The 72,089-nt window shown below is 43.5% G+C and overlaps 2 protein-coding genes, 1 long non-coding RNA gene and 1 pseudogene across 5 annotated transcripts; 2 read left to right on the top strand and 2 right to left on the bottom strand.

The window, feature by feature from the left end:
• Positions 1-33,200: 33,200 nt before the first annotated feature.
• Positions 33,201-42,751, bottom strand: LOC307229022 (3-mercaptopyruvate sulfurtransferase-like; annotated as a pseudogene). Its single transcript has 3 exons — positions 42,746-42,751; positions 42,308-42,563; positions 33,201-33,484 (listed from the first exon to the last, which is right to left on the bottom strand). The product of its transcript is annotated as a 3-mercaptopyruvate sulfurtransferase-like (transcript).
• Positions 42,752-43,246: 495 nt separating this feature from the next.
• Positions 43,247-46,167, top strand: LOC307229255 (active regulator of SIRT1-like). Of its 2 annotated transcripts, none has more exons than XM_079999207.1 (4): positions 43,247-43,406; positions 44,194-44,376; positions 44,913-45,043; positions 45,588-46,167. In XM_079999207.1, the coding sequence occupies exons 1-4, from the start codon at positions 43,352-43,354 to the stop codon at positions 45,726-45,728; spliced, it is 510 nt and encodes a 169-aa protein (XP_079855333.1). In that variant the 5' UTR covers positions 43,247-43,351; the 3' UTR covers positions 45,729-46,167. The 2 variants fall into 2 exon arrangements, with proteins under 2 accessions (XP_079855333.1, XP_079855334.1); XM_079999208.1 differs by having other exon boundaries at positions 44,946-45,043; positions 45,588-46,165.
• Positions 46,168-49,648: 3,481 nt separating this feature from the next.
• On the top strand, positions 49,649-50,105 carry LOC307228952. Its single transcript, XR_013844105.1, has 3 exons — positions 49,649-49,682; positions 49,760-49,811; positions 49,986-50,105. It is a non-coding gene; the product is annotated as an uncharacterized lncRNA (long non-coding RNA).
• Positions 50,106-64,443: 14,338 nt separating this feature from the next.
• On the bottom strand, positions 64,444-68,792 carry LOC307229020 (hyaluronidase-like; the record flags this gene model as incomplete). Its single annotated transcript, XM_079998891.1, has 3 exons — positions 64,444-64,914; positions 67,388-67,477; positions 67,818-68,792. The coding sequence occupies 3 exons, from the start codon at positions 68,790-68,792 to the stop codon at positions 64,444-64,446; spliced, it is 1,536 nt and encodes a 511-aa protein (XP_079855017.1).
• Between the last annotated feature and the right edge of the window lie 3,297 nt (positions 68,793-72,089).

Below are 72,089 nucleotides of genomic sequence, written 5' to 3'. Positions count from 1 at the left end.
GCAGAGTCCTCCTCCATCCAGGACTCCGACTCCGAGCCTCCCTGCTCCACCTCCTGACTTGCCTTCCCCTGGCTTGCTGTCCCTCTCTTCGCCTGAGAGTCTCCTACCATTTTGTTGGACTTTCTTTTGAGGCGAGGGACTCTCAACCGATCGTCCTCGTCCCCCATCTCAAAGTCACTTCCTTCCAGTGCCTCCTCCTCCCTAGCTACGTCACCTGCACTCCTCTGACTTTGTGCTGTAGCTTTCTTTCCTTCACCAGTCCCCTCCTGTCCCCCCGCACCCACCTGCCTGTCTTCCGGACCCTCCTCCTTCCCCTCCTGTCCTCCCACCCTTACCTGCCTGCTTTCCAGACCCTCGCCTGCCTCCCCCCGTGTCTCCACGCTCACCTGGCTGCGCTGTCTACCTCCACCCGTTCCCTCCTGCGGCTCCACATCCCCCCCCCCCCCCCTTTTTTTCCCCTGCCCCTCGCCTGCCCCCTCCTGTGCCCCCACCTTCACCTGTTTCTTCTCCTTTCCTTTCCGCCCTCCACCTGTCTCCCCCTGTGCCCCCACCTCCACCTGTCTTTCCCCTGCCTCCTTTTGGCCCTCACCTGCCTCTCCCTGTGCCCCCACCTTCACCTGCTTTTCCCCTCCTTCCTTCTGGCCCTCCCCCGCCTCCTCCCGTGCCCCCTTCTTCGCCTGTTTTCCCCCCTCTTGACCCCCCCCCTGCTCCCTCCTGTGCCCCCACCTTCGCCTGCTTTTCCCCTTTCTGACCCTCACCTGCCCCCTCCTGTGCCCCCACCTTCGCCTGCTTTTCCCCTTTCTGACCCTCACCTGCCCCCTCCTGTGCTCCCTCCTTGTCCTGTCCACCCTTCTGCCCCTCGCCTGTCTCGCCGTCTGCCTTCTTGCCTGGACATGCCCTGACCTGGTGTCCCTCCCCACCGCACCCAAAACACTTGGTGGTGTCAGTGTTGACAAACACCACATAGTCAAACTCATCCGCCCTGATTTTAAAAGCTACGTTCAGCTCCGCATCCCTGTTGTTCAACACCATCAGGACGTGTCTCCTGTGCGACACCACATGCTTGAGCAGCGGCGACTTGCACCCCGACGGGACTTTTTTAACTGGCGACACCACCTTCCCGTGCCTCGCCAGTTCCCTAGTGAGGGTCTCATCTTTAATAAACGGCGGAACATTCGCCAGATTCACCCTTTTGCCGGTGTGGAGAGAGGCAGGACGGGAACAAACATTTTGTTCACCGTAACGCTGCTCGCCACCACCGCGTTCACCTTGTCTACACTGTCCAGGAAGATCACCACCGCGCTGTTCATCCGCGCTGCGGACACAACGCTGCTGTAGCCGACAGCCTTCCCCACCGCCAGGCTGCAGTCCTCCACCGAGACCGAGGAAGCCACGGGCAACTTAATGCCGTGCTTCCTCGTTAGCCTGGTGAGGTCCGACATGGTTGCGGACCCGCACCACCACCACCCCCCACCCGCTGTGCGCACACCCTACAACCAACAAAAAAACTAACACCGTCACCAACAAATAATTATAAACATACAATTGATAGAAAAAGTTAGAGAGAAAAATCACTCACTCTACCAAACGCTCACACGCTCCGCTCGCTCACGCCTCCAATCACTCAGAGAGAGAGAGACAGAGACAGAGAGAGAGAGAGACAGAGAGGAGAGACAGACAGAGAGGAGAGAGACAGACAGACAGTCAGATAGGAGAGAGACAGAGAGAGAGGAGCGAGCGATAGAAAGACAGAGAGACAGACAGGGAGACAGAGAGCGCTACAAGGGGTGAACTCTTCAGCTGCTTTTTCTTTCTTTCTCTTTTTCTTTCTTGGAAGCCTTCAACTCTTCACTATTTATTTCTATACACGTCATAGAGTCTCTTTCCCTCCTTCATTGTTTATATTGATTTTTGAAACGTTGGCCCTTACTCCCCAAAATCTTCTACCTCCAAACTTCCCCAAACAAAGCAAAAAGCAAACTTACAATCCTAGTGTCTGTACAGACCATGTGTCTGTGCTTTTATTTGAATAGATCATTGACCACACGCACTCACTCCCTCCCCACCCACACCATCCATCAGATGCTGTCTCCACTGGGGGTGTGTGTGTGTGTGTGTGTGTGTGTGTGTGTGTGTGTGTGTGTGTGTGTGTGTGTGTGTGTGTGTGTGTGTGTGTGTGTGTGTGTGTGTGTGTGTGTGTGTGTGTCAGTTCCAGTTAGCAGGTAAAACATTCCTCTTTTTCTTATTTTCTAAATCCATTTTCATTTTCTTTTGGGGAGATGTTTCATATTAAGAATGTTAAAATGAATAAAGAATATTTATTGTCATGATGAAAACAGCCTGGCAGCCTACCTGTCAAGCTGTGGATTTCAAAGGCAGAGATCTCTCCCTCTGGCCTCAGAGAGTACTGTAGGTTTCCCTGAGGTTCTTCAGGGTCGTCAGCATCTGTGGCTGTCACTGCAACCACTTCAGTTCCTGTTTTGGGAGAATTAAACAGTCAGGAAGAATTCAGTCACAGGACCGCTCCACCTGAATGTGGACAAGACACTGTGGAAAACTCCACCCAAGAGGATCCAGGAAAAACATGTCAGCAAGAAAAGATCTGTACTTAATTGCATCGTTGGAAATAAAGGGGAAACAACAGAATCTTTAAAGGAAACTTTCCTATAATTCAAGATGATGAACGGCCTCCATATTGTGTTATTAATGTAAAGACATTTCAGAGCTTTAACACCTCACATGGAGGTGACTGAGCTTAACTGTTGTAGGAGAAATGCTTCATGGTTACATTCAATTGGCTATGGTTGGACTTTGAGTCTTTATGTGGAATAGGACAAATGAGCGAGCCAGCAGCGTTGCTGGTTAACAGCATGCTCACCAAGTCTAGACCTCTCCTTGATGGATCCACTGTATGTTGTTGGGAAGATGGGGACACTGCCGCTGGACAACACCAGGACAACTATCTCTGTAGAGTCCACCAGCGTGTTATCCCCGTCATACATCAGAGTCTTCAGGAGGTAGAAGCTCTTCTCCTTTTGGTTCAGAGTCTTGTGGACAAACAAACGTCCTTCATCGTCCACAGTGAAGATGGAGTTGGCACCCTCACCTTCAAGGTGATATCTCTTCACCTTCTGGAGCCAGTCCTGCCAGATCTGTACAAAAATAAAAATAAATTGTCTCACTAGTTTTCTTTTCTATTATTGAATTTTATTTTCAATTCTATAAAAAGATTTTAGTATTTATATCAAACCTTCACGACATAAACTTACTATAAATGATGGGTTGGGTCACATTTCACAAACCACATTTCAACAATCAAATCTGAGTAAAGGAATCTCCACAATCTCAAGGATAAAGGTCAGTGAACAACTGGGACGAGGGATGAACTGATACTAGTTTAACAAGCTCAACGACAAAGACCCAACACCAAGAGACATATGTACCTCCACATATCTACATAAAGGTTATGAATGAATGGATGGATGAATATGTAAATGAATATTAATACCCAGATATTTAAGAAGTGACTTGATCTGCTGATTTCCTGAAACAGCGATATTTAAGATATTTAAGTCTCTGATGGAGGAAAATCTGTTGTATGTAAATGTGGATTATATGTCACAAATCATGGTGTTGTAACGACCCTAATGTCTATACTGTTGAGTGGAATGGATCAGTATCTGTATCAGATGGAAGCTAAAGTGTAGCACTCGGAATCAGTGAAAAAACAGGACCTACCCGTCCTATCACGTAGGGGCTGGTATCAACCCTCCCCTCGTGCACGTAGAACGTTTGCTTGAAGAGTTCCCTCTTCTGCCTCGAGAGGTCAGGGTGAGATTCCTTCCTCACAGCGTCAGAGGAACCAGAGGAAGCTGCCTCTGCTCGTGTTAGAACGAGGGTTAAGGCCAGGGCCATCAGCCCCATCGTCCATGTCTGCAGTCCAGCCATCATCTAGGATGAGAGAGGGAGAGAAAGAAGGAAGGAGAGTTTTAACTGAAGCTTTGGAAACATTTTAGAATGAGGTCAGTTATATTATTAACATTATTAGTATTACTATCGTAAGTATTTTTCTTAATTATTATTATTTTTTCATAATTAAAGATCCATCGGATTTGTAATATTCTCTGATTTCTTCGGGCTAAAAGAGGACGATCGCTAGAGCTACGGACACGGTCGAGGTGTCGTTAGAACCGTGACGTCACAGACAGACAGACAAGTTTCAAATTGTAAATAATCGAGTGAAAATGTCAAGCGTTTTCTGATTTCATGGAATCTATCCCATCGAAAACTTGGACACAAAAACACATTCACATCCACAGAAACTCGTGACTATTGTCACTTAACAGATTCAAGCTGAAAAGTGTGATTTCATCGTAGTCAAAAGATTCAGGTCAAGGTCAGGTCAGATTATTGTGGTTGAAAAGGATTTGGGCCAAAATCTGTGAATTATTGTCGTTGAGAAGATTCACAGCCAAGGCCCGTGCAGCAGAGCCTGAACCCCGGGCTCGTTAAAAAAAATTCAGCCCGGGGTTTGAAAAAAAACTGGGTCTCGCTCGATGCTCTTATCTTTCTCCGACCTTGAAACTTGGAAAAAAAAATCACTGAAACAAAACAGAAGCCGATGAGTTTTAATGTGTATCAAATAAGTACTGACACAGAAACGAAGCTCGGAGTTAGTTTCGTGAAACCCAAACTTCTCCCTTTGTTCTCATATCTTTTATCGTCATGGCGACACGTTTGCTCGTTTACATATCTCGCCCATACCCACTAAAGATTTATATTAAAAGAGCTTGAATTTGGGGCTCCGCCAGTTGTGCCCCAGCTGTCTCAGAAACAATGTCCCATCAGATGGCTGGGTTCAATTCAATTCTACATTTAATTATATCCTTTCCCTTTCTGAGTCAATTAGAAAATAATAATATTGATCATTTGTATGAAACCATTTTCCACTTAAATTCAATAGCATAAATAAAAATGTAATAGCACCATAATCACAGATTAATTCAAATACGAGCTTATAGAGCTTATTGTGCGTAATCACCGGGTGTCAATCACCTTCTTGCCTCACAGCAAGAAGGTCCTGGGTTTGATTCCCGCCTGGGGCGCTGTTGGCACCGTGCTCCGGCGGGTTATCTCCCAAATAGGAGCCTTTCTGTGTGGAGTTTGCATGTTCTCCCCGTGTTCACATGGGGTTTCCTCCACCTCACGTCAGTAAGGACCCCCACCAAAAATATGCACCCATCATCGTCTGACCAGCGATGGACATTTATCACCTGGTCCCCGGGCGCGTCCACGTATGCTGCCCACTGCTCCTGGCTGTGCCCCCAGAGGAAGGACAAGCCAGGATGGGTCAAAAGCAGAGAATCCATTTCACCGGCCACCATCAAAAGCATGTGCATGTGTGTGTGTGTGCAAGCATGTGTTGTAGTGTGGTGTGTTGCGTGATAAATAAAGACTGTTCTTTCTTCTTCTTCATGACATTTCACTGCATATATGTACGACGGTATGTGTGTATGTGACAAATAATCTCTTGAACTTGAACTTGAACTTGAACTTGAAATATTTAGTTTTTAACACTGAATTTGTTTCATATCAACTCATTTCAAGCAGGAATATAAAAGCTATTTACGAATAACTTTAATGGAAAATGGAATAATGACAGAACAAATAATATTAAATACAGTTTTACACGAAATGTATCGACAGATGATGACAGTGACAAAGGAGATGGCTTCTATTATTATAATTATTATTATTATTTTTATTATTATTAATAATAATAATAATAATAAGAAGAAGAAAAATAATTTGTATTATTAAAATTAATTAATAATAATCCCCCCCCCCCTTATTATTATTATTAATTAATAATAATAATTATTATTAAGCTCTCGCTGCAGCACCTCATTAGGGATAACCGAGAGGACCAGCGGTGGACAGCTAGAGATACGCGCCGTAAAATCATACCCGTTCTCGAGCAAATTTAGTCACCTACAAGGAAAAAAGAAAGAAGAACAGGAGGGTCTTTCTGGTTCAGTCCACTGTTGTCTGAAGGATTTAAACTTTAAGTCTGTCTTTCCCGAAATGTTCCCTCCCTCTGTCTGTGACTCCTCCCCCTCCTTAATATTTAAATTTTTTTTTTTTAAATGATTTAAATGAAAAAAACCTTTGTTTCCCTTTACATAAAGATATTTCCACCATAAGCTAATGCACAAAAGGCACAAATTGAGATTATATAATATAATATAAGATAATATCAGATAATATAATTTAAGATAATAAAATATAATATAAGATTCTATAATATAATATAAGATAATATAAGGTTATATAAAATAAGATAAGATAATATAAGATAATATAATATAAGATAAGATAATATAAGGTAATATAAGATAATATAATATAAGATAAGATAATATAAGATAATATAAGATAATATAATATAAGATAATATAATATAATAAAAGGTAATAAAATATAATATAAGATAATACAAGATAATATAAGATAATATAAGATAACATAACATAACATAAGATAGGTGGTGTCAGAGGTGTCGCCTGCACCGCTGATCGGATCAGATCTGATCTGATCGGATCTGATCTGATCTGATCTGATCTGATCGGCGCCAGAACTTCAAGTTTATACTTTTACAGCTGCCGAATATAATTAAACCGATTCATTCAAAAGGCAAGAGCCAAGCCACTATGGTGTCCTGGGGACTCAGGCCGGGTTTGACAAACAAGGTGGCCCCAGCCAGATACAAAAAAATAAAAAATAAAACATTGTAAAGACAGACAGCTCTTCATCATCGTCATCTGTAACAGGAAACTCTGAGCAAACCCAGAAAGAAACAAGAGAAGAAAATGACACAAAGAGAAAGTGGACACACGAGAGATACGTCAGAGAAAAGTGTGTGTGTGTGATAACAGATAAACAAACACTGGGTATTGAGGGGCATTCTGCATCTGTCATTTATGAACGAATACATGAATACACTGTCTGTCTGATCTATCTGTCTATCTGTCTATTTGTCTATCTGCCTGTCTGTCTGTCTGTCTGTCTGTCTGTCTGTCTGTGTATCTGTCTGTCTATCCTTTCGGTCGGTCTGTTCGCCGGAACTTTGGTTCCTTGTGGAGTTTTCAGAAAAAAGGCTTATTACTATTATTAATTACGCCAATTTGGACTCAAATTGACTTTCGAATGCCATTAGTGGACTGACATCGCTGTCGTCCAGTTCATTTGGACAGACGGCCATGCCCATGGTGGAAACATGGCAGAAATTAAGCAAGGACGAAAAGACTAGTGGTAGAAATTAATATCCATGTCAAACAATACGACGCTTCCAAGAAGAGCAAAGCAAAAATGCTTTTCATATTTAACCCTAAATGGAAAAGCGTTGGATCTTTTCCTGCCAGACGCCAGGCTGCGACAGAATAATTCCATATCCAGCCTCAGTTGGCGAGCGCCGCCCACCGAGACTCTGACACTGTTTATCAAGATAAGGTGGACACGTCACACAGGAACACACACACACACACACACACACACACACACACACACACACACACACACACACACACACACACACACCACTGGTGCTGGGACAGACACACTGAGACAGACCGACAGACAGACAAACAGACAGACAGACAGACAGAGAGACAGACAGACGGACAGACAAACAGACAGACAGAGAGACAGACAGACAGACAGAGAGACAGACAGACAGACAGACACACACACACACACAGCTTGAACAAAGCTTGTGTGTGTGTGTGTGTGTGTGTGTGTGGTGGCCGAGCTGCTAACGATTACATCTGGTTTGACGTCTCGCTTCCTGCCTCCTCTGCCTCCAACCTCCCATCCTGAAATGCTAAAAAGTATGTGTTCAGCTCCCTTTGCATGTTTTTTTTTTTTTGAAAACACATTCATCTCACACTCTGAACTATTTAGTTTAAGCTCCCAGTGCAAGGGCTGTTGAATTCACAAGCTGCCGAAAAAACAATTTGGTTAGCGCGAAACAACACAACAGTTTGCCGTGGGCGTCCGTGCTTCTCTGAAGGGAGATGATGGGACACAGCTTGGGGGTGGGAGACAGGCCGCATTCCACTTCGAGATTTGTTCAAGGTTTGGTTCATGTGGTTTCAGAACAGGCTGTTTGTTTATCAGGGTTTTATGCCTGAGAGGAGCCAAATTGTTGGAAAGAGGGATTCAAGCCCGATAGGAAAGCGTTAATCTGCACCCTTTTAACATTGACATCTAAAGAACAAAATATATGATCTAATCGTTATTGGAAAACCGAAAACCACTAGGAGGTTTCCTGTAGTGGCAGAACCACACACACTGTGCTGCTTTGTGTGGAGTTGCTCTGTATGCTGCCCACTGCTCCTGGCTGTGCCCCCGGAGGAAGGACAAGCCAGAATGGGTTAAATGCAGAGGCCTCATTTCACCGGCCACCATCCAAAGCATGTGCTTGTGTGTGTGTGTGCATGTGTTGTGGTGTGGTGTTGTGAGGGAAAAATGATTACGATCAACTATTTTGAATGAGGACAAAGGCCTCTACCTCCAAAAGGGGGTTTGAAAACATTTGTGTCTGTCCCCCCAAGAACCCCCCAGAGTTGATGTAAAGAGAAATGTTTTGCTCCTACAATGTTTACCTTTTATAGAGATGGGGGACACCTAGAAGTGCATTGTCATGCAACCCCCATTCTGCCTGGTCAAGTTTGCAAGTACCTGTTATTTCCCTTGTCAAGGAAGGGGGGGCACCCAGGAAGACAGTTGGGGGGGTGGGCGCAGACCTGTTGGAGACCTCTGACCCAAACCGCACCCTGTTCTCCTGTATAAAGCCTCCTGTCTTTCTCTGTGATAGTAGATTGATCCCAGCGCTGCTTTGGAGCAGTAGTGAATCTTTCTCTTTATTCTGCAGAATAAATAATCTTGGATATTCTCAGTTTTGTCTTCTTATAGCAGGCAGATTAACCTCACTGATCATTGCGGAAGAATTTCCTTCACAGTGTGTTGCGTGATGATTAAAGATTCTTCTTCTTCTTCTTCTTCTTCTGTAGGAGTCCCACACAGCCTCGTAAATTTCCCTGCTGTGGGACTAATAATTGTTTATCTGTCTTTTATGTCTCTAGACGAGCGCATCAGTAAAACATGTATTTTTGGAAATCCACCATGAAACCAAACAGTCCAGCGAGTTAATTATGAGAAGCCTTCCTTCTCCTTCCATTTCTTGTCGAGGACGGGGGGGGGATGAAGAGAGAGAGGGAGAGGGGCTTTTTAAATAATGTACACACTTTTAGTTTTAACTACATTTTATTCAGATTTCTATATTTAACCTTTATTTATATATATATATATATTATTCAATATTCAAGATTAAAGAGGTTTATTCGTCACATACATATACATACTTTCATACATATACATACTTTCATACATATATGCAGCGAAATGTAATGCAACGCACCCGGTGATAACACACATTATGTCCTAAGGAAACATTTCTTTCTAATAGACCAACTAACTGATTCCTAAAACGTAATACAGTAAGTCGAATAATACTTATAGAATAAAATAAAAATATATAGAATAAAATAGATAAAGGGAATATGCTTATGTAATAAGCATATTCCCTTTATCTATTTTATATCATTACATTAAGCAGACGCTTTTATCCAAAGCGACTTACAATTATTCAAACACCAATGGACACAGCCATCAGGGGTTAAGTGTCTTGCTCAAGGACATTTTAGGAATTAGATAGTTGGTTGGTCTATTAGAAAGAATTTTCTTTTTTTTTTATAGAGATATACCCGGTTAAAAAGTGCTTTATTAATAAAACATATTACTATAATTTATTAATGTTGTTATTGTTATATTGTTTTATTTTATTTTTTACATTTTAAATTATTAATTGTATTACCCCTAGTTGTACAAGTCATAAAAGTATCTGTGGTAGTCACATTTAGATTTTTCTCTTGTTCCTCACTGTAAAATGGACGATACAGTAAGTCGTCCCAGTTATTAAAAGTACTCCAGTCTTTTGTCCTTGAAGTCATCATTTCGTGCGGTGCAGCTTCCTGTCTTTTCTATTACAGTAGTAGCCTCTCTGACCATGTCCTGCAGTCCTGCGGCCTCCGTCCGAAACCCCAGGCTGGAGTGGGAGGACAGGTCTGCGGAGAAGCCCCTGTTGAGGACGGACAGGGAGGCGGTGTACTGCTGCTGGACCCGGGGCTCCAGGACCCACACCCTGTACTCTGTCGCAGAGACACAGCACAAGCACTTCACTGCACGCCGTAGCAGAGCATGCACGGGACAAATCGGCTTTGAATCGATCGATCACAGAGACGGGGGGGGGGGGGGGGGGGGTCTGTAATACCCACCCAGGAAGTACCACACCAGTGTGGCTCCTCCGGCTAGGACGAAGACGACCAGGATGATGAGTGAGATGAGGAAGGCCAGGGCTCTGCTTCTCTCTGCCGGGTGGATCCCAGTGTGCGCGCTGGACCTTCCCTGTGGCCAACACATAAATAACCTCACAGTTACAATGACAATAACAATCTCACATTGTAACCCACTGAATTTTGCATCTCGGAAAAGAATATCAGGTCCTATCATGGAACTATCTAGACCAGTTACTCTGAACCTTATTACACCAACGTCCGTCACTGTCACACATTAGGCCACATTAGATAATATTTACTCTCTCGCCATATTTAATTATTTTATTATATTTTAAAAATATATATATTTCATATTTAATTTTATTCCAAAATTGACAAAGGGGAAGTGGGGAACATAATGGATGGACATTAGGAAAATGACACCAAACTGAGAGGAATATTAGTTTCTTTACATGAACTTTCTATTTAGGGAAATTCTGGAGAAATTTAGGACCCGGTGATCTCTCTCCTCCACCTATTAGTCTTACTGTACAACCTCTGAAAGGGAATTTTAGGAGATAAATACACTTTGATTAAAACGGTTAAAATTGCACTTGTAACGGTGCCAATGTCTTGTTTTAATAACAATGGCAATAATAAGAATAAGAATAATAAAATAAAACAATAAAATACATGTATATGATTATATATAATATTACATATCTGTATAGGATTCTAATTATATAAAATGACGCTCAAGTTTACATCGATCAGGGATGATGCATTTTTGAAGGTTGTAAAGAGGAATAAAAATATATATTTTTTATTTTTTAATCTTCGGGGTCTGGAGGGAGCCCCGGGGCAACCGGGCGCCGCGGACGTCACAACCGGGCGAGTAAGCGGCGAAAAAGCCGCGTATTTATTTCAATCCAAGTTGTGATCGAAGCGCTTACACCTGAAAGGACGCAAAACGCTTTTTTTCTTTAGTCTATGAAGATAAAAACACGAGTGAAGTTCAAAAATCTCCTCGCACAACCTCCCGCAATACGTCAAATGAGGTAAATTCTTCGTCTTTACTGTGACAAATACAAATATTTACTCCTTAATCATCTTAGAGCCAATGTGACAATGACAAACCCTGCATGTCAACAAAATACTTAATCAATTCTCAGTTATCTCAATAGGTCACATAATTTGACATTTTTGTCAGTTTGGAATGCAATGCTGGTCTTGTGGTCACTACCGCTTCACCCTTGAAGATGCAGATATTTATACATATTGAATGACACCTTAATTACATTTAATCCATGAGTATTCTGGACCTCGGTCCTTAGCTCCACTCACTGTCTCTGGGTTCTGGAACGAACGCCCGGAACATCCACCACACCACACACGGAGAACTCCCCGAACTCGCTGGCGCCCCCGGTTACCGACGTATTCCGCGAAGAGCCTCACCGGCGGCGGCGTGTGACCCAGGGGAAGGTCCTGTCGCAGCACCGGTCGGTGTCGAAGAAGGACGCGCCCGGGACGTGCCGAGTCTTGAAACCGCTCTCCGCGCCGCGCCGCAGCTTGGGCAAGTACCACGACGCGGCCGCAGTTTGGCCCCCCGAGTTCTATTTGCATTTCATTGAAAATAACTACACTCTATATATTTCTTGGGGTGTTTTATTACTCATTTTTGTATCGCATGTGTATATTTTATACGTGTACATATTGCAGTTATTTAAAAACGTCTGCTAGAATGAATGGATGTAAATATTATATTTATACAGTATTGTTTAGATACATTTACTCTGTAGTCTGCTGTAACGGTACATTTCCCTCCCTCCGTAATAAAATACGATTTTATCTTAAATAAGGGTTAAAATATGTTTATACTGTTATCCTCGTTTGATCGTTAAATTACCCAAAAAGACAAATTCGTGTTTTGTTTATTTTATTTGTTTCTGCACAACGGAATTTCTTCTGGGAACTATTGGCTTCGACCGCTGTGTTCCGCACGGACAGTTTTAGCGGCGCACAGCTCACATGGATGTTGACAGACGCACACGGCTGTATGGTCTGCGTGACAACTCAAATCGCGGGTGAATGGACAAACGTATTTAATTTACACTTTATCTCGAGCTCACTGCCCCAGAATGTCGGCGTCGATCATCAGAAGAGGACTGGAGCTGCTCAGCGATGATATTAAAGGTAGAAACCCGAGGAATAGTAGCTTCTCATTCAGGACAGCACCGCCGTGGATGTGTCTGCAGGCGTTCTGTAGTTATTAGGCCTTAAAACACATCCAATAATCCCAAGTTTGGATTCATAAACATTTTGTCGTTTATTTATCTATTTGTCGAAAATTAGTCAATTTCTTCAGCATCAGAGTCGACATTTCTAATGTTGTCAAATCGTAAAGCCCACCGCTGAAAATACTGACCGTCCAAATAGAGGATTCTTGCCTCCAATACCTAACTGAATAAGACAGATGGTTTGTCAAAAAAATAAATATATATTCTGTTGAAATGGGTTTTAAAAGGGCCTCCTACTTAGTACGTTCGGTGATTGGTGAGTGGTTGTGTGAAATAAAGTTTTGAAATGTTTGATTCCAAAAGACCATAATCCTAAAATGGCCTAATTTACAATTCCTTACTGATAGCTACTACTGTATCTGAATTCAGAAGATCAGCGAATCCTTGTACTCTTATGGCAGAGATACACCAAAATACTGTCTGGTAGTACTCCATCCAGTATCTGGTCTATTCAATGCCCTGATTGGTAATCAGAGAAACCAAATGTGTTATAGAGCTGAGTGAGTTGGTAAATGAAGGTTTTACTAAATTGTGTCGGAAGTACAGCAAACACATATTAATTAACAACAGAAGCTTTTAAAGAAAATAAACCGTTCAGTTGGTTGAAAACTGTTTCCATCGTGGATTGAACAGGCCGTTCAACGTCAGCGGCAGCCATCTTGGTAAGGTGCCTCGTCGGCTCTCCTCTGCATCGTCATCGTATCAAACACACCCCATATTAGATAAACGGTTGTGATGCTTCCTACCTTGGCAAGGTGGGATGGGAGGGTGGCCAGACGTGTTCTGCAGAGCAAATATGGTTCACAGGCTCGAGGAGCACAGCCATTCAAATACATTGAATGGCTGTTTTTTTTTTATTGTTGGTTTTTTTTAAGTAGAAGATAAAAAGGGTATGATGTGGATAATCTAAAGATGAGCAAATTGGTAAAGAACAAAAGAAACACATGAGACTATTAAAAAAAAAAAAAGACTCAAATTCTTGGTTTTCTCCAAGCAGATCTCTGTCAGACGAATGACAAACGACAAAGATTGTGAAAATCTTTATGACAACGTCTTGGTACAGGAGAATATTTACACGGTAACCACCAAAATAATTGACTCCACGGAATGATAGAAGGCCCGTCCACGTTCACATTCACAAACGTGTCATTTCCTGCCTGACGGTGGTTCAACAGGAAATGTACGGCACCGCGGCGTCGCCTCCTCCGCTGCCTCCTCCCGTGGACCAGCGGAGGTGTGGGCCTGACGAGCTCCGTCACAACCCAATGCTGGTATCACATGAAGCCCCCACGTTGGTCAATTTACATATCAAAAAACTCCTCTTTCACCAGGATGCCAAGTATCTGAAGGATTTAAGAGGATTCAGATTTATATTTAATACAACACAGACAATGAATTATATTAAATAATTATAGAACCCAGAATCGCCGCCCCTTGCGGCCGCCTGCGCGAGCACCGCGTGTCGATTACGCACATTTGAGAATTTTTCGTATTTTTCGAGCTTATAGAGCTTATTGTGCGTAATCACCGGGTGTCATGACATTTCACTGCATATATGTACGACCGTATGTGTGTATGTGACAAATTATCTCGAACTTGAACTTGAACTTGAATGGTGGAAGAGGGTGGAATGTGAGTCGGAGACGAGACCTTTTCGGCTTTTTTTATTTATTTATTTTTTTAATGATTATTAAAACGAAATCATTGAATTGGAATTCTTACTTCCAGCTTGGGAGTACCTGGCAATTGACCTCTCACTACAAGAAAATGAGGAATCTAAGTAAGTTGATCTTTTATTTTTATGGCACTTTATGTATTTATCATTGATTGGGGGGGAAACCCAGTCTCACCCGCTGCAGCCTCTCTGGTGAGATGTGCACAATCTACTCAATATGTGTGGTCCAAGCTGCAGCGGGTTGAGTACGGTGACCGATAGATTGTAACGCCTCCTCAGGAACATCACCAATAAAGCCCAGCGCATCTATAAAGCCATCCAGGTGTTCCACCTCCTGTTGGCCGAGCACGGTGTGACCTTTCAGGGCCACATCTTCGAGCTGAACGCCGTTGCCGACAACTTAGATAAGGTAACGAGTGGAGATGGAAGACGTTTTTAAAGTCAAATAAACAGCGTGTTGTAATTGTTCGATTCGGCCCCTCAACCCGACTCCTTGAATCCCAAGGTTTCCAAGGGATCAAAGATCGCTGGCATCACCGGAGGAATGGCCCAGGCCCCAAGAGGGATTGGGGCCTGGCCTGGGGTCTGGTCAGTTTCATCACTGACCAGACATGTTCCTATGGCTTAAAGGGAAAGTTTTCAACCCAGGCTCATTGAAATGTTTGTTCCCGTAATTTTTAGCTTTTCACGGCACAGCCTCACCGAACGCTTAAGAAAGAACAGTCTTTATTCATCACGCAACACACCACACTACAACACATGCTTGCACACACACACACGCACATGCTTTGATGGTGGCCGGTGAAATGGATTCTCTGCATTTAACCATCCTGGCTTGTCCTTCCTCCGGGGGCACAGCCAGGAGCAGATGGCAGCATACGTGGACGCGCCCGGGGACCAGGTGATAAGTGTCCATCGCTGGTCAAACCTTGAGAGCTGTCCCTGTGTGAGCACAGTCTACAGCCAATGAGCTGCTCCTCTATAGCAGGTTGGGAATGATTTTCTCTTTTAAGGTTGATTCAGTGCTATCAACCACAAATAGACTAATGATTGAACAGGGATGTGAAGAATATCTTGAAACTGACACTTTACTCCTGATTTCACGAGATATTTTGCAGAAGAGCTATTCTTACCAATACACACGTACATACAAATTAGTGAAGCACTTTGGTCCCATGGACTAGAAAGAGTGTAATATCAGATGCTGTTCATTACCATATCTAGTACCAACGCTCCAATTTCTATACTACAAGACCTCATTCCAGTGACCTCACCAACGGTTTGATTTACTTTTGTCAACAAACTACTCTCCATAATTATTAGTTTGCAGTTGACAACAAAGTGGCGATGACCGTTTCCTGTTATTGTAAACACACACGGCCATCTTCACCTTGATTCCACTGACCAGGACAAAGACCATGACCACAGTGAAGATAATGGTATAGCACAGAGCTGGAGACCACGCCCCTATAGCATCATCTCTACCAAGAGAAAAATGAAATGGGCACAGTCTCAAAACAGCAGAGAATTCAGTTACAATAAGGTTTCAACATTGTGAGTCAAATTGTCTTTTGAATGTGGGCCTGGAAAACCATTTGAGACTGTACCTGTAGAAATAACATTGACTCCACATGTCTGTATTCCTGTGATAGCTCACCTGGGCGCTGGTGATGGCAGCACCACTTGGAGGTTATTTCATCAATTTTTAACGCTAAACTGATGCTGATAGACTGAGAAGCCTTCGACAAGTTTACCAAATACTTGTACATTATCAGAAACCTCACTATTCCAATGGACCAATAGAAATCCAGGATGCCCTATTTACTGGTTGTGGGGGAGATACCAGCAGGTGAAGAAGGTTTGAAGAAAGAGTTCCTACAGGTGGATGTTGCTGCTTATATTTAAACAAATATGTGTTGCTTTCATCTTGATCTCATTCTTTCATCCCTATCCAAAGACAGCCCTCATGGCTTTGAGCTTCCCTGCCGCTGACCTCACCTGTCTGAGCATGAGGTCCCCATCTTTGACTGGGCTGAGTTTGACTTGAAACATGTTGTTAAAGGGCAGCGTGATGGTGAAGACGGGGTCTTTGTCCTCCAGCGTCAGAGTACCTATCGTCTCATTCAGCTTCTGGTTTTCTGGGACCTGAAACTCGTACGTCTCTGTGGACGGGGAACACAGGAGGTGTGAAATCTGTGACTTCCACTGCTTTTCTAAACACAGAAAGTCCACAAAGACATTGATCTGTCAATCAGTTAAACAAGTTTGATGTAGAATTTTCATTTAAACACCCTATAGTTGTCCTATATATGAATATGTGTTTAATATTATACAAATAAGAATAAGCATAATTAAATTAGCTGATAGTTCTTCTACATGCAAACATCACTTACTACTTACACAATACGTTGTGTTCAAGTAGAAATAGGTGAAGGAGGCGATGTTGTCGTTGATGTCAATGATGGTGATGGTGACAGAGGTGGTGGCCGTGTGGCCTGCGGGGAGGCCAAGCAAGTCCTGGGCCTGGACCACCAGCACATACTGGCTCCTGGTTTCAGGGTCCAGGGAATCAGACCTGGATGTGACTACACCTGGAGAGAGAGAGACTCCTTCAAACCCACATTTTGTAAAATGGGACAAACACCAAATAGAAACACTGCATGTAGAATTCTGAAAGAGCATCCTCCATGTCCAGAGGAAAACCCCAAACAAGGCATGCAGGGAAGAATTAGGCCCATACCCACTAAAGATTTATATTCAAAAGAGTAATTAAATTCTATAAAAACAGAAAAGCTCACAACCCCCTCTCCTATCATTATAAAGCCCTGAAATCAAAAGATGAACATAGAGAAGAGCATCAATCAACATAAAGTGAATTATAAAACATATTGGAAAGAAACTACGAAAAGCCAAAATAAGCTTCAATGCTATTTGGCCCTAAACACACAGTACACCACGGCAGAATATTTGACCACGGTAAATAAGATAAACCTTGAAGATGTACAGACTCAGTGAACACAGTCTGGCCGTGGAAAAGGGCCGCCACCGTCAGACCTGGCAACCCAGAGAGCCAGGCTGTGCTCCCACTGCAGCCGAGGAGACACTTCCTCACAAGCTGCCACAAATATCAGGACATCAGAGATGACTGCAACACTAAATCTAATACGATTCTAAAATATACCATCAATTTAAATACGAGCCAAGCCATGTGCTGTCAGAAAAGGAGGGACACCAAACACCTTTATGTGTTTACCTGTTCTTCTACTTTTATTTTATTTTTGTCATGTTTTTTATTGTTTATTTCACTTATTATTGTTGTTGTTGTTGTTATTAAATATTGTTTCCTCTTTATCAGTGTCGTTATTATTCTTTATTTATTATTTCATTATTGTCTTAATGAGTTTTCCTTTTCCTTGTTGTGTAACAAAATGATTGTTATGTCTTGGTAATGTAAGAATGCTTGAGAGAGGGAGACTGAGACAGAGACACAGAGAGACATAGCCAAGGCCTGTGCAGGAGAACCTGAACCTCGGCTTGTTAAAAAAAAATAGATGATAGATGCTCTTATCTTGCTCCGACCTTCAAACTTGGAAAAAAGTCACTGGACAAAAACAGAAGCCGATGGGTTCAAGTTTTAATGTGTATCAGATAAGTACAGACACAGCAACAAAACAAAGTTGTTTTTGTGAAACCAGACCTGATTTCACCCTTTGTTCTCATATCTTTTGTCGTCATGGCGACGCATTTGCTTGTTTACATATCTCGCCTCTTTTTGTGTCAAAAACGAATCAGAAATATATTTTTAAGCCAATCTTAGTCTTGTTTCTTTGTTTAACTGTTCTCTGATGTCGCTTCTCAGCGAACCAATCACAGCCTTCATAGCCACAACCCTCCTTCTTTTGAAGATGGCATTCATTTGTCGTTTTCTACCGCCAGTCAATTAAAAACAAACACAAAGACTGATCTTTGCTGACTCTTCAGTCAGGGCTTGTCCCTTACATGACCTCGGGAGCTGGTGTCCTCCGTGGCTCCATCTGGTGGTTTACAGAAGGTACTACTTTTCAGAGGTATTTTTAAGGGATAGTTTTATATTAAATTTGGTATTAAATTGGGTTGTTCTTGCACTGATTTTTGAATAGCATATTGAGGGTTTTCACGTGGGGTGATTAGATTAAATCATAACGGGTTACTAATAAAACCACAACATTCCGCCCTTTGTGACTTCTACAGTCACATTCTAAAGAAAATAATGAGGATTAATAAGAGATTATAAATGGTTACTCGTCAACGTTCATGGGGAATTGGCCTGTTACAGCCTTCGTTGTTTTCTTAACCATAACACTTACTAGTTGAAGTTATTACTATGAACAGAAATAAACCAATAACTAAATCCACTCCTTTGAGAATTTTGAGCTACGATAGGTTCTGTAGGAAATTCCACATAGCAGTAGCCTGTGTGTTCCAGTTGGAATGTTGAATGTTGAATGTTGTTCTCCTACAAGCTGTGATTGGGCTCTCTGGGTCTTCTACCTGGCAGCAGTGATTCAGGTAGAACCAGACGTTCTTACCTTCTACTTTAAGGGCAGTCCTGGTTGGTAAACAGACTTTGAACGGTCCCTCACGTCTAGGCTGGTTCCACTTTCTCTTGAACACCTTAACGTGCACCCAGTCCCCTGGTTGTATTTGCTGTAGGACCTCTGGGGTGTCTGCTTCTCTGTTGTCCTTTCACCTGTTGGAACACAGTTTTTTTTTGGTTATAGAGAACCACCACCAAACCCCCTCTTTGGAGAACTATTTATCATGTTTGGGTCTATAAATAACTGATCATTACTCCAAGAGGTGGAGAATCACCATGGTGAGACAAATAAACATAGAAACAAACAACATTTATACAAAAACATAAACATTGGACAATAACGTGTGTGTGTGTGTGTGTGTGTGTGTGTGTGTGTGTGTGTGTGTGTGTGTGTGTGTGTGTGTGTGTGTGTGTGTGTGTGTGTGTGTGTTTGTGTAAGGTGTCCACTGGTGAGTGTACATGACTTATCCCAGTTGGTTTTGGTGTCGAAGGTCGGTATTATGTCGTGGCACCTCCAAGCAGCGGAAAAGACCCTACGGCTGCAGGAAAGCCCCGGGGCCATAGAAGACCCCCGGGCCCCCAGAGGGCTGTGGAGCAACCCTCACGCCCGGGCGCAAGGAGCATAATTCTGGGGGCGCACACATACAACCAACTGCGAGGTGCAGATACAAGACACAGCCGCAGGCACAGCACCCGGGCCGTGGGCGCCAGGCAAGGACCCCGGCCCCGCGCCGACAGACGGACACTCAGCCCGAACTGCCTGCCCCGCAGGCAACCAGCGGGACCCCCATGCCCACCCACGCCCCGCGCAAGGGCGAGGCCCGCCCTCCCGCAGCCGACCAGAAGCCCCACCCAGCGTGAGCGCCGAGTGCCCATACATGTAGCAGCGTGTGCTCAGCGCGGGTCACCTGGATGTTAGCCCCCCCAGCAACAGTGCACACGTGCAGACGTGACCGGAAACGGAACTTTAAAATGTGTGCACCATCTCATCTTAATCCAGTCACGGTCCTTTAATTAGCGTCCCTAAATTACGGGTCAAGTTTTCATTCAGAACTCATGAGAGAGGGAGGGAAATTGTAATTAGACACAGAAATACACCAACTCTTTTTGGAAGGCGTCACCACTAAAATTACATTACTTCACTTTCATAAGCTTCCGTAAATACGTCATTATCGCCACACAAGACACCAAATGTCAACTTACATCACTGTGACGAGCAATAAATGTGGAAAAACAATGACAGTAGCCCCGTCACAATTATGAATATAATTTAGTTGACTAAAAATTGTCAAAGAAATAATTGAGATGAACGATGAATGCCTATATTATAAAGGTTCTATTCAATTATAATAGCCGATTACAATTTTAGGACGAGGAACATTATTCATCAATGTAGGTGTTCAGCAGCAGATTGGAAACAGCATGAAGGCAAAATAAATCACAAACATTAAGACAAAGCAAGAATTAAACAAAGTGACCATACAAGCACAAAACATTAAAACACAGATAAGAGTTGAGGTATTGGAGGGAGGAGATGGAGTGAGCGTTCAGGCGTCTATTTGAACAGGAATGTCGACGGCTCTGATATGACGTCATCATATCGCTACTAAAATAATTCCAGTCCGCCTTCTCACAGCCCCGTGGCCCGGCATCAGTCCGCAGCCCGCTTGTTGGGAAACTCTGTGACAGGTGTACATGAAACCTAAAACTGGGGGGAATCCAGCTGATTTTAAAGGTGATTCTTTTCATAAAGAGTTTATTCTGGGACCCTCAAAGGTTTATTTAACGGAGAACGCAGCTCCTTCGTCAACCTGCCAGTCACTAGTGCTGGTGTCAATAGAAGATATTGTAATATTCTGTATATTACCACACACACACACACACACACACACACACACACACACACACACACACACACACACACACACTCTTTATAAATAAATATAAATATGAATTGAATAATATTATATCGGCCCGATCGGGCGCCCGCAAGTCGAGCCCCGCGGCCACATCAGCCCGCTGCCTTTTTCGGGCATGCGACGCGGATGTGTCCCTCCTCTTTGCAGTGATAGCATTTAGCATCCCCTGAATTGGCACAGATCAGAGAGTAACCAGTTTGGTGTTTTACCCTCGATGACACGTCCAGGGACGGAGCGTGAAATGTCATGAGCGCCTCCCTCCTCAGGGACTGAACGCGCTTCAATCTGTCATCCTTACGCCCCAGGCTCCCGGTCTTCCCGAAACGCTGGGGCGAGAGCTGCGGCAATGAGGTGTAGGGCACGGCCGGCGGGGACACCTGGAGATCCGCGCCATCAATACAGACGCCGTTCTCGAGCAGCTGGGAGACGAAGCGCTCCTCCTTCACAAATGCCTCTCCGTGACCGAGCAAGAGGGACGGCGGCAGCCGCCAAACAAACCCCAACTAAACTAAACTAAACTAAAAGTGACAATAAATGACTAAAGTAAATAAACAACAACATCCACAGAGAGAGAGAAGTCGCTCTGACCACCCGCAACTCCCTTGAGATTCCAGCACTCCAGGAGAGAGAGAGAGAGAGAGAAGGAGAGAGAGAGGGAGAGGGAGAGAGAGAGAGAGACAGGGAGAGGGGGAGAAATACTTTTTTTTTTTTTTACCTTTAAGGTTCCTTTATTTTCCGTACGTGTAAGAGAGATAAGAGGATAACAGTTTTAAATGGACAGTTCATCTAAAGTAATTAAAAATAACTTCATTTGCCTTCCAGGGTTGACGGTATCAGAGTGTGGTTGAGGTCAGAGGTCATATTATCGTCGATATTTGTAAGAAGTGCTTCAAACACACGAAGAACACATGCACCTGTGCAGCGACGGTCAATAACACACACACACACACACACACACACACACACACACACACACACACACACACACATATTAAATAAATTAAATTAATAAATAATAAATACATTAAAAAAAAGTGAAGACTGATTTCCCTAACTCAGGTATGTAGTAAATATGCTCGTAGCGGGACCGATAAAGCTAAAAGATTACACAGCTGTCGAGAGTTTTACTTACCTACATGAGGTGCTGTTAGCTTTCTGATTCCTCCCGGACAATTTCAACTTTTATCAGCGGTCCATCCCCCACGTTCACCCCTCCCTCCGGCTTCATTTGCCCACCCTTCCCTTTACATAAACTAAGATATTTCCACCACAAGCGAATACACAAAAGGCACAAATTGATGCATAAGATAAAGTTAAAAAATAATATGAAACTCAACAACCTGGAGGTCTAAACTGGAGCTTACCTGGAGCCCTGTTGGCCTCTGTTGATCTACTTTTGGATCATACTTTCATTTTAATAATAATGATAATAATAATGAAAGAGATAATAGGGATAATAGTAATAACAATAAAAAACTTAAATGGAAAAACTTCTACCCTGTGACCCCCCTACCTGCGGTTCTGCACGATCCACTGTCCCTGGGTGCAGGACTCCTGGTAGCTGGCTCTGCTCAGCTCGTAGCCCTCAAACTCCAGAGAGAGGCCAAACCCTGAACCAGGCATCTGGAGAAACATATGGATGGATGGACGGAAGGACGGACGGATGGATGGATGGATGGATGGGCCGATGGATGGACGGATAGACGGATGGATGGATGGATGGATGGTAGGTGAAAAAAGTAAAAAAGTAAGTAGTAAATAGTAAATAGTAAAAATAGTAAAAAGTAAACAGTAAATGTAAATAAAAATAGGTGGGTGGATGGATGGATGGACTTACAGTGAAAGTCCACGTGCAGTTGGTGGTGGGGGGGTAGTAGCTGGGGTAGAAGGGCGTCCTCAGAGTCCCCTGGAACCCAGATACTGGTTCCAGCTTCATAGTGGACATACACTCTGGGATAGAAAGAAAGATAGACAGACAGACAGACATAAATATATATAGATGAAGGGACAGACAGATAAATAATAGATTAATTGACAGATAATACATAGATAAATTAATATATATAGGGACAGACACCGGAAGCTCTCTCCTGCATCTCCACATATCATAATAAAGGCATAAATAAATGTAATAATCCAAACTGGGACTGACGAGGTGATGAGGTGCGCGTCAGAAGGGGTGAGTGAGTCGTAGGCCAGCAGCCGGTCCCGGCACTCCGGAAGCAGCCACTCCATGTGGAGCTCCAGCTGGGTGCCGGGCGGTGCCTGGAGGTGCCACAGGCAGGAGGAGCGCCGCGTGTCGGGGCCGCGGAGAGCCGCCGGGCCGCCGGAGACCACCCTCTGGTAGCGGTAACAGTCTGGGGGGATAAATAAGAAAGAGGAGATTCAGCCAGTCCCGTGTGCTGTCGGTGTAGAGTGATGGAAATGCAGTTCGATTGATTGGAGGCAAGATTGGAAAGAAAAGTTGCTTCAGTTCAGCGTGTTGGGTGATGCGTTCACAGGGTTTGAGAGCCATACAGAGCCATAAAGTATATGCAAATCTCCTCAGTTGATTTAGCTGTGAAAGTGTGTTTTTTAATCAGGGGTGCAAAGATACGGCCCCGCGGGGAAGATATAGCTCACAGAGGGGTCCAATAGGGCCTGTGGGATGATTAGAAAAAATTCATGTCATTCAATTGCCTTGATTCCAAGTGTACTGAATCCAGCTTTGATGCAGAGGCGCATGCAGATTCCATTTTTCCAGCAGAATCAGATTGAACGAATTGGAGTCAAATTTAAAAATCAATATAAAAATATAAAGTGTGATACCAAACAAGGCCTTCAAAAGTTCTATTACTTTTGGATCGGTTTCTGTTGGGAGGTAAACAAACAACAGAAGAGTTAATGAAGCTACACACATCCTCCATCTGTTGTTAACAGTGTCTCATGTTTACATCAGAAAAATATGTACATATATTGACATTTATATACATATATATAAATGTAAATATATAAATATATATACACATACAGTATATACTGTATATTTATGTTTTTTTATTTACATATATATTTATATATATGTAAATAAGTGACTCTGCCCCCGGCCACGCCCCGTAGCCCCCCAGTCCGTCCCGGAGGCTCCTCCTCAGCCGTTGCAGGGTGACGGCCTCGGCGTGGCTCTGCGGCACGGAGAGCAGCACCCAGAAGTGAGCCACCACGCTGCCCTCGCTGCGGACGTTCAACAAGCTTCGTATCAGACACGGAAATGTACAGTGAAGTCAGTGTTGACCAAAAGAGAAGAGGGAGTGAGATAATAATGAGAACATCAGGTTGAACGTGTTCTGGAGCCTTCCACAACGCGGGCAACGTGGCGTGGCGGCTCACACCGTTTCACGCTGCTCAAAGCTTCTGAAAACACATTCATCTCACACTCTGAACTCTTTAGTTTTAGCTCCCGGTGCAGGTACCATTGAATTCACAATCTGCCGAATAAACAATTTGGTCAACGTGAAACAACACAACAACAGTTTGCCTGAAGGGAGATGATGGGACACAGCTTGGGGGCGGGAGACAGGTCCTCGAGCCGTCTCATCCCCCGAGGTGGTTAATGTGGTTTCAGAACAGGCTGTTTGTTTATCAGAGTTTTATGGCTGATAGGAGCCGAATTGTTGGAAAGAGGGATTCAAGCCTGATAGGAAAGGATTAATCTGCACCCTTTTAACATGACGTCTAAATAACAAAAGATATGATCTAATCGTTATTGGAAAACCGAAAACCACTGGGAGGTTTCCTGTAGTGGCAGAACCACACACACAGTGTTGCTTTCTGTGGAGTTGCTCTCTACATTAAACTATATAAATCACATGTTTTGTCATTTCTTTCCAAATAGGGCCAGCTCGATACTGAACCCGGTCTAGAAAATGTAGGAGTCCCACACAGCCTCGTAAATTTCCCCGCTGTGAGACTAATAAAGGTTTATCCCTCTTTATCTCGCTTTTACGACGAGCGCATCAGTAAAACATGTATTTTTGGAAATCCACCATGAAACCAAACAGTCCAGGAGGTTAACTTTGAGAAGCCTTCCTTCTCCTTCCATTTCTTGTCCGCTCTGTTTTTGAGAACGATTGAAAGAGACGAAAGATGAATCCAAATCCACGCACCTGAAAGCAAAGACAGTGGTGGAGTTGAGGTAGCGAGAAAGATCTGAGTCCTTGATTGTTCTGCTCAGCTGAGAAACGAGGGGGGGGGGGGGGGGGGGGGGGGTGAAGGGGGAGAGGGGGGGGGGGGGGGGGCGAGGGAGACTTTTTAGATAGTGTACACACTTCATGTTTCAACTACATACTTATTCAGATTTCTATATTTAACATTTATTTACTGTATATATATTTTATAGAGATATACCTGGTTAAAAAGTGCTTTATTAATAAAACATATTACTATAATTTATTATAGTAATTATTGTTATATTGTTTTATTTTATTTTTTACATTTTAAATTATTAATTGTATTACCCCTAGTTGTACAAGTCATAAAAGTATCTGTGGTAGTCACATTTAGATTTTTCTCTTGTTCCTCACTGTAAAATGGACGATACAGTAAGTTGTCCCAGTTATTAAAAGTACTCCAGTCTTTTGTCCTTGAAGTCATCATTTCGTGCGGTGCAGCTTCCTGTCTTTTCTATTACAGTAGTAGCCTCTCCGACCATGTCCTGCAGTCCTGCGGCCTCCGTCCGAAACCCCAGGCTGGAGTGGGAGGACAGGTCTGCGGAGAAGCCCCTGTTGAGGACGGACAGGGAGGCGGTGTACTGCTGCTGGACCCGGGGCTCCAGGACCCACACCCTGTACTCTGTCGCAGAGACACAGCACAAGCACTTCACTGCACGCCGTAGCAGAGCATGCACGGGACAAATCGGCTTTGAATCGATCGATCACAGAGACGGGGGGGGAGGGGGTCTGTAATACCCACCCAGGAAGTACCACACCAGTGTGGCTCCTCTGGCTAGGACGAAGACGACCAGGATGATGAGTGAGATGAGGAAGGCCAGGGCTCTGCTTCTCTCTGCCGGGTGGGTCCCAGTGTGCGCGCTGGACCTTCCCTGTGGCCAACACATAAATAACCTCACAGTTACAATGACAATAACAATCTCACATTGTAACCCACTGAATTTTGCATCTCGGAAAAGAATATCAGGTCCTATCATGGAACTATCTAGACCAGTTACTCTGAACCTTATTACACCAACGTCCGTCACTGTCACACATTAGGCCACATTAGATAATATTTACTCTCTCGCCATATTTATTTATTTTATTATAATTATTTATTTTTATATTATATTTAATTTTATTCTAAAATTCCAGACCTTCACTATAGTTGAGGAAATAACAGTGAAACTTGTGACAAATGCAAACATTTTGCATGACAAAGGGGAAGTGGAGAACATAACGGATGGACATTAGGAAAATGACACCAAACTGAGAGGAATGTTAGTTTCTTTACATAAACTTTCTATTTGAGGAAATTCTGGATAAATTTAGGACCCGGTGATCTCTCTCCTCCACCTATTAGTCTTACTGTACAACCTCTGAAAGGGAATTTTAGGAGATAAATACACTTTCATTAAAACGGTTAATATTGCACTTGTAAAGATGCTAACGTCGTTTTAATAACCATGTCAATAATTACAATAATAAGAAGAATAATACAATAAAACAATAAAAGATTCAAGATTCAAGATTCAAGATTTTTATTTGTCACATACATATACATACTTCCATACATATATGCAGTGAAATGTAATGCAACGCACCCGGTGATAGCACACAATATGTCATAGGAAAAAGTACAAAAATAAAATAAAATAAAAAGTAGAAAATTCCTTTCTAATAGAACGACTAACTGACTCCTAAAACGTACTACAGTAAGTGGAATACTTATAGAATAAGATAAAAATATATAGAATAAAATACAATAAAAAATAAATTGAAATAAAATGGAATAGGTTGAAGGAATATGCCTATGTATATACAGATATGTGCATTTAAAGTGGCATGTGAATTAAAGTGGCATGTGAATGTGAATAGTGTGAGGTAGTGTTTGGGATAATACAGCACAGTATACAACAGTACGGCGCAGCAATACGGCATCACGAACAACCCTGAACAGTGATACAGTATGCGGTACAGTATGCTACATACAGTACAGTAGGTAGTGGAGCCTAGTGCATGGCTCAGTTAGGACCCCTGGTGAGGTCAGCATTGACAGTTCTGATGGCTTGAGGGAAGAAACTCCGTCTCAGTCTCTCTGTTCTCGCTGCGTGACTGCGGAGGCGCTTGCCTGACCGCAGCAGCTGAAACAGTCCGTTGTTGGGGTGATGAGGATCCTTCATGATCCTACGGGCTCTGCTACTACACCTCCTGGTGTATAACTCCTGCAAGGGGGGGAGGGTAGTTCCAGTGGTACGTTCAGCTGAACGCACCACCCTCTGCAGGGCCCGCCTGTCCTGGGCAGTACAGTTCCCAAACCAGGCAGTGATGTTGCCTGATGTTGCCTATACATGTATATAATTATATATAATATTACATATCTGTATAGGATTCTAATTATATAAAATGATGTGAAGAAAAACATAAAATCAGATGAATACTAATAATACTGACCCCCTGGTTCGCTGCAGCACCAGCGACCCCCATGTTCTGAGAGTGGGACTTTTTCGAGCCGTGCCCGAGCGCCATGCCATGCCGTGCGCCCTGTTGTTCCTTGTCGGATTACTACATTATTACTCCATTATCCACGGAGGAGGAAATATCACATTATCCTGCCAGGATGGAGCGGTTTCAGACCTGAAAAGCCTTCATGTGTGTTTCCCACACAGACGTCTGTGTTTATTTGTCAGTCCAAAGGTGGAAGCGGGTCAATTATTTCCCAAAGTCTGGATGCTGCTCTTGTTGGTTTGGATGATAAGGATAGCACTGGGATTAAAATACACCCAAATATCACTGACTAATGCGTTAAACCGGGCAGGTTCCGCGTTAGTCTTCCTACATCACTCCTTCGGTTGCATCCTCCTTCTGAAAGACAGGTGGGGAACAGGTGGAGCGACACACCTAGCAACGCCCAGCAACGGGTAAATCCCCTGAGAATAAAGAACATTTACATAGATCTGTTTTCTCATTCCTCTGAGACGTTTTCAATGCAAACATCAGTCGCAGTGAGGACGAGCCTCCCAATTAAAAGGAATATTAAATAATAATAATAAAAAACCTTTATTTGTATCGCACCATCATACACAAGATGCAACTACCTCAAAATCATTTACATGAATAGAAGCCAGTCAGATGGTAATCCTAAAAAAGCTTACAAGCATGTCATGAACAAAAAAGTAAATCATTTCAGTTTTGGGTCATCAATCAAGAAGGATCAATAACATCAATGTCCGATAATGACTATCAATCATTATGTCTGTTGAATTAGTTGAGTTTGAGAACTGTCTCAAACGAATGCAATTCTCATATACTCACAACAGTTTGGGGCCCTATTCAATCGATTTAACACATGGTCTTAAACAGTCTCTGTACAACCAAGAGTAATATAATAAGTATTGCTATATTGGACTGCGACCATACTGTGGCCTGCAGGTCCTTGCATGTTTTCAGTGAGTAAAGCAACTTAATCTAAAGTAATTAAAATAACTTCATCTGTGTGTTAATTTGACGCTACCTTCCAGGGCTGACAGTATCAGAGTGTGGTTGAGGTCAGAGGTCATATTGTTGAATGAATGCCGGGGGTTACAGCACCCTAAACCATTAAAAAGAAGAAGATGAGGAAGGCACACACACACACACACACACACACACACACACACACACACACACACACACACACACACACACACACACACACACACACACACACACACACACACACACACACACACACACACACACACACACACACACAACTGTCCAAGTGCCATCGTTCATTGCCACATTCTTGAGTTCATTCTGTTGCTCTTTAAAGTAGCAATAGACAACTGGACAATTCATCATTACATTACTACACGATAGAATAATGACCCCATCGCTGTTTGGATTGGTTCCCTATAAGCCTCCATATCACTATGCATTTAGACTGCCACCGGGTACGAACTCCTGGGAAAATGGTTGATTTACAGCAGTACATCACAGGAAATGGTAGATCATAAACTCCGGAATATAAAAATGACTCATTGGAATCTGTCGAGAAATGTGAACGTTACAGTGCTTGTTATCCCCAAAAAAAGACTTTAGACTAGCGTTGCCTGTCCAACATGGCAGTGACGTTGACATGTCACAGCAACGGACCACAGCGGTCAGTGTGGCGTCTATGTATATACTGTATGTCAATGATGGCGCAAAAGAAATAAAAAATGTACTAAAATTGTGACAAGTTCAATTGACCTGTTCAGTGAGCATGTTTCTTCCTCCACCCTTATTTCCAAAGTGTTGTTGATCACTTACTCACTGTGGTCGGCGAGCCTGAAGGTTACGTTGAGCACACTGTGCTCCAGAGGCTCACAGTGAACTCGAATGGAGCATTCCTCATTGTTCCGAAATAACTGAAAAATATGATGAAGACTCAATAATGATAATTGGTACAGTGATTTGGTCATGGGAACCAGGATCATATCTTTGTCTGAAATACAGTATACATCTACTTGCACTTATTCCTGTGAGGAGGTTTTTTTTTTTAAATAACGTCTGATCTTACATAGGCATCGTCCTTGAAGAGCAGGGAACATTCCCTCACAGCTGGTTGGGAGGAATCAAGGGGCTTCAGGTCGCAGGATTTGGAGTATTTCCTGAAGGAAAACAGCCGTTACTTTTATCTCACAGCTTTCACGCCTCAAAGTACTTTCATGACACTTTCTCGTGACACTCGTTCTACCAGGTGAAGCATGAAGAGCACTTTTACTTCCAAATAAATTGTACTTTCAGGCATTGCAAATCAATGAGCTGGAGTAAAAAGTCATGCATTTGTGTGGAAATTGTTGAGCAAAAGGGTACAGTCTCCCGAAAGTGAATTTTGCAAGTAAGCAGCAAATTCCTTATATTTGCACTTAGGGAAAGCCCTTGAGTTTAATTCCACCCCCGTGTCCGTCTTTTTGTACCTGGTTAGTTCTTGCAGTTGTTGCGACTTTAACCGGCGTGATTTGATCCTTTTGTTGGCGTAGAGGGTGCACAATGTGTCTCCGCTGAAGTCTGTGCGGTCAGAGAGCTTTGATGCGTTCCAGCTGCACGTGAGGCTGTTGTTGTAGTCACAGAGGCAAAAGATACCTGGGGAAGAAGAACGGAAAAAGACGGGGCATGACTGCTGCCTCGGACCGTTAACCGAAACCTTCAACAAACCTCAAAAATCAAGGCCATCTATACTCTAAACACTCTCATCACCGTTGCCACTCCAAGCCCTTTACCTCCATCACTGAAATGCAGCAGCCGCTCGCAAGCAAGTCGAAAAAAGTTGCAATTATTATGCTTTTGAGAAATCATAGTTCTACCTTGACCACTCACCGTCCTGACTTGGTTGGATGTGTCCAGTGCAGATCTGGAAGAGGAGGAGAAGATGACACTCTATCGATCGCCCCCCCGGGCGTCGCCATGCCGCTGTGTGGGGGGGTGAGCGCGAGCGGCGATGGACTGCGTCGGCAAAGAGGGGACCCTGGTGGGCGGGTTGGCGAGAAGGTTGCCTAGAGGCGCGATTTGGAGACTAGCGGTTCGACGGGCCTGGTCCTCAACTCCGGGGTTGGATCCCAGCTCAATGACCCCGCCCGCCTCATGTGTCTCAGCTGCATCCAGGACACAAAAAAACAGATATGTTAGATCAGTGGCAGAAAAATAAGAGGGTCAGGTGTGTCTCCCAGTTCCAGCTTTAAACCCAGGTGTGGGGTCGATGCGTAGACTCGCACTCCACAACCCGACCTCACATGCACAGTTCCACACACGTTGGAAATGAACGGCTTCCCACACCCACAGGTGATCCCAAAAGGCAGAACAAGTGACTGCCTCTGACGTTTGAGTTGTCTGTGTGCGTTCCAAAATCGCTCAATGCACCTTTAGTTGCAATACTGTGAAATGCAACCACAGCCCCGTGACAGCTTCTTCAAAAGACTTCCAGTTTTATGTTTTTAAAAAGGGGGGGAAACAAAACCCTTTGTGGTGAAACAACTTGAATCCTTTAAGTCAGCAGTTCCCAACCAAAGTAAAGTTTACATCGATCAGGGATAATGCATTTTTTAAGGTTTTAAAGAGGTAAAAAATGATACATATATATTTTTTTTCTTATTTAGTTTTTGTAATTAATAATTTTTCATTTTGTTTATCTACTGCTTGGAGGTGCTACCAAATGAGGACATGTAGGTCCTGTACTCCTGTTCCCAAAGAGGGAAGGAGGTTGGTGGTTCTGCCTCACAGGAAGCTCTGCTCTTGTCCTCCCACAGGTCGTCCACAGGACAGAGGGATTGTAGCAGTTCTTCATGACTAAAGAGTTGCATTGCAGGTTGAGAAGTTCAACTCCCCTTGCATTGCATTCTCTATTATGTGGAATAAACTTGGATCCGGTGCTGAGTTGAAGTCTCCTCCCAATATGGTAATTGAGCCAGAGAATTCTAGGAGTTTTGAAAAGATGTTGCGAAAGGAATTGGCCCTGTTTACCTTCTATGGAGCTGAAGAAACTTAACATAGGAGCCCAGAGGTGCATTGTCATGCAACCCGCGTCTGCCAGGTCAAGTTTGCAAGTACCTGTGAATTTCACTGTCTGGGGGTGGCACCCAGGGAGACAGTTGCGGGGGGTGCAGACTTGTAGGAGACCTCTGACCCAAGCCACAGCCTGTTTTCTGTATAAAGTCTCCTGTCTTTAGAAATGATATCAGATTGATCGGAGCGCTGCTTCGTAGCAGTACAGAATCTTTTTCTTTATTCTGCAGAATAAATAATCTTGAATATTCTCAGTTTTGTTTTCTTGTAGCGGTCAAATTAACCTCACCGATCATTGCGGAAGAATTTCTTCCACAACATCTCTCCACCACGCCCTCAACAACCAACAAAAAAGCCTCCGACTGATCCACTCGTCCTACATTTCACATGTTACGCAGATCACAGGTTCCTCAGTGGCTTCAAATTCACTTCATATTTTCTTTTGCCTGCATGTCACACCACCAGCCAACAAAGTGTCAATGGGTGAGTCGTAGTCGGTATTGGGGCTATTTGGCATGCACTGAAACACCCTATGAAAATCACAGTTTCGTTTTGGAGTTTTAAGTTCACTCCACTTTGAAGGTCACAAATAAGAGCATGAGTCACCACCCAAGTTGTGACCTCAGCCTTCCAGGAAACTCAGATTACAATCCCATACAACAATACAATTAGTAAGAGTATAAACACTATATATCCTCAGAACTAAAACACTCTCGTGTTGACCAAAGAACAGCTCCCCAAGAGGAGCTGGACGCTTTGCCTATATTATTACATTTTATTTCATCATTAATTCCAATACAGGTTGACTGAAACCAGCACTTTCAGTCAAGGGTGGTATCCCCCCGCCCCCCTCTCCCACACACACACACACACACACACACACACACACACGACGGTTACTTCCTTCTTTCTTCCATGGTGTGTCTGACACTCGTTTCCTGGTGCATTGGAACAATTGAAAGTTAAACAGTTTAATTTGTATCCCATCACTGATTATTGTCTTTTAAACAGTACAATCATTTTTTAATCATCATTTGTAAATGTGGGCATCTAAAATGTGGAGTGATCTGCGAAATGTGGAGTGAAATGATGAAATTATTATCATAACATTACTCTTTACAACGTCATTATAACATTTAAATTATTAACCCTTAGTTCAGTGGTGCATATTCCAATGTTGGACCTGTGTACACGCTGGCTCGTGGGTTAAAATGGACTCTGCTCTCAGATCAGATGTTGTACCTTATTCATAGACTCAGGTTTCCTTTGGTATAGATTTGTAAAAACTCAGGCAACTCTTCAAATTCTGTTACTCAGAATTCAGCAATTTTTAATGAACATTGAAAATGACAGGAACCAAAAATATTTTTCAACCTAAAATGTTCCTAAATTAAAAATCTGTCAACCTGCGCAAAATAATAATAATAATAATAATAATAATAATAATAAAAAGAACAAGAACTTCAGTTCATTGGTTAAAATTTCAAACGAATGAAGCGTTTGGCCCTCCAAACACGTCCCAACGCCTTCCCTCCGTTTCTCCTCGTCCTCCAAAAATGGGCAGATACCTTTTTTTTTTTTTTTTTTTTTTTTTTTTTTTAATTGGTATACCACACAACACACAAGTCTACCTCAGCACCGGTATCTGTCGTCGTCCTCCTCGGCGGCCGGCGTCGTACATCAGCATGCCCTCGTGCGCCGCCAGCGCCACGTGGCACGCCATTACGGCTGAACCGCAGGACGCGCAGATGGCGCAGCCTAGGTCCACGCCCGCCCGGGAAAATAGGCGGCGGAGGTCCTCCGGGGAGAAGAAAGTGTCCGGACGGAGACAGGAAGCTGTCAAAGGGCATGCTTACATTTAGTCATTTAGCAGCATGCTGATGGAGCCGGGGATGTGGCCGGGCTCAGTGTCTGTCAAGTAAAGAGAAAACAGAAGTAGGAGAGGATTGAGTCAGGTCAAAACAGAGTTCATCGCCTTTCTGTTGCATGGTTTCACCATAGACTGTAAACTTGGCTTTTGAGGAGATGGTTTGAAGCCTTGAGTTTGCGTTTACGCTCGCTGCCATCTCAGCAGGAAATACATCCAGAACTTTCTAAATTATGGCAGCGGGGCGGAGTCTTGGTGAGTTGAGGTGGAGAGTGAAACCACCAGACAGAGGAAGGAGGAAACATGCTTACCTTGCTCGAAAGTGAACGGGAAACATATCCGTATCAGTGCTCCTAAATATCCCTCACTTCAAGCCTTCATTTCTCCTTTGTGGAATGATCATTTCCAAGTTTCAAGTTTGAAAATCACAACCACGCAAGCTATTGAGACCCATAAGTATTGTGGGTAAAAAAATCGAATGCACTGACTTTTTTTTTTTTCCCTAATGCAAGTTTCTTCTTTTTCCATTCAGTCTGGTTTTCTGAAGTATCATCTATTGGCCATTAGCTGAACTGCAGTTTAAAGCACATCCACATTGGCTTCTGCCCTCTTGCTGCTTGGGTTGGAGAATGTGCCATGCTCCCTGTGAGACAGTGGTATAACTCCAACGGACTGAAGAAGAGACGTCAGGAAAAAAGGTCCTCTTCTGTGGCAACAGGCAAAACACCTGTCTGTGTGTTTGTCTGATCCTGAAGCGGATTTAGACTGTAATGCGTTTGTATGCGACTCCAAAACAAACGAAATAAGCCGCTGAAGGCGATGATACGGGGCCTATTGTCCGACGCGCTTCTAAACAAACAAATGTTGATGCGCTGAATCCAACGAATGTGTTTAAGGGTGTTTATTAAATCAACATAAGGAAACTTAAATAAACGGTGCCTTTAACTCATAATACAGCGATCAAAACAAATAAACGAAATCAAACTAAAGCGCTCAAACTAAAGCGTTCAAACTAAAGCGGTCAACGAAAGTGTGGGTTCCCCAAACACCCCCTCTCACTCTGATTACCAGCAGGAGATCAGCTGGTGCCTTTTAAAGTGACGCCCATATGCCTGTCAATCATTCATCCCACACACGTGATAGTAAATTCATTCATTAACCAAATATAACCCAAAACATAACCTGATAATAAATCAATTAATAGCAAACCAATTCATGGCTCCTACACGCCAGCCCCTAATTATTAGGTTATTACATAATAACATCATAGAAGCACATGAAATAATGTAAAAAAAGTTCCCCTTCTTTTTTCCACATTTACATAAACATGCAAATCTTCTTTCTTGAGTCGCGAAAAAACGAGTGTTCGTAAAGAATGTTTATAATGAGTGTTCGTAATCCAGAGGTTCCCGCGCAAAGTCATTTGCAGAGTAAACACTCTCGTCGCAAAGTCATGAAAAGTCAAAAAAGGTCAAACGTCAAACTCCAGGCAATTGTAATCCAAAGAATTGTAATTGTAATCCATCTTCAGCCTGTATCCAACAAGCCGTGTCAATTGTCCAAACTTTAATCTTCTGCCTCCTGGATCAAGCAGATCTTTGTTATTGGCCGATCCAGACAGCTGTTCTTTGTTTTAATGCGCACTTGACGCACAAAGCCCTTCTTGTCCGGAAAGGTTTGTAGGACTCGTCCCATGATCCATGAGTTCCTAGGTGCTGTGTTGTCCACAATAAGCATTATATCTCCGGGGACAATGTTGCCTTTCACTCCTGACCATCTCTGGCGCTCCTGCAATTGAGGTAGGTACTCCTTAAGCCATCTCTTCCAGAACAAGTCTGACATAATGGGTTTGTCTCCATCGCCTGCGAGAATAATTGTCTGTCTCTTGGAAGACTCCAGGTGGCAAAGATGGTAAGGGTTTTGACAGCAACAGGTGGTTTGGCGTCAGTGCCTCGAGATCATTAGGATCCGTGGATGCCTTTGTTATTGGACGGCCATTGATGATTGCCTCCACTTCACAGAGCACAGTGTGAAGACCTTCTACATCCAGGTTTTGTACATTCAATGTGGAATTGAGGACTTTCCTTATTGATCTTATTAGCCTCTCCCAAGATCCTCCATGATGCGATCCATCTGGGGGGGGTTGAATTTCCACTTTATTCCCTTCTGAAGAAGAACATCGTTGATCTGTGACTGGTTCCATTGTTCAATGGCTGTTCTCAATTCCCGCTCTGCTCCCTTGAAATTTGTCCCATTATCAGAGCACAATTCCTGGACTTGACCCCGTCTTGCTATGAAGCGTCTGAGAGCATTTATGAAGGCATCAGTGTCTAGTGAAGCTGCCATTTCAATATGGATAGCTCGTATGGCCATGCAAATAAAAATGACCCCATATCTCTTCACTACACTTCTTCTGCTCTTCACCTCGAAAGGGCCAAAGTAGTCTACTCCAACACGAGTAAACGGGGGTTCATCAGGAGTCACTCTTTCAGGGGGTAAGTCAGCCATCTGCTGAGATACTGGCTGAGCATTCAGATTTCGACAGGTGACACACTTCGATAGTACTTTCCTTATGGCTGTACTGGCGCCAGTGATCCAATATCTCTCACGCAAATTAAACAACATGTGGTTCCGTCCACTATGTCCCACTTCATGATGAATGTGTCTCAAAAGCATGGTGGAGATGTGCATGTCCTTGGTCAGTATTACAGGATGCTTAGCTTCTGCCGGCATAGATGACTTACATTACATTTACATTTAGTCATTTAGCAGACGCTTTTATCCAAAGCGACTTACAATTGTTCAAACACCGATGGACACAGCCATCAGGAGCAATTAGGGGCTAAGTGTCTTGCTCAAGGACACTACAGCATGCTAGCAGGAGGAGCCTGGGATCGAACCAGCAACCTTTAGATGACTAGACAGCCAGCTCTACCGCCTGAGCTACCATCCCCTGCCCCTGACTTACTGAGCCGACCACCAAATCTCATGACACCATCTTCCATCAGTGGGCAAAGTGGGTAGATGTGACTTTGCTCCTTCACACTTTTGCCTTTGTGCAGCCTGGAGACTTCTTCTGGAAACATCTTCAGTTGGCTGAACTTGATCTCCATTTCTGCCTTATCAAGCTCCTCCACTGACAAGCCTCTTGAAACAGTTTCCTTCTTAAAGGTTTCCATATTCTTTTCCATTGAATGTCTCTTTTGGTCCATGTTCATGTCAGACTGTTCAAGGTCCATTTTCAATTTTCTCTTCCTCTCACAAAGAGACAAGATCCAGGTCTTAAATCGCAAGATCCAAGCCACAGACTTTCTCAGACAGGTCCAAGAGTCAAAGTAGTAGATCATGCGAATCACTGCATCAACCTCTTCCCCAGCCTGTACAGCATTGATGGAAACCGCTCTCTTGACCTCCGGGTCATCTGATGGAAGTTGATGAGAATCGTCAGGATTGACAGGCCACTCACTCTCAGGTTGCAAAAGAAAGTGAGGTCCTGACAACCATGCTGCATACTTCAGGAATGCGTCCACTTTTGCACCCCTGGAGGCAATATCAGCTGGGTTTCTTGCAGTTTCCACGTATCTCCATTGAGATGGTTGTGAAGACTTGAGGATTTCAGAAACTCTGTTGGCAACGAAGACTTTGAATCTGGAAGTCTCGTTTCGGATGTATTTGAGCACTGAAGCGCTGTCTGTCCAGAATACAGAAGCGTCGAGATCCATGCGCAACTCTTTCCTCCACAGGACGTCCATGCGACTTGCCATGGTGGCAGCAATGAGCTCCATTCGTGGGATGGTGACGACCTTTAATGGAGCTACCCGAGCTCTTCCCATGACAAAGGCACTGTGTACTTGAGAGAGTGCATTTTTGGAGACGAGGTAAGTCACTACTCCATAGCCTTCCTCACTTGCGTCACAGAAATGATGTAGCTGTGCTGTGACTACTTCTCCAAAATCCAAGGGTTTCAGACATCTTGTGATGTTACATTTCTCCAATTGGGGAAGTTCATCAAGCCAACTTGTCCACTTCTGGGCTACTGTCTCAGGGACCACATCATCCCATCCAAGTGCTCTTCTGCACAGATCCCTCATGATCTTCTTTGCAGACAGTACGACAGGACTTAAGATGCCCAGAGGATCGTAAACAGAATGGACTGTTGAGAGAATTCCTCTTCTGGTGAGCGGTCTGTCTTTCATCAGGATTTTGAACTTGAAAGTATCAGACTGAATACACCATTCCACACCAAGTACTCTCTCCACAAATAGTGAGTCTTGGTCCATGTCCAACCTCTTCATGTTCTAATCCACCCTTAGCACAGATGGCGATGCATTCCGGGAAATCTGTCTTAAACTGCTGCTGCCAAAGTTCATCCAGGTTCACGACAGACCCTGTTCACACATACCTCTGCCTGCTGACAATCAATTGCATCATCGCTGTCTCCTTTCAGCGGTCCATTGACGGTCCAGCCCAGCATTGTCCTGATTGCATAAGGACCATTATTGACACTGCGAATCACTTGCAATGGCTCTAATGCTGCTGGAACGTTTGTGCCTATCAATAGCCCAATGTCAGCGTCAATCTCCGGCAGGTGAACATGTCTCAAGTGAGGCCATCTCTGAAGATCCTTCTGTCTCGGGATATTTCCCTTGTAAACAGGCATACACACCTGTGTGTAAGCCTTGGGAAGTTCACAGAAGTGCTCCTCATTCAATCCGGCCACTTCCAGTCCTGGCCCACTGTAGCTAGGAACAACTTTCTCTTGTCCCATTGTCCGCAGGAGAATATGTACCTTCCTTCCTGTAAGGTTAAGTTTGTGCATTAAAGCTTCGGTACAGAACACAGCGGAACTTCCTGGGTCCAAGAAAGCATATGTGGTGACAATTTTACTGCCCTTCTTGGATTTCACATGTACTGGTACAATAGGTAGTTACAATCGTCACCAGCCCCAGTAAGGCCACTTGATTCTAGCGTACTGTCCACTGATATCCCTGGTTCTCTCTCAGATTGGTCAGAGTCTTTGTCCTTCTCTCTCAGAGTGATGTGAAGTACGGTAGGATGTCTTAGACCACATGTTCCACAGGCAATACGTTTACGGCAATGTTTGCTTAAATGTCCAATACATAAACAGCCGAAACATACCCCCTTTTCTCTCAAGAAGCCAATCTTCTCTTTATGAGGTCTTTTACCCAACTGGGGGCACGAATCCAATACATGTTCTCCACAGCAAAGACATTCTTTCCTTACTGAAACATGTTCCTTCTCTTTAGTTTCAAACTGAGTTGTGGACTTCACAGGGCTCACAGTAGTGACAAAGCTAGTTCCTTTCATTCCCGTTCGTGGTGGTGGTGTATATTTGTTTCCAAAGATTGGGTCGGTCAAGATGTTCACTTGTTTCCCAATAAAACTTGTGATATCCATAAATGTAGCTCTGCGCTTTTGTTTTTCCTGTAACTCGCATGCTACGTTCCTCCACTTGTCGCGGTATTTGTATGGCAGTTTCCTTATGATGGTCAGCATGTTTGCAGCCATGTCCAGCTCATGCAAATACTCCACCTCTTCCATGGCGTTAGAGCAGCCCTTAAGGAAAAGGCTGTACTCTTGAAGAGCTTTCACATCTTCATTCTTAATAGGCGGCCATTTACATTTAGTCATTGATCAGACGCTTTTATCCAAAGCGACTTACAATTGTTCAAACACTGACGGACGCAGCCATCAGGAGCAATTAGGGGTTAAGTGTCTTGCTCAAGGACACTACAGCATGCTAGCAGGAGGAGCCTGGGATCCAACCAGCAACCTTTGGATTACTAGACCACCAGCTCTACCTCCTGAGCTACCATCCCCTTTACAGGCCATGACAGGGCCTTGTCCATGTATGTTGATGCAATTTTTTGCTCATTTCCAAATTGTTTTTCTCAATAGAGCTTTTGCTTTTGCATACCCTCTTGCAGGGTCCAGTTGCTGGCAGCTCCTTACCAGTTCCATAGGAAGACCTTTTGTGTGCTGCTCCAGGTAATATAAACGATCACTGAAACTCTTGGTATTGTTTTCCACTCAGTTTTCGAAAGCCTTCATAAAAGCATGGTATTTTAATGGATCTCCATCAAAGATGGGTACCTCCCTTTTAGGCAATGATGACATGCATTGTTGCTGTATCAATAGGGTTGTGATTTCATTTTGTTTCCGCATAATGCCCAGCATGTCATTTTGGTAGTCATTTGCATATTCAGAATCAACATTTGCATGGTAGATATTGGCAGTTGAAACATATTGCATTGGTGCATTGGAAACGTATTGCATTGCTGTATTTGACACATATTGCATTGGTGCATATTCATGAGAGCTTTGCTGAAGTGGGCGTGACTTAGGATCCGAGCCCATAGCTGTCAGAGGCTGTGATTTTGAATGAATGAGCTGAGAGTCTTTAGGCTTTGTTCCTGTGTTTGCATGATTGTGACATTTTTGGTGTGACTGGATTTGCATTGGCACTGAGGGTTTGTGGTTTCCCTTGTGCCTTTTCCACATAAGAAGTCATTCCATCCCCATGCTTTTCTTTAGAAGATTTTCCACTAATGACACTTTGCGTTTTCAACACATTTAATTTGGCCATTTGTACTGCAATCCCCTCATCCAGTTGCTGTTGCTCTTTCCTTTTTCGCAACATTTCCTCCTCGGCTTCCAGCGCATGTTTGTCCTTTAACAGTTTCTGTTTGATCTGTAATGCTGCCAAGTCAGCTTGAGCCTTTAAACATGCAGATGAAACTTTTGAGACAGATGAAACTTTGGAGGCAGTAGATTTTCTCCCGACATTTGACACACTGTCATTTGGGTGCACATCATCATCATCATGCATTATGATTACTGATGCCGCTGATGCGGGCCTGGCCTGTTCATTCACACTTTCAGGTTCCAACTGTGCACTCGTTTTTCCTTTCCAATTTAGGCTATTTGTGCCATTAAACAACACATCCACATTCCACAGAGAAAGGACACTTATTCAGAAATCATCATCATTTTCGGTATTCACACATCAGCGCAGCAGCGCAGTTAAAGAGACCAGCGGAGTTAAAGAGACCAGCGGAGATTCCTTTGATTTAGCTGCAGCAGAGTATCTTAGCCAACTTTAACTCTCTGAGCGTCAACTCAACCCTTGATCAGGTATTTACTTCGTCCCCAATGGACTATATATGCAGTGTTCCTTCCATTAAACAGCTTACAATTGTACCTGACTTTCAAGGATGACTTTGACCGTGGGCTCAGGAAAGTTTGTTGTCAGCTGTTCCTCTGTCTATATCGCCGCCCGGCTTTCGTTCATTCCTGTCCGCTTGATCCGTGTTTGATTTCTTCTGCTGATGTTGCCTTGATGCCGTCGATAATACCGTACATTTTCGTTGACAATTGTATGCGACTCCAAAACGAACTAAATAAGCCGCTGAGAGGCGATGATAAGGGGCCTATTGTCCGACGCGCTTCTAAACAAACAAATGTTGATGCGCTGAATCCAACGAATGCGTTTAAGGGTGTTTATTTAATCAACATAAGGAAACTTAAATAAACGGTGCCTTTAACTCATAATACAGCGATCAAAACAAATAAACGAAATCAAACTAAAGCGCTCAAACTAAAGCGGTCAACGAAAGTGTGGGTTCCCCAAACACCCCCTCTCACTCTGATTACCAGCAGGAGATCAGCTGGTGCCTTTTAAAGTGACGCCCATATGCCTGTCAAGCATTCATCCCACACACGTGATAGTAAATTCATTCATTGACCAAATATAACCCAAAACATAATCATAATAATTCATAATAAATTCATATACAATAAACCTGATAATAATAAATCAATTAATAGCAAACCAATTCATGGCTCCTACAGCGTTGATGAGCGAGCTTGATTCACATTACTTAACATTGGTGTGCTTAGTGCTTTATGTTATGGGGTTTATCTAACTTCAAATTATTTTTGTAAACTGTGTTACTGTAAATTCCTACAGTATTATATTATTACAGGATAATAACTTGTTTTCTACAATGTAATCCCATGTGGCATGGGCCACTTATGTGGTATGAAAAAAAAATGCATTTATTCATTCATTCGCAATATCATGCTTACAGTACTTTTTTGGACAGGTATAGATCCTGTTAGACCAAAAACGAATAGACCTGAATTCAAAAGCTGCGCAGTGACGTTTCCATATCTGTAGCAATACAATATAATTATATTATAAGTGCATAATAGAAAACTGCAGAATGAATACAAGAACAAAGTTGCTTTGGCTCTTCATGTCTCACTGTCACCACCAAACATCAGCTCTATAGGTCACTTTAGGAACAATAACCTCGAGTGACCTCGGTCATCGTGCCTATGACATAATCATAATACAAGTCTGTACAAAATTCACAGGTTCGACTTATTATTCGACTTATACTCTTGATGGTGCAATCAATACGATTCGATCGATTCCAGCTTGAAAAGCATCCTTTCAACTTTTCGATATATTTTTTTCTGAATTACATAGTTTAATTCTTCCTGCTTTGCAGTTTGCACAGCCTTCGGAGTTTTCCCTTCATCATTTCACTGCACCCTACTTGTGTGGCTGCATGTGACAAATACAAATACTTACTCCTTAATCATCTTAGAGCCAATGTGTGACAATGAAAAACCCTGCATGTCAACAAAATACTTAATCAGTTCTCAGTTATCTCAATAGGTCACATAATTTGACATTTTTGTCAGTTTGGAATGCAATGCTGGTCTTGTGGTCACTATCGCTTCACCCTTGAAGATGCAGATATTTATACATATTGAATGACACCTTAATTACATTTAATCCATGAGTATTCTGGACCTCGGTCCTTAGCTCCACTCACTGTCTCTGGGTTCCGGTTCCAGGCCCCTGAACCTCCCCGCGGGCCTGGCGTCTACCACCTGGAACGCCTTGGTCTCCAGGTTTTCCAGGACGTCCTCGTAGGTTCGGATCCAGGAGCGGCGCAGGGAGGCTTGAAACTCAGCGTGGGCCGGCCTGGTGTAGCGGTCGCTCACCGGCAGACCCTCCCGCACCCAGGTCTTGAGCCCCCCGCCGAGGGGGGGCAGGGCGCGGCGCGCTCTCTGCAGACTGGAGCGTTTCTGAGGAGGCAAAGTTCAAAAGCTGCTTGGACTGTTATTTCTGCGGGACATATACTTGTAGATAGATAGATATTTTATATGTTTTATATTACGTGCGCCAACAGTTATATTTGCATGTACATGGAATTATATAAATTACAGTTAAAGATGTTAAATAAGTCATAATGCCACCGTATTGTTACTGTCATTGTTATCGCACAGACATTGTTGTTATACATTACAATATGCTACCCCTGCACGTTGCTTTTTTTTACATTTCTATTCTATTTGCATTTCATTGAAAATAACTACACTCTATATATTTCTTGGGGTGTTTTATTACTTATTTTTGTATCGCATGTGTATATTTTATACGTGTACATATTGCAGTTATTTAAAAACGTCTTCTAGAATGAATGGATGTAAATATTATATTTATACAGTATTGTTTAGATACATTTACTCTGTAGTCTGCTGTAACGGTACATTTCCCTCCCTCCGTAATAAAATACGATTTTATCTTAAATAAGGGTTAAAATATGTTTATACTGTTATCCTCGTTTGATCGTTAAATTACCCAAAAAGACAAATTCGTGTTTTGTTTATTTTATTTGTTTCTGCACAACGGAATTTCTTCTGGGAACTATTGGCTTCGACCGCTGTGTTCCGCACGGACAGTTTTAGCGGCGCACAGCTCACATGGATGTTGACAGACGCACACGGCTGTATGGTCTGCGTGACAACTCAAATCGCGGGTGAATGGACAAACGTATTTAATTTACACTTTATCTCGAGCTCACTGCCCCAGAATGTCGGCGTCGATCATCAGAAGAGGACTGGAGCTGCTCAGCGATGATATTAAAGGTAGAAACCCGAGGAATAGTAGCTTCTCATTCAGGACAGCACCGCCGTGGATGTGTCTGCAGGCGTTCTGTAGTTATTAGGCCTTAAAACACATCCAATAATCCCAAGTTTGGATTCATAAACATTTTGTCGTTTATTTATCTATTTGTCGAAAATTAGTCAATTTCTTCAGCATCAGAGTCGACATTTCTAATGTTGTCAAATCGTAAAGCCCACCGCTGAAAATGCTGACCTCCGCGCTGGTCCAAATAGAGGATTCTTGCCTGCAATACCTAAGTGAATAAGACAGATGGTTTGTCAAAAAAATAAATATATATTCTGTTGAAATGTGTTTTAAAAGGGCCTCCTACTTAGTACGTTCGGTGATTGGTGAGTGGTTTTGTCAAAAAGTTTTGCATTGTTTGATTCCAAAAGACCATAATCTGGACCAGGAATGGCCCAATTAACCATTCCTTACTGATAGCTACTATCTGAATTCAGAAGATCAGCAAATCCTTGTACTCTTATGGCAGAGATACACCAAAGTACTATCAGTTGTACTAGGGTGGGTGACGGATATTCTCACGAGATATGATCAGATGTGAGTTGAGTTTCTATCTCTATCCATCAAACGAGCACATCAAATTAAATGGCTGCCGATGACTGAGCCTGCTTTTAACAAACTTTAAGACAGTATTAAAGTCTTAAATTTGTTGAGGACTTAAGTATCCAATCAAAAACATTTGATTTATACGACGCATTGCACAAAGAATAAAGCTTGGCCTCTATTTTTCTTGTTGTCTTCCAGATGCTAAAAAAGCTAAACAAGGTCAAGCTAAGAAGCACCAGACCCCCAGCAAGGCCAAGGCAATGGCACTTGTCAGCACTGGGCGACAGGGGGTCACCAAGCAGGTCAAACTGCTACAAGGGCGCCGGGGTCCTGGCAAGAGTAAAGCTAACGTTAAGGACAAGAGGATCAAGTCTGCCATCGGTAGCTTAAGTCTTATACATAACTAATGCATTAAGATGTCTTGTGGTTCACTTCAAGGTCATACTTACATTCGATGAGTTGTATTGAATATGTACCTTAGTCGTCCCCTTAAGAAAATTGAGGTGAAAGAACGACAGCACAGAACATTGGACATTGGCAGCATAATTCTATAGAGCCTCTGGGTGGTCATGAATGTGAGGGGAAATGAATAAGGGTCGCACTTGTTTGTTGATTCAAACTGCGAAAATCACAGCTGACTAAACCGCAGATCTCCATTTTGTCATGTAAACTTGTACAGCCATCATTGCCAAATCTATGCCCTTTGTGGTTTAAGAGATGTATTCCAATCAGATGCTCGCCAACTGGTTTTACAAATCCAAATCCTTTCCCCATCTTTGTTTGCTAAGAAGTCATACCCAACATGTGTAGAGCGCTGTTTCATAGGAACCACTATACTCTTTTGCCTTTTAGTGGAACATACGTAACTGTGAGCCGTTGTTGATGGCAGCAGGTAAGATTCCTGTCCCGATGTGCAGCCGTAGGCTCACTGACCTGGATCTGTTTCCCAGAGGAGTTCAAGAAGAAGCACAGGCAGAGCCACCTGAGCAGCAATCTGAGGTACTTCCTGGGAAGCAGCTACAAGGCCAAGGATGCCGTTACCATGAAGGTGAGGGAAGCTGTCCGTGACGCTGGGGACTGAAATGAGTTTATGGTTTCAATAGAATCGCATTAATAGAATAGAGTACAGACAGGGTCTGCTGCATTAAATAACAGTTAATACCTCTGCAGTTCAGCGTCTGAGCCAAATCTAACACCAAGCTGACACTAACACAGGTCTGTCCTGTAACAGTGAAGGTGATTAGCTTTTTTTTGCAAAGTGATTTTCCTATTTTAGGATGAAGCTTTTTTATTTGAAAGTAATTAATTCAACTCATTGTGTTTAAATTTAAGTTTATGAATCGGAAATCGTTTTTATTTTATATTTTGAGTTTATCTTTAATTCCTTGTGAATTCATCTTTGTATATTGTCTGTTTATATTTTTACTATAAATAAATGTACATATTCTGTTTTACTGTATCTGAGCTGCTTTTTTTATCCTCAGATTTCCCCCCTGGAAATCACTAAAGTAGTTTGTTAGCTTATCTAAGACAAACCACATCAAATTACCGCCCAGTCCCACAGTAAATTATTCTCCACGTGCCGCCCTCAGATCCTGCACCAAAATAAGGGAAGGCTGTCCAGGAATAACCCGGAACGTCCGGCCAAGAAGCCAGCAGCGCCCTCATCCTTGTTCACAGAGGAGGAGTTCCAAAAGTTCCAGAGGGAATATTTTGGAAAGGATGAGAAGTAAGATAAGATCAGATTAGATGATACTGTGGCTCTGTGGGAGGGATTGCAGCTAAAGCAACAAGGTGGATTTCCCGGTCCAGGCCGTGGTTCTGCTGGGTTTGGCTGGACACTCCCAAACCCCCCAAATGGAGGCGTCTCTCCATCACCCCGCTCAAACCAGAGGAATGGCTTCCTCCAGGGAATCCACAACCATTTTATAAGAGACAAGTTGGTTTGCTTAGAATGTGGATATCTCAAAAGCCTTCGATATGAAGAGTTCCTCGTGGCATCTGAAGTATTTTGCCTCCTGAAATCAAATGCTTTGATTAGATATTTGGATCAAAACACTTTTGTATCGGCATTCATTTTGTTGTCCTCACCTTTCTCTGTTCCTTTTTACTAAATCCTGGGAATAAAATATATAAGTATAAAAGAAAACAACACCATTCCCAAGACGAGGGAATAAGGTCTCATGTTTTTTTTTTTTTTTTCCTCGTGTCTGTTAGTGTTGCACGAGGTGTGCTGCACATGCACATGCTGTCATGTTTGTCTATTGATATTTTCTGTACAAAAAAACGCAAATTAAAATGTGTGAATCGTGCCTGTCCGGTGATGATGAGGCTGAACTGTGGCAGCTGCTGCTGGTTCCACAAGTTAAGGATGCGAAACTCATCGTCGTTAGATCACCTGCAGTGACCTCGTCACACATTCACACTTCTCAGTCCGAATAAATGTTTTACTGCACATTTTGGGGGGAGGCTGCGTTCAGATCATGGTTTGTGCACTTTAAGTACGAGTCTGCTGTTTGTGTTCAGCTGCTTTTGAAATTCCTCGGCTATTTAATCGAAAACGCTGTTTGTCCGACGCAACTTAGTTTCGTGCTCCGTACCTCTGATAGTTCCATCTTACAATGCCTCTGTCTCTTTCCCCGTTCCCCAAAAGTTTGGGAATGTGGAAACAATGGCAACATCAGCATGTGAGAGGAAAGTATTCTTAAGCTAGCCCTGGTCCCGCGAGACCTTTCTCCATGGAGATCTGTTGCATCCCAGCGTTTGAGCCCTGCCTGTGCAAAATGAAAGGAACGAATGAAGCTGCTGAGCGAGTTAAAGCTCAACTATGCAGTTTCTGTTGCTCCGCTGTGATAACAGGCTCGACCTCATCACTCTGATATTTGTCAGGACTTTTGGTGTTTAAAGGTGCTGAGCTCCGCTGGGTTTCACAACTAGATGTTTTAAGAGGAGCGTACATCAGTGGCAAGAAAGAGATTTTTTTTCTTTGTTTTGTATATATATTCTTTCTGATACTGTCAGGAGGTTTGAATGGCAAAGGTAAGGGGACTAACTTGAATCTAGTGTGTAAGAGTTAAAAATGTTTTGCTTGCTGTGTTATTTAATACACCACATCTACAACAAAATTATTCAATAATTGAGTTATATAATTTTGGAAAGACCATGCGCTCTACAGGTTCTAAAATATATGCAAAGTTGGGCATTTTTACTCAAGTGATACTGTTGGTGATGAGAATTGTATTTGTTTTATCTGAGTTTGTAAATTCCCACAAGCTGATTGTGGCTTAACCTGATTCTTGCAGCCTGTGCATAGTGACTGTCGTGAGAATGCTTGGAAGGGTTTCACAACGTGAGATAACAATTTGCAGCGCATTGTCTTAGTCGTGTTTGTGTCAGGAGGAGGAGATTGTAGTGGATTTGGTTTTTAATATATATAAATGTTTTCTATTGCAAATTGTCATTTTGTTGAGTAGATTAAGAACAGACATACTGCTTAAATTCCCCTTGGAGAAATCCATGCTGAAGTGATATGCAGCCCTCATCAGGTGACTTTAGGCCGCTTTGGATAGATGTCATAGTTGAACATGTCAAATAAAGTCTAATCATAAATTCCTCAGTCATAAAAGCAATTTTTAAGGGAGACATTTTGAATGTCCGCTTGTTCATTCCCTATCATCACATGAGTTGAAGCATTTAAATTATGAGGAAAGTCCTTTTCAATTTTTTCACTTTATTCCCTCTTGTTTGTCCATTTAAGATAAAACGCACATATCTGAGGATACATTTTCATGACCCCTTCGTTCTGTTTGGTCCTTTCATCCTGCAACGTGTATTGTCTGATTGCAGACTCCATGTCACTTACTAATAACATTTGCTCATTGGTGAATATTTGAGTTCAGTGAGGCAATTTTAAGGGACTTTATACTTTTAATTAAACATGGATATCAAAGCAAATTCTTACTCTAGGCCTACTGCATTTATCTGTAACAGGTATGTACTACTTGGTTTTATTTTCTTTTTGTATCCAAGTGTTAACTTTTTATGTTTGCAAGTGAGCAATGAGAGGAATCCACGATAGCATCTAAAACAGGATCCTCAACCTGTCGTTTAGGATGGAACATTTCTTCACACCGAAATTAGACGTTTTGGTTTCGGTATTTCAGTTCATTGAAGGGAGGAGTTTTGCTTTGGGTATTTGTGCTGCTGCCTTTTGGGATATGGGTATAGGGTTTATGGTTAGGGTCCTGTTGTCTCATGTCAATCAAGTGTGGTGTTGTCCTCCAGAGCAGTGGAAAGGACATGACGCTGTGTCCACGTCCGCCTCTCCAGCCTCCTGCTGTGTGCACGTCCTCCCAAAAGCCTCCAGCACTGGTGCGCAGGGAGACAAGACGGATGGTGAGGGGAAATCCATCAGCAACATCCAGTCTGACCACTTTCCCCCAATTCGTGGGAGTACACTGTGTGTAGGAGGAACAAAATCCAGCAGCGAACTGCAAGACAAGGCCACGCTGGGAAACATGGGCCCTGCTCGTCGTTGGTGTTGCTTTGTTCATGTAGAATCCTCTTGTTACCTGGAAACAATTACTGTATCATGAGGATATTTTTTTCAACTGTCATTGGTGCTCTACTGCAGGCACAGCCTCCTTGTGCAGACATTCACATAGATACACACAAGGATATATATTTATATATATACATACACCTAGGATAAAAAAAAAAAAGATATGCAATTTAAAGTTCAAAACCATCATCTCATCTGCGTTAGGTGGATTTGTTATTTTTAATTTTCTTTGTTGCTTGAGGTGGTGGGATTATTTTTGGTTCCTTTTTTATTTTTGAATGTGGTCTATCCAATGCTATGATTGCTTGTAGGTCTATTCAATGCCCTGATTGGTATCAGAGAAACCAGCTGTGTTATAGAGCTGAGTGAGTTGGTAAATTAAGGTTTTACCAAATTGTGTCGGAAGTACAGCAAACACATTTCTTAACAACCAAAGCTTTTAAAGAAAATAAACCGTGATTGTTTCGACCCTGGCAAAGACGGATGGAAGCCTGTTTGGATGGGAGGGTGGCCAGACGTATTCTGCAGAGCAAATATGGTTCACAGGCTCGAGGTGCACAGCTGTTCAAATACATTGAATGGCTGTTTTTTTTATTGTTTGTTTTTTCTAAGTAAAAGATAAAAAGGGTATGATGTGGATAATCTAAAGATGAGCAAAATGGTAAAGAACAAAAGAAACACGTGAGACTATTTATAAAAAAAGGACTCAAATTCTTTGTTTTCTCCAAGCAGATCTCTGTCAGACGAATGACAACGTCTTGGTACAGGAGAATATTTACACGGTAACCACCAAAATAATTGACTCCACGGAATGATAGAAGGCCCTTCCACGTTCACATTCACAAACGTGTCATTTTCTGCCTGACGGTGGTTCAACAGGAAATGTACGGCACCACGGCATCGCCGCCTCCGCTGCCTCCTCCCGTGGACCAGCGGAGGTGTGGGCCTGACGAGCTCCGTCACAACCCAATGCTGGTATCACATGAAGCTCCCACGTTGGTCAATTTACATATTAAAAAACATTTCTGGAACAGCTGATTGCGTTCACGAGACAAAATTGTCCTCTGCTTGTTCCTCTTTCACCAGGATGCCAAGTATCTGAAGGAATGGTGGAAGAGGGTGGAATGTGAGTCGGAGACGAGACCTTTTTTTTTTTTAATGATTATTAAAACGATATCATTGAATTGGAATTCTTACTTCCAGCTTGGGAGTACCTGGCAATTGACCTCTCACTACAAGAAAATGAGGAATCTAAGTAAGTTGATCTTTTATTTTTATGGCACTTTATGTATTTATCATTGATTGGGGGGGAAATCCAGTCTCACCCGCTGCAGCCTCTCTGGTGAGATGTGCACAATCTACTCAATATGTGTGTTCCAAGCTGCAGCGGGTTGAGTACGGTGACCGATAGATTGTAACGCCTCCTCAGGAACATCACCAATAAAGCCCAGCGCATCTATAAAGCCATCCAGGTGTTCCACCTCCTGTTGGCCGAGCACGGTGTGACCTTTCAGGGCCACATCTTCGAGCTGAACACCGTTGCCGACAACTTAGATAAGGTAACGAGTGGAGATGGAAATAAACAGCGTGTTGTAATTGTTTGATTTGGCCCCTCAACCCGACTCCTTGAATCCCAAGGTTTCCAAGGGAACAAAGATCGCTGGCATCACCGGAGGGGCCACAAGTGCAATTGGGGGCCTGGCGGTGGTGGCAGGGTTGATTTTCTCCCCGTTCACCGCTGGGGCCTCGCTGGCCCTCACTGCAGTGGGCGTGGGTGTGGTCACGGCAGGTGGCGTTACTGGGGCTTCGGCTGCCATCGCTAACACGGTGACTTTAAATCTGTTTTATTTTTTCTGTTCACAGTACCAGTTTCATCACTGACCAGACATGTCTCAGTGGCTTAAAGGGAAAGTTTTCAACCCAGGCTCATTGAAATGAAATGTTTGTTCCCGTAATTTATAGCTTTTCACGGCACAGCCTCACCGAACGCTTAACTGCCGAGAACCTTACCACTCCGCTTAAATGCACCCAACACAAAGTTTTGGAAAAGTCATCTTATCGGGTTTTTTTTCTTCTGCACTCCCACAAATCAGCTCCGTGCCAACGTCGGAGACTAGAAACAGGAAGTTGCGTCCCTTCCTGCCGGCAACCCGCTGTCGCCAACGCTATGCTCTAGATGTGCTGTGGCAATGAAAGTCATTCCAAATAAAATGCGTCCATCCTGAGTCTCCTGTTTCGGAAACAGAAATGCTACGTCACGTTTGCCCCCCGCTGCACTGAAGCACAGGAAGCTGCAGCTTCTCAGTCATAACATGTCGAGCGAGGTGGTGCTCTGAACAGTCCAACGTGATGGGAACCAGTGTTTCATTAAGGCCTGGGTTGAAAAACAACAAACCTATGTTTTAATTGTGACACCAGACAAAAAGAGAGTTGTGAATCAGAGCAAACGTGGATTGATTTATTGTCACACATCATTGGTTTGGACCAAACATGGATGACATTCATTTACACGAGTGGGAAAATGCGTTTTTCCAGGTGAACAAGAAACACGACAAGAAGAAAATCAAGCAGATCATCCAGGACTAAGAGGACAAAATGGCGGAGATCCAGCGGTGCCTGGAGTTCGTCAATGAGGGCTTGGAGGCTCTGAGGCAGCACCCGCAGGCCGCCCTGGAGGGGCTGACGGTCGGCCCGGTGACCGTGGCCAGGCTGGCGGAGCTGGGGGCGGGCAGCAGGACGTGCTCCAGCGCCATAGAGCAACAGCAAGGCGTCCGGGGTGATGCAGGGCCTCGCCCTCGGGATGGATATGTATTTCAACAAGGTGAAGAAGGTGAAGAAGAAGCTCCGCTCAGAGTTTGCCAACAGAATGCGCATAGTGGTGGAGCAGCTGGTGACCGGGTTGGAGATGCTCAAGAAAGCCCAAGAAGCGTTTGTGAAGTTTACCTCTTGAAAGGGGGAGGTGGCTTGCCCCTTCTCTTCTCTCGCCAGTTCCATTTTATTATTCTAGGAGAGTCTTTTTTTTTTTTTTTAACAGGCTACGGCCTCTGATAAATCCTTTTCGCACACGACCCACCCTTGGCAGCGTTCAAGTCTACAATGACACCACGACTACGTCAGGTCCAAACTCACTCGTAGTCTCATTTCTAATCTCAAATTACAACAGAGGCTGAACGCTGCTTTCCTTTTTCACAAATTTGTGTGTCCATGTTGTTTGAACCATTATGAAATATACTTTTTTTTTGTCAAAACCAACAAGTTTCATTTGATTTTATTCAAAACAAATAATTTGAGACCAATGAGAGAAAACAGATGCAGATTGGGATCTATCAGTGTCTCTATGTAAATTGATTACCCAAAATTAAAATCAAGTATAATGTTTACTTATTTTTATTGAATGTATTTTTGCTTGTTTAAGCTGCGTGTTGCGTTTGAAAGGTGGTCATTTGTATAAATGACGATGATAAGGGTGATGAATATTATTATTATTAGTGTTGTTGTTGTTATAGTATCTGGTAGGCCTTTAATTATGAAGGGCTTTCCTTATATCTCCCAAACTCGGTGACCTTCACGTTAGTGCTTCCCTCGGCCAACAGGGGGCAGCAAATATTTAAGTACAGCAGTATTATTTTTTTCTTTTCATTTATATGGATTAAAATGAAAAAAATAGAACCACCAACTTAGTTGATTTTACCAGAATAGATGAGACTATATTTAATAAATAATAAAACACAATGTCATACTGTGCATACCCCTGAAGAAACAAGAAGAAAGAAGCTGAAGAAGATAACTGTGTTCCTGAACAATAAACCATACAGTACTTCAGGACTAAGGGACTGCGTTAACAGGAAAAAGCGAAGCATTTAAAAAATTAAGGACCGTGTTGAACTAAAAACCATACAAAGGGAACTTAGTCAGATGTTAAAGGAGGCAAGGAGACAACAGAAGTATTCACTGACATTCTACCACTTTCAACTCATAAAACTTGAGGATTCAATGAAAGCCACTGCAACATGGAACCAAGTAAAAGATGTACTGCTGATGACTTTCAGAAAGCTACAATGAACCCAACGACCTTTGATTTTTCCCGATCAATGCGATAGTGTTTGAGAATCCCAAGGACAACTTGGGCACAAGGCCTGAGGTGGAGGGTGACAAGGTGCGGTCCCTGTTCTGTCCGAAGGTGCTGTGAAATCCGCTCGCTCTCGAAGAAGAAGATTTAAAAAAAAAATTGCTGTCCGGATTTATTAATATATTATTGTCATGTAGCGGGCCACGTTATGGTCCGACGGGCCGGATGTGGATCCCTCAAGCCGGGATTGGAGCTACTCGGGCCTTCATCCTCCATCAAGATATTAAATATCAACAAGTATTATATGATTTTATTTCGGGACACATTATTTATCATTTGGTTTGATTATATCTGGTTTTATGATTTGAAACCACTTTTTATTACCTTTTCTTATCTTAAAGAACTACTGTCTCACACTCAACATGTGAATTTAAGCAGGTTTTTGGATTCAACATGATGTGTGATCTATGATCTGAATGATATTCACATGCCTGGAGGAACACTGTGATGTTGTTGGCAAGTGTGTTGTGTGATGCAGCAGCTTGGAGCCCAAGACAATAAAGTATCTTATTTTATTTTATATTATCTTATTTTATCTTATCTTATTTTATCTTATCTTATGTTATGTTATGTTATCTTATTTTATTTTATTTTATTTTATCTTATCTTATTTTATGTTATCTATTTTATCTTATCTTATCTAATGTTATCCTATCTTATTTTATTTTATATTATCTTATTTTATCTTATCTTATTTTATATTATCTTATTTTATGTTATCTTATCTTATCTTATTTTATCTTATTTTATCATATTTAATGTTATCCTATCTTATCTTATTTTATTTTATCTTATCTTGTTTTATCTTATCTTATGTTATCTTATCTTATCTTATTTTATCTTATCTTATTCTATTTGATCTTATCTTATTTTATCTTATCTTATTTTATCTTATCCTGTCTAGTGTTATGTTATGTTATGTTATGTTATGTTATGTTATGTTATTTTATTTATTTATTTATGAACCCATATCAGTCGCATGTAACAATATATCTAAATCCATGTAATCACATGAACATAATCCACACACATAATGAAGAACACTACTTCATGTAGCTTCCAGTCACACACTTTTGTTTTTGCACACATGGTTAATTCTTTCAATTCTTTTAGATTGTGTCCTCCCTTGGGTTCCTGCCTTAAAGCTTGCCCCATCCTCAAAGCTTGCCTTATCTTGTCCTGACAAATTATTTTCTGCACCTGAGAGTTCTAGCTGACTGTATATCTCTGTATCTGTGACGTCGAACTGACCATATATTCTCTGACTCCATGAAAATGAACTGTTTGACTCAGAGAGCTGCTCCTTAGCACATCTCTGATCCGACGCTTGTACAAGCCTTGTCCTTTGGTTTGTGAATGTGAAGCAGCAGCGTCTAAACCAATTCTGCATGTTTTACGCCATCTGTGTTGCATCCAGCTGAGCCAGTGCAAACACATAGTTGGAGTCCGTGTGGAGGTTGACCTTTTTGTCTTCTGCTTGTTGTAGTGCCACACACATGGCATGTAGCTCTGATTTTTGTGCCGAGGCTGGTTGGGGCAAAATTCCGCTTGCTTTTGTTACAACATTGATATTGAAATCGACTCTTTATCTCTTGCTCCTACCAAAGCTGCAAGGAATCTAGGTGTCATTATCGATGACCAACTGACATTCTCTGACGATGTTGCCGCAGTCTCTAGGTCGTGCCGCTTCACATTATTCAATATCCGAAAAGGCCATACCTGACCCAATATGCCACACAACTGCTGATACAAACCTTGGTGATTTCCCGCCTCGACTACTGCAACGCTCTCTTAACAGGCTTGCCGGCTTGTGCGGTGAAGCCACTGCAGATGATACAGAATGTGGCGGTGCGACTGGTGCTCAACCAGCCAAAGAGGGCACACGTTACTCCGCTGCTTATTGAGCTCCACTGGTTACCTGTGGGGATGCCATGGGGATGGGAGCTCAGGAGGTAGAGCTGGTCGTCTAGTAATCCAAAGGTCGCTGGTTCGATCCCAGGCTCCTCCTGCTAGCATGCTGTAGTGTCCTTGAGCAAGACACTTAACCCCGAATTGCTCCTGATGGCTGCGTCCGTCGGTGTTTGAACAATTGTAAGTCGCTTTGGATAAAAGCGTCTGCTAAATGTAAAATGTAAAATGTAAATGTAAAAATGACCTGTAGCCGCTCGCATCAAGTTCAAGTCTCTGATGCTGGCCTACAGAGTGATTGTTGGGAATGCTCCCACTTACTTAAATGCTCTTGTAAAAGCACATGTTACCCCCCGGATGCTGCGTTCGTCAAATGAGCATCGCCTGGCTCTGCCGGCTGCACAACCACAGCAATCGAGGCTATTCTCATTTGTAGTTCCACGTTGGTGGAACGAGCAGCCAAAAACCACCAGAGCAGGGCTTCCCTCTCTGTCTTTAAGAAGCACTTGAAGACCCAGCTCTTCAGAGAGTACCTCCTCTCCTAACTTACAATTACTTAACACTACTTAGCAGTATTTATTTATTGTTACACTAATGTTTCTGTTGCAATGTAGCTTGAATGTTATTCTCCCTTGTAAGTCACTTTGGATAAAAGCGTCTGCTTAATGACTAAATGTAGATGTAAATGTAAATGTTACACATACCCCTCCTGCAGCCTGGGCTACCACAGCCCAGGATGCCACATTCACGCCATCTGGGGTTCTGTAGCAGCAGCCATCCGTGTACAGTGTTACGTCTGGGTCGGGGATGGGTTCCACTCGGAGGTGTGGTCGCGCTTTCAGGGCTGTTTTTATGACAAGAACACAGTCATGGGGAATTCCATTGCCCGCTGTGGGCAGTGCGTCCGTCATGTTGACTCCTGTGGTTGTGAACGAGAAGTAGGGTTTGGACAGAATGGCCGCTAGGCGGGCTTCTCTTTTTGCAGTTGTGAGAGCGAAATTGGGAGCTTTTATGTAGGCCTTGATGCCGTGGGAGGTGTGCACAATCAGTGGGTGTTGAGTGGGGATGTATTCAGTTTTGTTAATAGCTTTTGCGGCAATAGCCGCGCCATTGTGGCAATACTCCACACGGGGGTAGTCCTTCCTCAGAGTTGTCCTGAGAGGAGCTGTGGAAAGTTAGTACTTTCCACCCTGTTGAGTGAGTCTGCCATAGCACAGCGCAGACGAATCCTTTCCTTTCTGACACATCCAGGTGGAATGGTTGTGAGTTGTCTGGGGCGGCTAACGCCATTGCATTGGCCATTGCATTGGCCATTGCATTGGCCATTGCATTGGCCATTGCATTGGCCATTGCAGTTTTCAGGTCAGTGAACGCTTGTTCTACTGCCGGTGTCCATTCGAGGGGAGCTTTCAGTTGGCGATTTCCAGCCGCACCAACTATCCTGCGTAACGCATCGGTGCGGCCAGTGCAGTCGGGGATGTAGGAGTGACTGTAGCCTGTGAGGCCCAGAAATGCAAGCATTTGCATTGTGATGGGTTTGGGAAATGTGGCGATAGAGTCTTTGTGCACCTGGCTTATCTCACGGCTGTCCCCTCCTAGGACCTTTCCGAGGAAGATGACTTGTTGGCGCACCAGTTTGCTCCGTTTGAGCTTGTAGCCTTTGCTGGCGACTTACTGCAGCAGAGCTTCTGTGGCTTGCAGGCAGGTAGCCATGTCCGGGGCCCCAAGTAGCATGTCATCCACGTATTGAATGAGCACTGCTCCTTGTGGGAGCGGCAGGCTGGCCAGATCCTTTTTCAGGCATTCGTTGAAGAGGGTGGGAGTCCTTCGGTACCCTTGGGGCATCCAGGTGTATGTGTACTGGCATTTCTTGTAGGTGAAGGCGAAGATCTCTCGAGACTCTTCGGCTAGTGGAAGGCCGAAGAAGGCATTCACTAGGTCCACTACTGAGAACCATGTATGCTCTGGTGTAATAGCATTGAGTGCTACCTGAGGGTTTGGCACTTTCTCTAGTGGAGCCTGTACACAGAGGTTGACCTCTCTGAGATCGTGCACCATGCGCCAGGTGCAGCAGTCTACCTTCTGTATTGGTAGTAAGGGGGTGTTCCATTCAGGCCTTCGATCGTGTCAGCGATTCCTCCTTCCGCCTTCTGTTTCAGGGGGTACTGTGGTTTCCAAATTGGTGTGGCGTGTGGTTGTAGTTTGATGGTGATGCAATGCTGGGCAGTGTGTCCTATATTATAGGTTCCGGTTGTCCAGGTGTGGGGTGTGCCTGCTGGAGTGACTTATTCTCCAGAGGGTGTCTTTTTTATTTGTGTGCAGCAGGGGGTTGTCAGTGGGTAGCCACTGTTGGACATCTAGTGCTCTCTTGACCATTGGGCCTAATTGTTTGCCTTGTGTCCACTGGCCACCATCAGGGTGATGTGAGGGTCACTTTCAGGGGCGCGGGTATACCAGAGGAGTGGCTCCGGGGCGAGGAGGGCAACAGCAGCCACTCCTTTCTCTCCCAGGATGAAGTCTGTTGTTGTTCTTTTTGTTCTTCCCAACCCATCATAGGGGAGGGTGACATGTTGTGACATGAAGTGTACAGTGTAGGGGGTTGAATGGGTCTTCGTATGGGCCTTGCATGATGATCCACTGTTTCCATTGCGCAAATGTCTGGAATAGGCTATTCTCCGGGGATTGGTCGGGTTGTAGTCTGGACCAGTAGATGGTGGTGGAGACCAGGTTCAGAGGTTCTGGGTCCGATTTTTGACCCACTTCCACAATGTCTTCTAACTTATCTTGGACTCCAGTAGGGAGACGGTCGGTGACTGCTTTCTTGAACAACACCAGGCCCAGTGGGATGTGCTGGGGGTTTTCTCCGTACTGGTCCTCCCATAGTTTCGCCGCTCTTGTCATGTAGGCATGGGGTTCTTCTCCTGGTCTTGGGCACAGGCCTTCTCAGGGTTCTCAGTGCTCCCCAGATGCGGGTGCGGGTCGAATGGCTCTCGATCAGGGAGATGGCTGGTCCCGTCTCTTCTTCAATTTGGCGTAGTACTATTGATCCTTTGGCCGCTGCTAAAACTGCTCTCATGTCTCCTATAGCCAGTTTGTCCGCCACAGTAATTGCTTCAAACTTTCTCACCCATTGGATAGCTCCTGCCTGTAGGGGTGGTAGTTTTCCTTCCAACCCACTCATGTCCCGGTGACTCCATGGGACGTATGTCTTGCGTCCATCCCCTCCAGGTGCTTCAAGTAAAGGGAACTGTCTACCTGGTCGATTTTGTCAAGAGCACTGCGGCTTTGCGCTGGAGGCTCTCTGTGGAGGGTCCCGCCTCTTCTTCTTACACTTAATTGTTTTCTCCCCTGTTTTTCCCCTTTTTTGTCGTGCCCTCAGTCTGGTTTTGCGTACTGTTTGGTTGTTTATTTGTTTTGACGTCGGACCCACCGGGCCCTTCTCTTTCCTCTTGTACCGCTTAGGCGATCGTGCTGAAAGTGGTCTTCACTACCCACAGGGTCTCCACCAATGTAGCTGTGGTGTCCTCACCCTCAGGGTTGGCAGTGAGATGTCCAGTTTGGCTGTGGGACACGGGTCCAACGTCTCTTTCCCTTTTAGTTGCCTTTTTCTTGGAGGCCTGGTGGCCGTCATCAGTCTGTGAGTCTTCTGAGTCTGTCGGATTCCTTCTGGGTGGTGTGTACATAGGAGTTAGGACCCCTCTGCCCACTGTTGTACACCCATTCTCCTTCCTTCACCTCTCATCTTTGGTCATTCTGTCTCTTTTGTTTCTCCGCCTTTCTTTCCCGTTTGATGAGTTTGGTGGGCTCCGGTGGGGGAAGGAAGCGGGGTGGCACCAGTGGGTCACGCTCGGCCTCGTTTCCGGACTTCTCGGTGGGTGGGGGCCTTTCTCCCTCCTGCTGTTTTCGGTGGCGGTACCGTTCTTCCCCAGCTTGCCTGGCACTGCTGCCTGTGTCATCAACGTTCATGCTTCCTCCATATTGCACCTGTACGGGCCCCTCCGGTATGGTGAGAACATGGCATTGCAGCACCTTGTCTTTGGTCTCCTCCTCCTGCAGTGGTGGGTATAGCGGGGCATATAATGGAGGGGGCACGGTTGCTACAGGTTCTTTGTCGTCCGCCTCTGGTGGGTGCTTCTTTTCCTTTTCTCCCGGTGTTGACAGTACCGGCATTTGCAGGGGTGGGGGCGCTGTTGTTTCCTCCATCCCGTGTTCCACATAGACCTCATGGTAGGCCGTCAGGGTCTGTTTGATATAGTTGCTGGGCTTGATCGTCCTTTCTTTCTCCTTTTCTCTGCTTTTGCGATCTCTCCCAGCATCTTGGCACCGTTTGTCTGCCGCCTTTGCTGCTATCTTAGCCAAATTCCACACATCCATTTGCTGGGCCCTAGTGGGGATTCCGGTTGCAGGCCACAGCCCTGCCTTGACCCATTCCCTCTGATACTTGCTGAGGCCATTCCTTCTGCTCTTTCTTGTGTAGATCTTTGGTGATGTGGAGCTGGACCGCCTCCTTTAGGGCGTTTCTAGTAAGGGGCACGCCTTGGTGCATCATTGTGGCATGGCAGACTGGTTTTCTCTGGACAGCCCTTTCTAGGGCTTTGGCTGTCTCCTCTAACTTCTTTGTTTGGGATCCCAGAAGCTCTTGGCGTCCCAGAGCTTTTTATCCAGATAAAACACAACTTCCTGTTGTGTTTTCGTCACAGTAGTATTTTGGATTTCATTGTTTTTGAGGAAATTTAGTATATTATAGAGATTTAGAGTCTGTCAAAAAACAAGACATGACCTTATTTTTGGTTAAGACATAAAGACATAATCATTATATATGCTTACGCTTTCCCATTTTTCCTGCTCCAACACATCAACTTCAAGAACTTACTGTTGACTAGCTGCCTAATATCTCCCACCCCTTGACAGGTGCCATGAGAACCAGATGGTTCCTGTGACATGAAACACCCTATGACCCCGGGTACGTCACTGAAGACGTGTCCAAGTAGCACCACATGGTGTATTTACAAACTATCATCTGAGAATCCAAATTGGACAGACCTACAAACAACGACCCAAGCAAACAGACAATTGACAATGAGCACAGTCTGCATATGCAGCAAGGTGTGCAAAAACCCAAGAGGTCTGAAGATCCACCAGACAAAAATGGCCTGCCTACAGGGTAGACGAGTGCAGCAACGCACCGATGCAGCAGCCAGTACTACAGGCTCTGGAGTGCTGGTTGCAGAACCTGGTCAGACAGAGGAGGAGCCAGGCCCGGAGTCACCCCACAGGGCCCAGAACCCTTGTGAAGTGACCTGCCGCCAACAAGAAGGAGTGGCTCCTGTTGGACGAAGACATGGATAAGATCCTGGAGTCAACATCAAAGGGAGATTCCGACCAGAAACTCCACACTATGTGCACCCTCATAATGTGCATAGGGGCAGAACGGTTTGGCGTCATAGAAAGGCAAGGCACAAGTACTCCAGGTTGGCCAAACCAGCGAGAGATTAATATTAGCCAGCTGAGACAAGAACTGAAATCCCTGAAGCGTCAGTTCAAGGTGGAAAAAGAGGAGGAGAAAACTGCCCCGTCTGAATTCAGAGAGATCGTAAGAAAGCGGGTAATCACACTCAGGCGGGCTGAGTGGCACCGAAGGAAGGGCAAGGAAAGGGCCCGAAAGCACAGGGCATTAATTTTCAACTCCTTTGGCTTCACCAAGAAACTACTGGGGCAGAAGAAAAGAGGCAACCTCTGTTGTGCTCTGTAGAGGAGGGCAACCACCACCTCAACAACACCTTCAGCGACACAGCAAGGGAGCAAGACCTCGACCCATGTGAGGAGCTCGTAAAGCCTCCAGCGCCAGTGACCAAATTCAACACCCTGAAAGAGGTCAAAGAAGTAGTGATTTCTGCAAGAGCATGTTCTGCCCCCGGTCCCAGCGGAGTTCCCTACAGGGTCCATAAGCAGTGCCCAAGGCTATTTGTGCGACTTTGGAAGATCGTTAAAAGGTGATCTGGCGGAGAGGAAAAGTCGCTGCCCAGTGGAGGTCTGCGGAGGGTGTCTGGATACCAAAAGAAGGGAACTCAAATAACATCGAGCAGTTCCATATTATCTCACTGCTCTGCATAGAAGGGAAGATCTTCTTTAAGATTTTGTCCCCCTGTGGACACCTCAGTACAAAAGGGTGGAGTCCCAGGAGTACCTGGATGCCTAAAGCACACGGGGGTAGTGACTCAGCTGATCCGAGAGGCACGGGAAAGCAGAGGAGACCTTTCAGCACTCTGGCTGGACCTAACCAATGCCTATGGATCCATTTCACACAAGTTCATAGAAACAGCACTGACAAGACACCATGTACCAGAGGTGATCCGAAAACTCATTCCGGACTAATTCAACAACTTCTGATTGAGAGTCTCTTCAGGATCATCAACATCGGACTGGCAACAGCTGGAGAAGGGCATAATCACCGGCTGTACAATCTCGGTGCCACTCTTCTCACTGGCCAAGTCCAGGTCTCTGGTCCTGAAGAAAGGTAAAGTGGCTGACCAGTTCTGCTGCCCTCAGATAGCTCCCTGACCTGCAAACTGGCTCATTGCAATCGACAAGTCGTGGCTTCCAGGGAAATACAAAGCCTGGATGTACTAATATGTCCTACTGAGGTTACTCTGGCCCCTTCTTGTTTATGAGGTGCTTATGACAACTGTGGAGCCTCTGGAGAAGACCATCAGCCAGTTTCTGCGGAGGTGGTTGGGGCTCCCTCGGTCTCTATGCAGCCTCGCCCTGTATCGGAATTCCACCAAGTTGCAGCTTCCCTTCAGCGGTCTGACAGAGGAATTCAAGGTCACACGCACCAGGGAGGTGAAAAGTGCTGAGAAGAACAAGCGGATGATGTCCATTGACTTAAAGCGCAAAATGATAGAAAAACATGAGCGAGGTGTGCGTGTGATGGAATTGGCGAGGCAGCACGAGTACTTTTACGATATGTACCATACTGAAGCAGAAGGAGACGATAAAGGGTACTACGCCAGCCAAGGGCATTAAAATAATGTCTACGCTGCGGAGCGCTGTCCATGAAAAGATGAAGAATCTGCTGTTGGTGTGGTTGACAGAGAAGCAGCTCACAGGAGATAGCGTGACGGAGGGTATAATCTGCGAGAAAGCAAAAATGATCCACACATTATCTTTTATTGTGTTTTATTATGTTTTGCTGGAACAGTTTAATGACATTTCAACCAATTTCAATGGGGAAAATTGATTTGCTATACGAGCAGATTGAATTACAAGCTCTGTCACGGAACGAATTAAACTCGTAAGTCCACTGTATGACTGTATATATATTTATACACACAGATATATAGATACATAGATCCACACACAGATAAATAATTTAATGTATGTGTGAGTTTCAGAAATGACATCATACTTCTTAATTCACATTGCACATTTAAAATGACACAAGTTGTTACATTAATCCTAAATGAAATAAATAAAATTTGAAGGAATACATACAAAAGTCGATGGTATTGAATGTAATTAAAGACTTTTCGGTCGAAAATCCAAGAAAGCAGCAACAATGTAAGTGAATAGACAAAATTAAACATAAAAGGTGAAGCACCACAGCATTACAACATCATAAATAGAGGTAAAACAAGTTAGTTCTCATGCTTCATTACCCAGAGTTTGAACCATCGCTGTGAATTGAATGAGAAATTAACTCTGCATCTTAGTGTTTTGTATATAATGCACTGTTCCACCGCCAGAGCTCACTGGAGGACAGAATCCAAATACATTTAATACTGAAGATTAAATACCTGAAATATATTATTTTACATACTGAAGATTAAATACGTTAATTATTACATTAAACGAAGTGCAATCAATACGTTTAATATATCAAATAATTGTTTCTTTCTTTCTCTAAATTGTTTATTTTCTTTTTTCCTTTTACGCTTGACATGTCACTGCATATATTTATGACCGTATGCATATGTATGTGACAAATAAGCTCTTGAACTTGAACTTATTGAACATAAGATTTTTATTCTAGTAAAGTTTTTGTTGTAGTTTGTATCTATATGGTTATTTGTATTGCTTCATTTGTATAAATATACAAATGCATATAGGATACATTAAGTATGGTATATTATATATACACGTATCACCTCCAGGGAGCGCAGGACAGAATTATAAAAATGCATTACATTAAATACATCAGAGGGCGCAGCGGGTCAGAATTTATATATTTCATGAACTTAAAACGGGAAATTCAATCCATCAAATATTGCTGGATTCAATAGTGCTTTAAATTTCAAATCAAACAAACATGTCAAACATGTTTGGGTAAAATACATTAGACAGAATACATACTTTCCAGAAAAAAATAAACAATATAGTTTACTGATCCTTTTCTGGTATCTAAGTACTTCAGGTTTACATTTTTTATTGTTATAAATAAGGTCAAAGTTAATGTAACACAAATATGTTTTACCAGATACTGTCAGCCCACTCAATATTATTTTGGAGAATATTAATATTCTCAATCAGGGGCCTTGGACAATTTTAGACAGTACGGTTCCTAAACGTCACATCTAATATTGGTTAAAAAAAAAAAAAAAAAACACGAGTGTCGTTCATCCCAGTTCCATGTCTGTTCAATGGAGGGATTCTCCAGTTGGATGAGGTTTGATTGGGGAGGGGGAGGGGCTCCCAAACCCCAATCCAGAACGATCACACGGATTGAAAACCTCATCACGGCGACAAACTCACCCAAAAATCACCGGAACTGGACTGAAAACCCCCGAAACAAACCATCCTACCATCTTGGAGACATTGCGCTTGTTCCACCTGCGAGTCAACTTTAACCCAACCACCCAAACCCAAAACAGGAAAGAATTGAAAACACGAGGCTGCAATGAACAGAATATTTGATTTTTTAAGAGCGTAACAGCAAAGCGATGTTCACATCACAGCACCTTGGTCGGAGGCTGTGGGAGGTTTCCTCAGCGGGACAAAAACACAACATTCTCTCAGTCAAAGTCAATACAGTAACACCGAACAGAACAGCAATACAGCACAGTATGCAGTAACCCTGAACAGTGATACAGTATGCGGTACAGTATGCTACATACAGTACAGTAAGGCAGTGTGAGTGACTCAGTGCTTTTTGTTAGGACCCCTGGTGAGGTCAGCATTGACATTGGCTTCCGGGAAGAAACTCCCATCTCTATTCTATTCTATTGAGAAGACTTTGCTCTTCTCAAGCCAATTGCCATATTTATGTGCTACCCATTTAGGGAAGATATTGAGGTTGATTCACTCCAACACTGTTTCACCTGAACTGGTCTGCAGTGGAGAATGAGATGTTGACACTACAGGCTGACATTGAGCTGAAGTCCAGGGTTCATGGGCAGTTTTGGAACTTACTCACGGAGGAAAAGTACCCAAACATGAGTAAATGTGCTACCTCCTCGATTGTATTATTCGGCTATACTCATTTATGCGAGTCAGCCTTTTCCCCCATGAAGAATATTAAGTTTAAATACCGTTCCACCATGACTGATGATCATTGGACGCCTGCTTGAGGCTGGCTACCAGCAGCTACTGTCCGGCAATACAACCCTGGCCGCCTCCATTCAGTGCAAGTCATCAGAGTAAGGTAGTGACCATGAATGTATTTTATTGTATTGTGCCGTAAGGGTTCGTGCAGTGATGCAAGTTATGCCAACATATATGTATATGTAAAGGATACTCAGTATATACAGTATATAAATAAATATGTTTAGCCTTTTTTTATTTCAAGTAGATCATTTTGACCTGGTCAATTTCAAAGTAGCTCGCAAGCCAAAAAAGTGTTGGCCCCCCTGTGCTAGAGTATCAGACACTTGATGATCAGACAGAGTCCCAGGAACATGATGATGCGCAGGCAGGAGAAATGCAGGGACAGTAAGAGGAGGATGTCCCCCAGGAGGCTGTTGTCTGTGGGGCTAAGCAGGGAGGGGTCTCCTAGTGGAAGAGGAGGGACCTGGGGTATCTCGCAGTAATCCCCGGTCCAGCCCTGGTAGCACTGGCAGGTGAACTTTTTCTTCATGTCCAGGATGTCATGGTTGTTGAGGTGACCGCTCACGTGGAAGCGTGGCCCTCTTGGGGTGGGGGTCTGCTGGATGTGGAAGAACCGCGGGTTCAGGTGGAGGTAGGCGCCTGAGTCCAGGCTCTTACGGACACACCTCCCGTTATTCTTGCACAAGGCTTTGCTGCACTGCTCAGCAGCCGAGGTAACGTTGACGACGTAATGACCCAGGAGGCCATCGATGTACTTCTTCACGACCAGGCAGTTCTCCTGGAGAAACATGGAAGCAAACATAAACTGGGGAAAAGGCTATGTTTAAAGCTGTGGCAAAAATATTTGTTTTCCTTCTAACATGAATTTAATTCTTAAGAATAGGGTGAGATTACATGAATACTTTATAGTGTTAAATTATAAAATGTAGATTGTATGTTTTTTGGAAATTCCTCAGAAGAGCTGTCATAGAAAACCTTCATAAAAAAGTCATGTAAGTCATTCAACACGTAATTGCTGTGTCCAATTCATTCCAAATGATGAAAACATCAAAAACAACACTACTTAAGTGATATGTTTTTGTGACAGCAGCTAGAGATCCAGTTGCTGTGTGATTTACAGAGGTACCAGCTATAAACAGGATGTAATGCAGGCCACAGCCACCACGCAGTGTCTTTATCAACAGAACTAACCAACTGGTCCCCCGTGAGGCAGGAGCTTTCCTTAGTTCAGTGAGTCACAGCCTGCAGGAGATATTCACTATTTTAAGAAACCATGAAAAATAGTTAAAGCAAGCTGCATTCAGCAATATTTCTGCTGATGATATTGAATCTGAAGTGTAGATTTTTCCAGATTCATGTTCCTTTGTGGTTTTTTTTGTCTTTCAAAGAATTTTCAAAACCGAGTTTGAATTCTAAATAGTAAAAAAATGGTCAACCATGGAGTTAAATATTCCCATTTGATTACATGGGGAAACACAGTTCACTTACCGAGACGCTGAATAGTGCTGAACAACGTCGATCGATTGCTCCTTTAAAGCGACTTATCCAGGTGAAGATCATTCCTCCATATTATATGTGATTTGAAGTCACAATATGAAACCTTTGTGATAGAGTTCAACCTTGAAATCGTACTACTTTTACACACACACGGAGACATCATTGTGGATAGGCGTGTACGAAAATGTACTATTGAAGAAGAAATGCTGACGTCACTTCTGTAAACAAGACGAGGCTCCTTCGGTTTCACTTGTATGTGAAAACGTTCATCTCCGTGTTGTTAAGAATTACGAGAAGCGGGTGGAGGAAGATCTAAATCGTATCGCAGACCTTAATCTGACCAGAGCAATAGATCCAAGTCAGTGTAAGCAGGACGTAATGGACTTAATTTTCCGTGATGATAGTCAGTTCTCCGACAGTGATGCTGAGAACGACAGTGCAGCTGAATTTGATATTATCCTGGATTTGGAGAACATTTCAAACAGTGGATTTCAACCAGAAAGTGATGATGAAACGGAATATTTTCAAGAACCACCAGAGGAGACCAACGATACGGCCGTTGATGAACAAGTTGATGACTTGATGACGTCCGTTGAGATGGGTGGCAGATAATGAGCAAGTAGTAATGCACAAGATTCTCAAGCTTACCTGCAAATGCAGCCGGCGATGAGAATAAAATGAAAGGAGGCCCTAAACAGGCTCTCAGAGTGAAGCTGGGGTAGGGTTGGTGTAAGCCCACATAATAACTCCCAAGAACTTAGAAGATTTGGCATACACACATTTAAATATTAAATGACACACTGAGGCTGATTTTCAGAGACTCATATTATTGAGACTCTACATTTTGTTGTGTTGTGCGCACTATAAACTCCTATATAATTCCACTTTTATAAAACATGTATATTCTTACTGTTTAATAAAAGCTTTTTTAAAAACAAAAGATGGATGTGTCGATGACTCTGTTCAACATTCCTTCAAAACACAAGAACAATGCATCGATTGCCTCATTCAGCAGGCTGTCAAGCCCCATTCAGCAGGGTGTCAAGTAGCCATGTGACAACAGCTAGGCTCTGTTGGTCCTCCAACCATTTGCATTCTGGCAGCTGGCTGAATGAACCAAAATCATTAAAGGTGATTATCTCAGAAACACGGTTTGCCACACCCTTGTCATTAACAAGTCATAGCTTTAAAAATATTAGCTTGATTTGCACAAGTGACACCTTCTTTGGAAGCTCTGATTCTTCACTTTCAAATGATGTGTAAGAAAAAGTCGAAAGCCACCAAATGTACCTTAAGTATGCGGTGGGTCCCTTATGTGCTTTTCAGCTGTTTACTTTCCACAAAAATCCTGCTGTGATCTATCTGCTGTGCTCTGGCAAGCAGGTCAGAACACCATGGTAGCTGTTTGTCTCAAAATCGTGAGTACACAAGTGGCAGGTGAAGCGAGTCTAACATCTGATGTATCAAAAAAAGGTTTGTGGCGTTCACGCAGCCAACACAGTAAATACGGCAATGTTTTTGTACAATTGACCAACCAAGTGGTATTGTACCTTCTCACTACACATGATAGGTTATATTTAACCATTCTACCTCCTGGGATCCTGCCACTTCTTGATTCTGGACATCCTGCGCAACTAGATCACAAATTTCGAGTGGAAGGTTCATTCATTGCTCTCTATGACTTGCTCAGATAGTGTAAATACTGTGTTTAACTTGTATGTGTTGTTTGCCTCGCATTCTGTATCTGTCTTTACCTTTGAGCGGGCATACTCCAACGACCCCCAGAGAACGACACCTGACGCACCCAGTGCAGCACTCTCCCCGATGGTGTGTACCAGGTCTCTCTGAAGGAACACATCACAAAACGGAAATCTGGCTTCACCTGGCACCCAGCACAGAGGTCTGCTCAGTGTTAAATGCTCTTTGTTTTTTTGACACTACCCACATACAACATGAACTAACCCTAAACTCAAGGCAATTCTACAGTCTAGCTCCAATTTTATGGACAATATTTGGTATACATTCTGCTCAGTGGACCGTGTAATTTGGCCAACTGCTTCCTACAGAAGCCTAATAATTTGCTTTATTTTATGCAGTAATGCACTCCAGGCATTGACAATACTTTCAAATACTGTCTAAAAAATTAGTCTAATGACATTTTCCAGAGTACAATATGCAACTTACTTCTGAAAGGACCACAAAGGTGTAGGCATAGAAGGGTCTAGAGTAGACAAACACAGGTAAAGTGTAGTCTGTACGAGCTATGGTTGCGATCCTCATGGCTTCCTTCACACGATAGTGGACAAACTTGACCGCATTGGCTGAAGATTTCAACTCGTATTCCAAGTAGATGGAGGGATACAGGGCCTTGCTTTCCCTCCATAGCCACATGAGGTGGTCGTTACGAACATGCTCCACATTGGGGCATTCTCCAGTGTAATTCTGGGGGTGCTTTTTGTAGCCATAATTGTAGCAGTCTGGGTACAAGTAAAACCCCCACAGACCGTCTGGTCTGCGACCCTCAGCCAAGGCCAAGGTGGAGTTCATGAAGGACTGTCCAGCTTGCTCGAAACCCTCTTTCGCTGCTTTTTCCACCTCGCTCTCAGGCCATTCCGGATGACGCTTCCGGATCTGTTCCTTGGACTTGTTGCGGTAGATGTTCTTGGTGCCCCAGTTGCGGACCCACTGTGGCCTCCAGTTCTCCCAGTCAATAACGCCGAGGCCACGGAAGTCCTTATAGGGAATCAATTTGTCAATGTCAGCACGAGCTTTGCTCAAATGCTTGGACAGACTCTGGTTTTGCGGCAGCCCGCCATTGATCGGGACCCCAGCATCGGAGTAGTAGGGGTAGTACCCAAGGTGACTGTGGTAGAATATAGTGACGTTGGGCCCATTCAGGGTTTCGTTGAGGTTTGCCACAATGTCAAAAATACTCAGATCTAGGTCCACTTTGTAACGCAGGCGGCATGCCTCAGTGGGAGCGTTCCAGATAACCACAAAGGGGCGTTGTGGAATGATAGGAGCATGGGCCTGCTTCATCTGTTCACCCAGAACCACCAGCTTCATTCCCACACCGACCCACATGGCCAGCACCATGAGACGGGCCCCAATCAGCGCCATGGGACCCAGGTCCTCGATCAGTGAGTTATCCTGCAGCATGCATGAAAGGGAAATGCAAAGTAACAGAGGGAAGGTGACACATTTGCAGAGAACACCGACACATTATGAGCTTCAGTGAGCAAAGACAACCCAGCTGGTGAAAATAAATGATGGTTAATAACCTGGACTGCTCCAAAATCCACAGCACAACAATGCTTCACTTACCTCAGAGGGAGCAAGTGATTGCTGGCTGCAGGTTTGATTCCTGCACTGACTTGAAAAATCCAAGAAGGTAAGAGTGAGTTGAGTGAAGCTACAGTACACAAATATACCTCAAGTAGCTTTATAGCAAGATACTTGAACACTTGTGTGATGCTATTCCGTGGGCGAGACAATTCTGTGACAATTAAAAATATATGAATAATAAAATGAAACATAAACAAAATTAAAAAACAAATGGAAAAAGAGCCGCAATCCAAAATTTTTAAATGCATAAAAAGTAAATTCCTCCATCAAAAAAAATGTGCCTGCTTAGAAATTTTAAATGCTTAATACACATTAAATGATTGATTCGGGTGTGGCTCGCTTTGCATTTGTTTTTGTGTATTGTGACACACATAATATGTATGACACACATATGTGTTTTATTGGGGGGTTGGAGTGGATCCTGGAGCGGCTCCTGGAGTGGATCCTGGAGGTGAGTGGACTCTCACTGTGGGGTTTAAGTGGATCCTGAAGTGGATCCCGAAGTAGATCATGGAGTTGGGTGGACTCTCACTATGGATCTTGGGACGTACCAAGAAGTGTTAATTTTGCACCCGGTTACCATCACAAACATTGCAAAACACACATCACACAGATTCATCTTTACTCAAATACTTTGTTCTCCTTATTTCTTCTCTTTTCCAGTGACTTATGTCAGATGCCCACATGTAATTCCTGCTATCGCCACTTCGTATGGGAGCGCTGGAGGGTCGCGTGACTGTTTTCCCCAAGTTTGGGAGAGACGCCGTGACCTGACCCTTGGGAATCTTTGCGACCAAGCTAGCTTTCAAAGATGCTGTGGAACATTTCACTTCCGTCCCAAGCATCCTGGCTCCGAGTGAGCCCAGGTAGTGGGGTTCTGAGTGAGGACAAGAAGCCTGGACCCTCCCCAGGAGAATGAGGAGACTCCACGCCGCCCGCAGCAAATATCCCATTTTCTCATGTTCTATTTTCAACTTCCAAAATCAAAACAACAAGAAACAGCCCGTTATTGAATTTCTGTTTTTGGATTTTGTATATCTCTGTTTTGGATTTGCGGTATTAGACACTTGAGAGAGGCCACACCTCTCCCACGATTGGGTGTGGTTTCAGTGTCTTCAGCGGACAAGCCCCCAATTTTGAAACCTAATTTTATTTACTTGGCAATTTTTTAATCATTTAAATTTGGCTGGGTAACACATTTTCTGTGGTGTCACCAACTCAGAAAACATATTTTTTGTCACTTTACAGCAGGGGTGTCAAACTCATTTTAGCTCAGGGCAGCCAAATTTGATCTCAAGTAGACAGGACCAGTAAAGTCATAGCATAATATCCTACAAAAAATGATAACTCAAAATTTGTATTTTTATTTAAGTGCAAAAAAGTACAAGTACATTCCAAAAATGTTCAAATTTAATGAACGAATGAATCTTTTTAAAAAACATTATGAACATGAAATTTCTTTAAAAAATTTGTGCAATTTCAACCAAAAATTTAATCAGAGGTATCTGGAACTAAATAATGTAATTTTTCACTTTTTGATCAAAACAACTTGTCAAGATCTAGAAATTATTTTAAATTTACATTCATTTCCACATCTGTGTAGAAATACTGACCACCTGAACTGATACACCACACCAAACAAACCAAGTAGGAACTATTAAGGAAGAACGTTAAGTTATCCCCCTGTCTTGTAAATGTATACAATTTATACATAAAAAATACCCAAAAGCTGTGAAAGTGCATGAACAATAGAGTTCCACTACACCAAACTATTTTGTACTGAAGCTGCTGACTGACATTATATTGCACAATGTTGGGTGTCTTTAAATATTTCCACAGTAAGTATTAATTTCACAGAGCTATAGTCTTCAGGGTGCAAAGGTGTCTGAAGAATCCTTTTACATGAAATAGGCTTAATCCCCGTTTACTCTGCTCCTGAAACTTGGCATCTTTTAAGCCTTCATAAGTGCATCAATATCAAGCGTCAAATCCTGAGTATCACCCAATTTCAGGATATCATTTAAGTGCTTGTGTGTTAGCCTTGAGCACGGCTTTGTTTTATTGATGCTCATTATGGAGAAAAATTGCTCACAAAGGTAGGTAGTCCTAAACATGCATAAAACCTTTGCAGCAAGGGTTGTCAATTTGAGGTACCCTGGCAAGACATACTGATAAAATGTGTCCAAGTTCGCCAAGGCAAATTTGTCCTTCAAATCGAAATCACACTGCATGTCAATTATTTCAAGTTGTATGTCAACTGGTAAATCAGAAGCCTTGATTGTCGAGCTGAGTGAATGGCGACCATAAAAACTGCACATTTTGTCTCAAGTTCACCAAAGACCTGAAACCGCTGCTAAAACTCCCGCAGCAATTCCGTAATCTTGTCTTTGTAACGATTCATCCCAGAATTAACTCCGGTCACATGCACATCATTTAGATGAGGAAAATGAGCAAAGTCACCCCTTTTGACAATTGTGTCTCGCACAAAGTCAGCTTCAACTTGAATGCGCACCTGCTGTCATAAGACTGTGTGACAACTTTTTTGCGGCCTTGCTGCATTTTGTTTAGATATTTCAAGAGCTCTGTAATGTCCACCATAAATGCTAGGTCCTCCAGCCATTCTAGGGATTGAAATTAGAACACTGGTTCGCCCTTTTTCTCTATGAACTGTCCGATTTCTGTTTGTAGATCAAAGAAACGCCTCAGCACGGCAGTGAGTGGTATGGCAGGCCATAGGTAACGTCCTGAGAAGGCTCTCAAACTGACGGTGATTCAGACCTCTGGCTTGGATGAAAATAATAGTTCTGACAACCACTTCCATGACGCGATCCATTTTTAATGACTTGCAACACAATATCTCCTAGTGCAAAATACAGTGAAATGTCGACAAAACTATGACCTCCATTTGCAGCCTGTACTTTCCCTCTAAATTTTGTAACAACACCTGCTTTTTTCCCAATCATTGATGGCGCGCCATCTGTAGCCAGGCTAACAGCACAGGCCCATTCCACTCCAACCCTGTCCAGCACTCCAACGAGAGAGTTGAAAATGTAATTTGCAGTTGTGGTGTCCGTCATTGGCACCAGCTCAAGGAACTCCTCATTGACGGTC

Source organism: Zeus faber, assembly GCF_960531495.2.
Source record: "Zeus faber genome assembly, chromosome: 4".
NCBI classification, from domain to species: Eukaryota; Metazoa; Chordata; class Actinopteri; order Zeiformes; family Zeidae; genus Zeus; species Zeus faber.
Note: the sequence above shows the minus strand (reverse complement) of the source record. Positions and strands in the feature narration are given on the sequence as shown.

Coding starts and splice junctions, on each gene's coding strand:
- LOC307229255 (XM_079999207.1), top strand. CDS start 43,352: ATGTCGGCGTCGATCATCAGAAGAGGACTGGAGCTGCTCAGCGATGAT. Junction 44,377..44,912: donor GAGGATCAAGTCTGCCATCG/GTAGCTTAAGTC, acceptor CCCGATGTGCAG/CCGTAGGCTCACTGACCTGG. Junction 45,044..45,587: donor AGGATGCCGTTACCATGAAG/GTGAGGGAAGCT, acceptor TGCCGCCCTCAG/ATCCTGCACCAAAATAAGGG.